The sequence below is a fragment of the Arvicanthis niloticus genome, chromosome 14 (assembly GCF_011762505.2).
Source record: "Arvicanthis niloticus isolate mArvNil1 chromosome 14, mArvNil1.pat.X, whole genome shotgun sequence".
NCBI classification, from domain to species: Eukaryota; Metazoa; Chordata; class Mammalia; order Rodentia; family Muridae; genus Arvicanthis; species Arvicanthis niloticus.
Genome location: NC_047671.1, coordinates 30,924,078 through 30,996,166, shown reverse-complemented (window position 1 = coordinate 30,996,166; position 72,089 = coordinate 30,924,078). Strand labels below are relative to the sequence as shown.

The 72,089-nt window shown below is 40.7% G+C and overlaps 2 long non-coding RNA genes across 4 annotated transcripts; one reads left to right on the top strand and one right to left on the bottom strand.

Annotated features, from left to right (window-relative positions):
- Positions 1 to 25,967: 25,967 nt before the first annotated feature.
- LOC143434302 (uncharacterized) lies at positions 25,968 to 52,331 on the bottom strand. 3 transcript variants are annotated; one of them, XR_013103703.1, is made up of 5 exons: positions 52,179 to 52,331; positions 32,829 to 33,054; positions 31,282 to 31,386; positions 30,638 to 31,164; positions 25,968 to 28,083 (listed from the first exon to the last, which is right to left on the bottom strand). It is a non-coding gene; the product is annotated as an uncharacterized LOC143434302 (long non-coding RNA). The 3 variants fall into 3 exon arrangements; XR_013103701.1 differs by lacking the exon at positions 52,179 to 52,331 and adding an exon at positions 33,190 to 33,450 and having other exon boundaries at positions 32,829 to 33,074; XR_013103702.1 differs by lacking the exon at positions 52,179 to 52,331 and adding an exon at positions 33,190 to 33,450.
- Positions 52,332 to 68,363: 16,032 nt separating this feature from the next.
- On the top strand, positions 68,364 to 69,152 carry LOC143434301 (uncharacterized). The gene is made up of 2 exons (XR_013103700.1): positions 68,364 to 68,494; positions 68,808 to 69,152. It is a non-coding gene; the product is annotated as an uncharacterized LOC143434301 (long non-coding RNA).
- Positions 69,153 to 72,089: the final 2,937 nt, after the last annotated feature.

The window sequence follows — 72,089 nt, the reverse complement described above, 5'->3', positions numbered from 1 at the left end:
TCTGTCGCTGTGATAACACATGAAGACCAAAGGCAACTTGAAGAGGAAAAGACTTATGTCATCTTACACATCCAGCTAACAGTCCATCACTGAGGGAAATCAGGGCAGGAAATTGCTAGGCCTGCAGATAAGACAGCAAAGGAACTTGGGATTCATAGGGCACTGGGATAAATTTTTTTTCTATAAAGGTTTTCTGGTCCTTCTCATGTAGCTTAGAGTGCCAATAGGTATGGCAGCACTTGTAATCCCTGCATTCAATAGGCTGAGGCAGGAGGATCGCAGGTTCAAGACCAGCATTCACTACATAGTAAGACCCTGTCAAAAGAAAATAAAAGTCCTATTAAGGAGTCCCTTCAGTAGATGTGAGAGGCAAGCAAGACAGGAACGATACACTGGCTGGTTTTGTGTGTCAACTTGACATGAGCTGGAGTTATCACAAAGAAAGGAATAGGGCTTGAGGTTGCTCATAAAATGAAAGCTGGGAAGATACTTTTAAATGCAAAGTCAGACACTATGCAAAAAAATACAGAAATAACTAATATTAACATAAAAGGTGTCCAAGACAGTTAGTCATCAGGAAATACAGAGTAAAACTGTGAAGGAGCCCTGTGCCACTGAGAACCAGGAATGTCCACACCTGGGTTTGAAGCATAGGCAGGAGGAATGTGGCTCTACCAGAATTCTCATCTGTGGTTGATGGGGACATACAATGATACAACTTTTGGGGGGGGATTATTTGACAGCTTTCTATAAAGTTAAGCAAAAACATCTTCAATGGCTAATTGCAATTATCAATTTGATGAGATCTGGAATCACCCAATACACAGGCCTCCAGGCAGCCTATGAGGGGCCGTCTTTATTTAAATCATTGAAGTGGGAAGACCTACCTACCCTGAGTGGCACCACTTTCTGAGCTTGGCTACTGGGCTGTGTAAACAGGAGAGAGTGACCTAAGAACAGCAGTCATTGTCCTTTGTTTCACATATGCAGACGTGGTGATTAGTTTCCAAAACCCACAAATACAAACAACGTGAATATTCATTAATAACTAAACAAGCTGCATATGGTGCTGCATAGCTTACAGTCTCAGCTCTCGGGAGGCCGAGGCAAAAAGACCACAAGTTTAAAGCCTATCTGTGCTACACAGCAAGGCATTGTCTTCAAATAAAATGAAAAATAGGGCAATAATACTATTCTATACAAAAAGATGCTGCTAAGAATTTAAAAGGAATAAACTATCGATATACATAACAGCAGAAACCACACAGTACATCTAATTCCATTTATATGAAGCCTAAGAATCTGGGAACCCATTATGATAAGAGAGTATAAAAGGCTGGGACTGGGGAACAGAGAAACATCACTGGAGAGGAGAAAGGAGGCTTTTGTCATGCTAGAGACATGCTTGAGTGCAGATAATATAACTATATGCATTTATCAAAACTGACTATGCTCAGAGCATAACACCTGTCTGTTAACGTTACATGAAAGTTAAAAATCTCTACTTATAAACAACCTTAAAGGCTACCTCAAAAAAAAAAAAAACAGAAAAAAAAAAAAAAAAAAAAAAGAAAGGAAAAAATGTCTGTTGCACATGAATACCCTTTAAAGAATGTATCTGGCCCAAGCACTGGTTCCTTCTGGTCTGGGCCTGAGCACTGAGTAGATCCCGGGCGGCAGCTCTGCCCCCAATCTCTAAGAACCCAGAGGAAGCGGGGCTCCCAAGTGCTCTAACCCTGGCATTATCTGGTAAACAGACAGCAACGCCTGCCCCAAACAGGGAGTAACTGGGACCCACTAGGACCCAGGAATTCACTCCTGGCCTGGAGCACTGAGCAGATTTTGGGTCCCAGCTCTTACCCCAGTAGTAACACCCACCCCACCCAGTTCTGATAAAACCAAGATAATAGGAAAGACAGCCTCCAGTCAGAGACAGGTCAGGTAGCACTAAGGAGATCCAGATGGCAAAAGGCAGGCACAAGAACATAAGCATCAGCAACCCAGGGTACTTGGCATCATTAGATGCCTAGTTCTCCCACACTAGAAAGTCCTGAATTCCCCATATCACTGGGAAAGCAAGATTTAGATTTAAAGAATGTATCTGGTATTACTTGTAGAATATTGATAGGTTCGGAGTTGTTTTGTTTTGGGTGTGTGTGTGTATGTGTGTGTATGTGTGTGTGTGTGTGTGTGTGTGTATGCGTGTGTGTGTTTGGATCCTCCTGAGGCTGGAGTTATACACACTAGTGATTGGAAACCAACCTCCAGTCCTTTGCAAAAGCAGCAAGCATATTAACTCCTAAAACCCTGAACCATCTCTCCAGCCACTTACAGAATATATTCTATCCATTGACTCAATACCCTGTAGGTACTTTACAAGACTGATTATTCATTTCAAGGAATACTTTTATTATCCTAAATATTTTGAGTAGGATTCATTTTATTTGAGAGCCTAGTATTACTATCATCATTTGAGATCATCAATAAATATTTAAGTCCAGGAACAAGGCTTTCTCTTTTATGTTGACTAAGAGACTAGTAAGAATGAAACACTTAAAGAAAGAAAGAGAGAAAAAGAGAGCAACAAAGGAAGAAATGAAGAAAGGAAGGAGGAAGGAAGGAAGGAGGAAGAGAGGAAAGGAGGGAGGGAGGGAGGGAGGAAGGAAGAAAGGAAGGAAGGAAGGAAGGAAGGAAGGAAGGAAGGAAGGAAGGAAGGAAGACCAAACAAAACACAAATAAGGCTGGATCTCAGTACGTATCTGGAATCCCAGCTCTCAGAAGGCAGAGGCAAAGACAGAAGTATATAGCAAGTCTCCACACAGCCTAGGATCTATAGTGAGACTATGACAAAGTGGCCCCGAAATGTGCATTTTCCATCACTGAAGATCTCTGAAGCTACTTGAGAAGGAGAGCTAGAACACACAAGTGTGCTAATGCTTTGTTTAACTAGAGTACATGAGCCACTTGAAGTTGATTCAGGTAGATCTTTACAACGTTTGTTGGGTTGTTTGATGGTTTGTTTGTTTGTTTGTTTGTGTCTGCTTTTGATGCTTTCTATAATTAAACCCAAGGCCTCAACATGTGCTCTACCGTCAAGCCCTGTGATTCCTATTGAACTGGAGAATGGAGGTACAAGGTTGTTAATTTGGTTCACCTGTCATCACAGAAAACACCCTGAATCACCTCCACAGTACACATCTGTAGAGTTATTCTGGCTCTTACAAAGGATAATTTTACCTTATCTTGCCTGAGATCTAGATCTCTAGTCATGACATGAACAACTCTCATTTTGCTACACCCAAATGAATCTATATAATTTATTTTTTTTATGTCACAGCATTCCAGTTTTTAAGAAAAGTTGTTGTCAGGGGAATAGTAATTTAACTGTCAAAAAACGCTTTTCGTTTAATGCTCAAAGAAGACAGGGAAGGCCTGTCATTAGCCCTGTTAGTCTCACAAAGTCTTACAGAAATGTTTAGTAAAGACATTTAGGGGGAACAAAAGAGAGAAAGCACAGGAGCAGAATTCAACAGGGTGAGAATTAAAATAACAGGAGTAAGAAAAAAGAGAAAGACAAGAATATAAAAGGAAAACCGGCAAAGGGGAACATGGGAAGCCTCTGTGGAAATGAGATGCAAGCACAGACACATCCCTCTTTAAGATGGTTTCTCTGTGTGTTTGTGTTTGTGTGTGTGTGTTTGTGTGCTTTCTTTTTATTATTATTAATTATATTACTTATTTACATTCCAAATGTTGTCTCCTTTCCTATGTTTTCCCCCCTCTATGAGTTCTTTACCCCAGCCCCCTTCCCCACTGCCTATGAGAGGGTGCTTCTCAACACACCCACTCCCACCTCACTCCACTAGTATTCCCCTTTTCTGGGGTATCAAGTTTCTACAGCATTAAGCACATAAGCACATCCTTTCCCAATGAGGCCAGATAAGGCAGTCTTCTGCTACATATATGGAGGGCAAGGGGGACAGTCAGCCCATGTATGCTTTGGTTGGTGGCTTAGTCTTTAGGAGCTCCCAGGGTTCCAGGTTAGTTGACACCATTGTTCTTCCTATGGGGTTGAAATCCTGTTCAGTTCCTTCAGTCCTTCCCCTAACTCTTCCATAGGGGTCCCCAATCTCAGTCCAATGGTTGGCTGGATCTGCATCTGTCTCAGTTAGCTGCCCGGTAGAGTCTCTCAGAGCCATGCCAGGCTCCTGTCTGCAAGCACAACATGGCATCAGCAATAGTGTTGGGGTTTGGTGTCTGTAGGTGGGATAGATCCCAAGCCGGGGTGGTCACTGGATGGCCTTTCCTTCAGTCTCTGCTTCATTTTTGTCCCTGCATTTCCTTTAGACAGGAACAATTGTAGGTCAAAAATTTTGAAGATGGGCCAGTGGCACCATGCCTCAAATGTGGGCCATGTCTATCTATCTACTGGAGGTAATCTCTTTAGGTTCCATCTCTCCCCTGTTGGGGCATTCCCATTGGGTCCTGGGGACCTCTCACATCCCTGGTGTCTGGGACTTTCTAGAGATTCCCTCTGGCCCCCAACCCACACTGCTGCATATTCATTTATTCTCCTAGCCCTCTAGGCTTCTCTCCTGTCTCCCCCCATACCTGATCCTGTCCCCCTTTTCCCCTCCCCTCCTCTCTCCCACCCAGGTTCCCCCCACCCTCTCTCCCATGACTATTTTGTTCCCCCGTCTAAGTGGGATTGAAGTATCCACACTTGGGCCTTCCTTCTTGTTAAGCTTTCATATAATCTGTGAGTTGTATCATGGGGAATCTTAACTTTTTGGTTAATATCCTCTTATCAGTGAGTATAAACCATGTATGTCCTTTGGGTCTGGGTTACCTTACTTGGGATGATATTTTCTAGTTCCATCCATTTGCCCTCAAAATTCATGACGTCCTCATTTGTAATAGCTGAGCAGTACTCCATTGTGTAAATGGAACTACATTTTCTTTATTTATCTATTCTTTGGTTGAGGGACATCTGGGTTTTTTCCAGCTTCTGGCTGTTACAAATAAGGCTGCTATGAACATAGTGGAGCACTTGTCCTTGTGGTATGGTGAGGTGTCTTTTGGGTATATGTCTAGGAGTAGTATAGCTAGATCATCAGGTAAAACAATTTCCAATTTTCTGAGGAAGTGCCAGATTGATTTCCAGAGTCATTGTACCAGTTTGAAATCCCACTAGCAATGGAGGAGTGTTCCTCTTTCTCCACATCCTCACCAACCACTTGAGGTTTTAATCCTAGCCACTCTGATTGGTGTAAGGCAGAATCTCAGGGTTTTTGTGATTTGCATTTCCCTGATGACTAAGGATGTTGAACATTTCTTTAAGTGCTTCTCTGCCCTTCAAAATTCATCAGTTGAGAATTCTTTGTTTAGCAATGAACCCCATTTTTTCTCTTTTCTTTTTTGTTTGTTTTGTTTTGATTTATTGGATATTTATTTACAATACAGATGCCATCCCCTTTACCCATTTCCCCTCCCTAGAACCCCCTATCCTATACCCCCTCTTCCTTTATGCTTTTATACCATTGTGATTACATACATGTATTAAGGTCAGTTCTAGGTTGAGGGTCTAGCAATACAATAAATGCAAATAGTAAAAGAAAAAGCAAGACATTAAACCCAATTATGTGAACATTCCCATGATCACTGTTTCTAAAGGCTTATCAGGGTGACCAAAGTATCTGAGCCTACTTCCCTGTCCTAGCCCAAGGTCATTTTCATGTCTGAAGCCTACTTCCTTGTTCTAGACTAAAATTTAGATTCCTGTCTAAAATTACTTCTTTGTTCTAGCCTAATCTTTGGATTCCTGCCTGAAATTACTTCTTTGTTCTAGCCTAATGTCAGATACCTGCCTGAAGCCTACTTCCTTGTCCTTGGCCAATGTCATATTCTTGCCAAGCAGCCCATTTCCTTGTCCTTGGCCCATGTCAGCTTCTTTCCAAGCAGCCCCAAAGGCTCTCTGCCTCTCCCCCTTTTTTATTTCATTAACAAGACTGATCCTGTTTTAGGTCCTTCTGATAAGAATGCTGATAAGAATTCTGATAAGAATTCCTTACCCATCAAGGAATATGCATTATTAAAGCAATGCACTTATGTCTTAGGTTGGTAAGGAATGAGCCCCATTTTAAAATTGGATTAATTGATTTTATGGAGTCTAACTTTTAGAGTTCTTTGAATAGGTTGGATATTAGCTCTCTATCAGATATAGAGTTAGTGAAGATCTTTCCCCAATCTGTAGGTTGCCATTTTGCCTTATTGACAGTGTCCTTTGTCTTACAGAAGCTGTTAGTTTCCTGAGGTCCCATTTATCAATTGTTGATCTTAGAACCTGAGCTATTGGTGATCTGTTCAGGAAATTTTCCCCTGTGCCAATGCTTTTGAGGCTATTTCTCACTTTCTCTTCTATTAGATTCAGTATTTCTGGTACCAAAATTAAATCAAGATCAGGTGTAATTATTTAAACAGCTCCACAACCCCTAAGAAAATTGAAGCAAATGTTAAAAGTCTCCCAACCCCCCCAAAAGCCCAGAGCAAGATGGTTTTAGTGCAGAATTCTATCAGACTTTCAAAGAAGAGCTAATACCAATACTCCTCAAACTATTCTACAAAATAGAAACAGAAGGAACACTACCTAATTCATTCTATGAAGCCACAGTTACTTTGATACCTAAACCACATAAAAATCCAACAAAAAAAGAACTTCAGACCTATTTCCCATATGAATATGATGCAAAACACTCAATAAAATTCTCACAAATGGCCGGGCAGTGGTGGTGCACACCTTTAATCCCAGCACTTGGGAGGCAGAGGCAGGCAGATTTCTGAGTTCCAGGACAGCCAGGGCTACACAGCAAAGCCCTGTCAAAAAAAAAAAAAAAAAAAAAAAAAAAAAAAAAAAACCTCACAAACCAAATCCAAGAACACATCAAAACCATCATTCACCACGACCAAGTAGGCTTCATCCCATGGATTCAGAGATGATTCAATATACAAAAAGTAATCCACTATATAACAAACTTAAAGAAAAAAAATCAAATGATCATTTTATTAGATTCTGAAAAAGCCTTCAACAAAATACAACATCCCTTCATGTTAAATGTCTTAGAGAGATCGGGAATTCAAGGTACATACCTAAACATAATAAAACCAATATATCCAAAAAAAAAAAAAAAAAAAGCCGGGTGGTGGTGGCTCACACCTTTAATCCCAGCACTTGGGAGGCAGAGGCAGGCAGATTTCTGAGTTAAAGACCAGCCTGGTCTACAAAGTGAGTTCCAGGATAGCCAGGACTACACAGAGAAACCCTGTCTCGAAAAACCAAAAATAAATAAATAAATAAATAAATAAATAAATAAATAAATGCAATATACAGCAAGCCAATAGCCAACATCAAATTAAATGAAGAGAAACTTAAAACAATCCCACTAAAATCAGGGACAAGACAAGGTTGTCCACTCTTTCCTTATTTATTCAATATAGTACTTGAAGTTCTAGCTAGAGTAAAGCAATTAGGAAACAAAAGAAGGTCAAAAGGATACAAATTGGGAAGAAAGAAGTCAATGTATTTGCAGACGATATGGTAGCATATATATATATTTCCCCCAAAATTATATCAGAGAACTCCTACAACTGATAAACAATTTCAGCAAAGTTGCTGAAAATAAAATTAACTAAAACAAATCAGTAACCTTCCTTTATACAAAAGATAAACAGGCCAAGAATGAAATTATGGAAACAACACCCTTCACAATAGTCACAAATAATATAAAATATCTTGGTGTGACTTTAACCAAGCAAGTGAAAGATGTGTTTGACAAAAACTTCAAGTTTTTGTCTCTGAAGAAAGAAATTGAAGAAGATCTCAGAAGATGGAGATCTCCCATGCTCATAGATTGGTAGAATTAACAGTGAAAATGGCCCTCTTACCAGAAGCAATCTACAGATTCAATGAAATCCCCATCAAAATTCCAACTCAATTCTTCGCAGACATGGAAAAAGCAATTCTCAACTTCATAGGGAATAACAAAAAAATCTAGGATAGTAAAAACAATTTTCAACAATAAAATAACTTCTGGGGGGATCATCATTCCTGACCTCAAGCTATACTACAGAGCAATAGTGATAAAAACCGCATGGTATCGGTACAGAGACAGACAGGTCAATCTATGGAATAGAATTGAAGACTCAGAAATAAACCCACACACTGATGGACATTTGATCTTAAACAAAGAAGCAAAAACCATACAGTGGGGAAAAAAAGAAAAAGAAAGAGAAAAAAAGCATCTTCAACAAATGGTGCTGATCTAACTGGAGGTCTGCACATAGAAGAATGCAAATTGATCCATACATATTATCTTGTACAAAGCTCAAGTCCAAGTAGATCAAGGACCTCCACATAAAACCAGATATACTTAAAATGGTTTCTTAATGGTATCCTGTGTGAGACAGAAAAGGAAGAATACGACTTCATGTTTGCTTTGTCTTTAACTCTCATTCCTAAGCCTGGCTGTACTCTCTTATTTCAAGGAGAAAACACGCCCCTCAAGGTCATCATTCATTGTTGAAATATCCAAAACATTTTACAGAAATAAGGCAATGGGGCTCAGCTGTTGTGTGGCCAGATTCAAGGCAACGGTAAGACTAGGGAAGTTTCCCTTTCCAGTCTAGAATAAAAGTTCTTATGGAACCACTTATAACTCTCCTTACCCAAGCAATTTTATATGACACAAGGTATACAGCTGTATAAAATAGATATATGAATCAAGCATTTACTGAGAATAAATTATAGAGGCATTTCAATATATTATTTTATTTGAGAGTTTTATATATGTTGGTTATATTAATTGACTACTCCTCCCCCTAACACCTCCCAGATCCACCCACTATTTCTTCACCCCTCGTTAACTTTGTGGCCCACTCACATTTTTCAGATCCTCAAAACTTTAATTTTAATTCTTACTAAAAACTGTAGAATGAATCCAAAGTGAACAAACACATACATGTAAATATGTACAAAATTTTACTTCTAAACATATTTATAAAAATAGATGGTTAAAAACAAACAAAAGAAAACACAAAGCCTCCAACCTCCCCTCACCCTTTCTTTTAGTAACTCACCACGTCCAGTTTGTGCTGACCAAGTCTCTTAGGTGTGGGATCATGCGTTGGCTTGTGGGTTAACCTAGCAGTTTCATACACTTAAATAAATTGATCCTTCCTCTCCTAGAATCCATCAGCTGTCGGGAGATCCTCAGTTGGGGTAGGGACCATATTCTCCTCCTCTCTGCATGTTAGAATATTGACTAGCTTCATCTTGTGAAGGTCTTCTGCAAGCAACCACAGCTGCTGAGTTCATGAGCATAGAGGTCCTGTAATAGCCATACGATGCTGTTTTGCTCCAGTCCTCTCCAACCTCTGCATCCTATAATCCTTATGCCTCTTCTTCCAAGAGGACCCCTGAGCCCCTGAGCCTTGTATGACAGGTGATGTGCATGATCAATGAGTATCACAATATGAATTTTAGAAGGCAGTTTGGTACTATATCCATTTATCAGAATAAAATAGTAGGCTCACCCCCTGGATCCTGTCATGTTCTCGTATGTCTTTGCCCTGATTTATAGTACCAGGCATGAATTTCCTCCTGCAAATCAGGACCTAAGTACAATCAGAAAGTGACATCCATGCCACTATTACACACATGGGCATATCTTTTACTATAGTTTACAAATGAGTACAGTTATTGATGGTGTTTCCCTCCAAGAAGCCTAGTATCCCTTTCTGGCATAGATAGCCAGCAGGGAGGAGGCTGCCTGACCAGTATCAACGTCATTTCTCCATATGTTGTGACTAAAGAATGTAGTGTCTTCGGCAATAGGGTAGGGTCTTACCAACAAGTTATGGGGGGAAAGCCAAGAGAAATGGTAATTTCTCCTATATTGTTTGGGGGATCTCCAGGACACCCCTGACCTATAACACGAGTAAAGGTATTTCACTTAGCACTGGACTTTTTATTTAGAAGCCTATGGCATTTGGGACTAATATTATCCTCTGTGTAGCATAATTTCAATTATGCTCCTTTATAGGAATATATATATAGAGAGAGAGTTGACAAGATAGTAGGTTTCTGTCAAACATCCTTAATGTCGAGTGTCCCACTCCATACCCAAAAAGGGAAAAAAATCTTTCATAAGGAAGGGGGATTTACTTTAAAACAATTATTTGGTGTGTATATATATTATTTTATATATATATATATTCTATTATTTGATAAAATAAAGGCAAATTTACATATTACTGAGATGAATGTGGGTTTATTCCTATACAAAGAATAGAATTTGATACATTACCTTATAGGGCTTCTTCAAGATTTTTCACAGCTTATGGATATTTTAATTTTGTTTCATTAATGCCGAAAATACTGCTTTGTATAAATACATAGTTTTCAAACAAACTTATCAGAAGAAATAGAAAAAAACACTACATACATATCAAAGAACAAATCCACCAAGAGGACATCGAAGTTCTAAGGATTTATCCATTAAACACAACAATACTCAAGGATATAAGAGACACAGCCACAGCTAAAATCACATATTGACTCTCATACCATAGGGTGACTTCAACACCCCACTTTCACCAATAAACAGGTATCCAGACCAAAGCTAAACAGAGAAATGATGGAGTTAAATCTCACAAATTAAATGTTTCTAGCAGATATTTACAGAACATTTTACTCAGAAAAATAAAAGACTACACCTTCTCAGCAGCTCATTGGCCTTTCTCTAAAACTGATAACATACTTGAATACAAAGCAAGTGTCAACAAATATAAGAAAATTCAATTAATACTATGCATCTTATCTACCACCATTGATTAAAACTGGATATCAACAACAACAGAAAGTTTACAAACTAATGGAAACTGGAAAACTCACACTACTAAATGAAAAATGGGTCCAGACAAAATTTAAGAACAATATTCAACATTTTTAATTGAATGCAAATGAAAACACAAACCCATGGGATACAATGAATGTTTTGTAAGAGGCAAGTTCATAGCATAAAATACATAGATAACAAAACTAGAGAGATCTCATATTAACAACTTAACAGTACACCTGAAGGATCTAGAACAAAAAAGAAAAACTAACACTCAAAAGGAATAGATAGCAAGAACTAATCAAACTTGGGGATGAAATCAATAAAATAGAAACAAAACAATACAAAGAATCAATGAAACAAGGAGTTGGTTCTTTGAAAAACTCAACAAGGTTGATAAGCTCTTAGCCAAAATAGCCAAAAGTCACAGGAAGAAGATACAAATTTACAAAATTAGAGATAAAAAGGGAACGTCACAACAAGTGCCAAGGCTATCTAGAGACTCATAGGAACATACTATACAAATCTATATTCTGCCAAACTGGATACTTTAAAAGAAATAGATAAATGTCTTGACATATATGACCTACCAAAGTTAAATCAAGATTAGATAAGCAACTTAAATAGACTCATAATAGTGAAATAGAAGCAATAATTTAATGTCTCCCAATCAAATAAAGCCCAGGGTCAATTCAATTCAGTGAAGAATTCTACCAGACATTCAAGAAAAACTAGCATCAACACTCCCAAATAAACTCCTTTATTTGAATACAGATATGAAGATCATAAGCTAGCAACAGAGTGAACATTGTCTAATTCTCCTTAAAAGGCCACAATTACCCTGATACTTAAACCATACAAAGGCATAACAATAAAGAAAATTTCAGATAAATTCTTATTATGAATGCAAATAAATGAAAAAAAAAATCTCGATAAAATACTGGCAAACTGAATCCAAGAATACATCAAAAAGATTATCCACTATGATCATCAAGTAAGTTTTATCCCGGAGTTGCAGGGATATCTCAACATAAGTAAATTGATAAATATAATTCACACATAGACTGACAGATAAAAACCACATGATCATTTCATTAGATATAGAGAAGGCCTTCAAGGAGACCCAACATCCCTTCAAATAAAAGTCCCAGAGAGACTGGGGACACAAGGGGCAGACTTCAACATAAAAGAGGCAGTTTACAGCAAGCCCACAGCCAGCATCAACCTAAACAAAGAGAAACTCAAAGCACTTCCTCTAAAATCAGAGGCAAGACAAGAATGTCCACTCTCTACTCCTATTGAATGCAATACTTGAAATCTTAACTAGAACAGTAAGACAACTGAAGGCATTCAAGAGGAGACAAATAGCAGAGGAACAAGTCAAAGTATCCTTATTTGAAGATATGATTTTACACATAGATGACCCTAAAAACCCCACCAGAAAAATTCTAGAGTTGATAAACCCTTTTAGCAAAGTAGCAGGATGCAAAATTAACACACACACCCCACCCCACCCCACACACACACACACATGAATGATACCTTTCTTATATACAAATGGCAGACAAACTGAGGAAGCATTCAGGTAAACAGTGCCTTTCAAATTAACCTCAACAACAACAACAAATCTGTGAGATAACTCTAACCAAGCAAGTAAAAGACACACACAAACACCTTAGGATAACTAAAACAATCCTGAAAAATAAAAGAACTGCTGGGGGTATCACCATCCCTAATATCGTTGTATGACTATAGTAATAAAAAACAGCAAAGTATTGACATAAAAACAAAGATGTTAATTAGTGGAATCGAACTAAAGCCCTAGACACAAGTCCACATACCTATGGACACTTGGTCTTTAAAATAGAATTCAGAAAAACACATTGGAGAAAAAATAACATCTTTGATCAATGGTGCTGGTCAAACTGGGTGGCTGCATGTAGAAGACTGCAAACAGATTCATATTTATAACCCTACACAAAGGTCAACACCAAATAGATCAAAAACCTCAATATGAAACCAGATATACTGAACCTGATAGAAGTGAGAGTAGGCAACAGCCTTGAAGTCATTAGCACAGGAAAAAACGTTCTGAACGGAGTGCAGGCACTAAGATCAACAGTTAAAAAATGGGACCACATGAAACTGAAAAGCTTCTATAAGGCAGAAGATGCCAACATTTGGACAAAGTAGCAACAGATAGATGGAAAAGGTATTTCTACCAATTACAAATCCAATAGAGAGTTAATATATAAACTAAATAAAGAACTTAAAAAAATGTAGCATCAAAAACCCAAATAACCCAATTTAAAATGGCATATAAAATTAAACAGAGAGTTCTCCAAAGATGAAACACAAATAGCTGAGAAACACTTGAAGAAATGTTCAACTTCTTTACTTATCATAGAAATACAAATCAAAACTCTTTCATCTTATGGCAGAGTGGTCAAGATCAATAAAACAAATAACAGTGCATGCTGGCAAGAGTGACGGGTAATGGGATCACGAATCCATTGCTGATAGGAGAGCAAACTTGTACAGCGGCTACGCAAATCAGTGTCATGTCATGGTTCCTTGGGAAGCTGGGAATAAGACCCAGCTAAACCACTCTTGGGCATATACCCAGACTCTATATTACTACAGAGACTTGCTTAACCATGTTCACTGTTGCTCTATTCATAATAGCCAGAAAATTTAAATAGCCAATAGCCTAGATTCCAACAAAATGGATCAGAAAAATATAGTACATTTACATAATGGGAAATTATTCATCTGTTTGACAAATCATAAAATTCACAGATAAATAGATGGAACTAAAAAAAACCAAAAAAAAAACAAAACAAAACAAAACAAAAAAAACCTTCCTGAGTGAGGTAACACAGACCCAAAAAGACAAGTATGGTATGTACCTTCTTACGTGTGACTATTAGCTTGTAAGCCTTCAGTAGGCATGCTACTATCTGAATAGCTACAAAAATTAGATCTAGAGTAAGGAAATACAGGGGAGAGATAGATTTCCCAAGAAAGAGGAAATAGGATACATATTTAGAGAGAAACAGTAAGGACAGTCGGAACAGGAGAATTAGACAGAGAGGGAAAGGGAAGGGGTAGTACAGTAGGAAGTAGAGAGAGAGACAGCTAACATTCTGGGTCATTTGAGAAGTTATACAGAAACCTACTACAATAGAAGCTTCTCACAATATACGCACACATGAAAAACATCTAAATGGAATCACCAAATAATGAGGGAGACGAAGGCCCAACTAGACATCTCTCACCTCCAAGTGAAACCCCCAGTACCAAGAATGAGTTACATCTTGTAGGCATAACGGTTTTGTGCACTGTGTAAAGGTTATCCTTATTTCATTCAAATGTTGATTTCTCTGTCCTCGTGTCTCGTTGCAATCTGAAGATGGCACTGCAATGCTGTCAAGAGTCTCCTGTCTCACGTTCGTGTAAACAATGCTCATCTTGTATTCTCTGCCTTGTCAATAACAGCTGGAAAAGCCAATGTGTGGGTAAGAGAGAAAATAGGGTGGGACTTCTGCCAGCCAGGGGAGGAGGGAGAGAAAAAGAGAAAGAGAGAGGTCCCAGAAAGACATGGGAGAACACACCTGAAACACAGAGGGCCAGATTTTAAATACTAAAATACAAGTATCTTGGGGATTTTGGCTGCGAGGTGGCCAGATTAGATCAGAGGATTAGAATAGAATTATAAGATCTAGTTATTGTACTTTAAGTTGAAAATAAATCTTGATCTCTCTTGTGTTGTTATTAGGGAACTAGCTAGAACAAAGTAAAATGGCCACTATATTGATTTACTGCATACATTTATATTAAACTTGCTCTTACACTATCGAATTGAGTTGTTGGGCAAAGTGGCTCCATGAAAACCCACAAACAACTCAGAGACTATCGCCAAAACTACTGGTTGCTCTCCACAAAAGGATGGTAAGGCCCTACTGCTAAAGACAGCACCTGTAAATCTCATTTACCACGGAGAAATGGGGCAGGTGACTAACTGAAGCCTTAACTCCTACTGACTGCTGTTCATGGTGATGGAAGGTACTCTGCACACTACCGGGGGAGAAATGTAAAGACCAACCCTGCTACAAACCCTTTAACATACAATGGTGACTTACTGGCATGATACTCCTGTACAATAGTGGCATAAACATTGTAGCAGTAACCATCTACTATTTGATTGGATTTAGGGCCCACTCCATGAGCTGAAACCCATGATTGACACTGCTCAGGTGGACCATTTAGGCCATGGACCTAACAGAAAACCAAATATTACCATTCTGCTAAACGGAACAATAAATGTGCTCTTAAAGACATTCAGCTATACCCATAGGTCAGTGTCTCCCTAAGCCATCATCCAAGAGGCTTCTTCCTGCAATAGGTGGAAACGAATATAGAGACCCACAGCTGGACAATGTTCAGAGAGTGAGAGACCATGGAACACTCAGTTCAAAGTGGGATTTCCTCATCAAATCCCTCCCCACCCACTGCTCAGACAGGGAGAAACATTGGATGACCCCAAGAAGATGATGTCATCCAGATTTTAACAGGACTGATGCACATATGAACTCAAAGAGATTATTGTAGCATGCATAGAGCCTGATCAGAACCAAACCAGGCAGGGTCTCAGTATTGAGAGAGGAAGTGGGCACAAGCTCCCATTCCCAACAGTTGACAACCAGTCACAAAGGAGAAATTAGAGTCTCGTTGAGTATACAAACTACTCTTAAGGGCAGGCCCTAAGGCTGGTAGTAGATGGCCAAGACAAAATGAATTCAAAGGTATTTGGGGGGAGGGTTGTCTCATATTGCTTTCTTTGAGCATTTTTTATTCTTACTGGGCTTTTGCTGTATATTGTTGTGGTTCCTGACTTTGAGTTGTGTTGATGTGTGTATTTCTTCTGCACACTCTTGCTTTTTTTGTTTGTTTGTTTGTTTGTTTGTTTGTTCATTTTGTTTAATCCCTGTTTGTCTTTTTTGGTTACCTCTCTGTTTTCTTAAGAGAAAGAAAAACCGGCATGGAGTTGGAATGGCTCACTGCTTTTTCTAATATGGGCATTTAAATAATAAAAGAATAAAATGAAACTTTCCAGTTTTTCTATGTGAAAAGATCCTTGTTTTCAAAAGCAACACCACTAATAAAGGGGCTGGTTGTTGTAATGTATGATAGCCAATGAGCACTGATGACTTACATGATCTCCCTCAAGCAATGGAAAGGTCCAGACTTCTGTTTTGTCGGTTGGGTATGTGGGGTGGGGGTGTGGGGGTCCAGAGATTTTAAAGATTAAAGTTGCAATGATTAAATTTATTTTTTCCTGTGTCTTGTTTATGAACATATATAATAAAAAGAGGTTGGGAGAATCTGGAAGAAGATGAGGGAGGGAAAACTGATGAGAGTATATTCTATAAAAATAACCATTTTTAATAAAAAAAAAATAAAATCCATGTTTTAAAATGACACAAAAATACAGAAGTATGTTTAAAGCCACAGGGGGGAAAAATGATAGAAATTTTGTCTCAAACTTAAGTTAAAATTCATTTAACAAATTTATACAAAACCTACTTCAACAACTCAAAAGCAAATTTCCTGAAGCTTAAGACAGACTTGAGCTTGAGGTTTAGAACAAAAAGGAGAAACATTGAGAAGAAAGTAAGGCTTGCCTCAGATCCTGGACGAACATGGGCTTCCAAAAGTCAAGGCATGGAAAGTAAGACATGCCCAAGTGTGGATATGGGCTCCTCAAACAAGACTGTTAGCTCACTGCCTTTTTAAATAATATTTTTCATTAAATCTTTGAGAATCTCATATGTACCCACCATGTATTTTTGATCAAATTCACCACTCACTCTACCTCTTAACTCCTCATGAATCCACTTCCAAATTACATGTCATATATATTTATATAACATAATACATATTGTATATATAATTCATATTATAATTTATTATATTATATAATTAACATATTATATATGCTATATGTATAGTTAATGAATTTATATGTTAATTATGGTTACATAATTAAGAACATATTAATTTTATATAATTAATATCATGTAAATTATATTATACATTATACATATGATTTATATGTGATATATAATTAACATATATTATATAATTAATATGTTATATATAATACATATAATCATGAATATCTAATTTATTATTGTATAATATATTATATATCTATAAAACCTACTGAGTCTAATTTGTGATGCTTACCTACATGCAGGTGTAAGCCCATCAACTAGAGCATGGTTGACTTACTATGGCTATGCCCTTATAAAAACTGACTCATCTCCAGAAGCCATCACCTGTCAGTAGGTCCTTAGTTATGGATGGAGGCTGGTAAGCCCCTTGCATCTACACTGGTCAGATTTACAGTATCAGGCATGAGTCTCTTTCTCTGGCTCGGGTCTTAAATCCAATCAGGAATCAGGTGTCCAATCATGACAATCATTTAGTTGGTTACTTCCCCCATGGGTATACCTTGACAGTCTGCTTATCAAACAGCAATTTTAAAAATCAAACATTCTAACACAATAAAATCTAGACATTCTAAAACTGTACAATGCAGAGATTTAATAACTCAATGCAGCTGAGAAATGATGCAAAAAAAAAAAAAAACATATATTTTAAAAGTCTACTTCCAGTACTCAAAACATTATGTTTCTCCAAGAACAGGGAAGTTTGAAAGTACAGAAAAAACCAAGGCAGTTCAGCACATAAAACAGTGTGGAATCCGAGCTGAGATGCTTTGGGCAGTATCCATTTGCACAGCATGACAGATAGGTATGCACAGGGCAAAGTGTATGTATTCTGTATTCAGAACCAAGGCTGAAGGGAACTCCAGAACTACAATATGAGTAAGAACTGTCGGAAACACTAAATTCATTACACATTTGATTTTGAATTAATTTTTGGTCATTGCATGCTCAGAAAACTTGCTGGTGTAAGAATTTTTTTGCAAGTCCCACACTTGGTGTCTCACCCAACCAAATAAGAAGCTATTGTCTGGAGAGCTTCCCTTAGCCCAGGCTGAGTGACCTATTTTGGAATTAACTTTTTTTCTGAACTGTTAACACACTGTGAGGTTGATACAACACACTGAACACCTAAGATGCGGACTCTTGAGACCCCTGTCTGTGGAATCCTCTACTGCAAACTACATGTGCTTGGTATAGTTTCCTTGTCTGAGGTGGTGTCTCACTACGTACATACCCTAGGCTGACAAAGCAGAGGTGTCTGGAGTTTAAGGACAGCCTGGTCTACATAGGGAGACCCTGTCTTAAGACAAAAGAAACTAATGTTTAAGCTCAAAGATGATCTGGCCATGGGCCTCTGTCCCTGTGTTTCTAATGCCCCATCAGAACTGACAATCTTTGTAAGGTAATGAACAAGACAGAGCATGTTAAGAAAAAAAAAAAAAAATCGAGGCCAAGTAGGTTGAGTCATGTACGTAATCCCAGTACTCAGAAGGCTGAAGCAGGGTAGGAAGTTTCAGGCTCATGCTTTGGCTAAAAAATCTACAAAGACCCTATTTCAAAAAAGGGGGGAGGAGAGAAGGAAGATGAGAAGGAGAAAGAGGAGAAAGAAGAGGAGGAAGAGGAGGAAGAAGAGGAGGAGAAGGAAGAGGAGGAGGAGAATGAGGGAGAAGAGGTGGTGGTAGTGGTAGTGGTAGAAAAGGAGGGGTGATCAGAAAAAAATTCTCCCTCCTTAGTTCTGCAAAGCACAGATGTTACCTTCAAGAGAACTGTTCAAGGTGTTCGTTCAGGTTGCACTTTTAAGACCTGTTGCCTCATACTGTGAGGATATTTTCAGTCATGTGTGTACATTTTTAAAATTCCAAGTTTTCCTTTAAAAACTGGCTCCTTGGTGATGTTTAATTCTAATCCTTCCCTTTAATAAAAATTCCAAAACGGCTGCTTTCCTTAACCTCAAAACAGCTACGCGTTACAAACAGCATTTCATAACCTATTTAATCGGGCCCTGTTCCAGCATCCACAACCCCGCAGTCAGCCTGGCTTATTTTTCCATACCCAGCAACGCCAGAATTGTCTCAGAGTAGTAACACACATACTGAGCTCTCTGCAAAGGAGCATTGTACCTGCAGGGATCCGTGAGAACTTGAGCGCATTTTCCTTCTCTCTCCCCAGGGTCAATGTCCTTCCCTTCGAGGACTTCCCTCCTCCACCTTGCCCTCCTCCCATAAGGAAGAAGGCATGGCCTGTGCTTCTCCAACGAAGAGCAGGAAAGCATCACATTCCACAAGAAAGGAAAAAATAAACAACATCTGCCTGTTCCCTGAAGAAATCAGTGTTAGGTAGGGGCTTATCTTCCACAGGCCTTGTTCTGTAGACCAGGCTGGCATTGAACTCTCATTCAGCCTCTCCAGTGCTGGGATTTCAGGCAGGTAGCACCACGCCCACTATGTGTTTCATCTGCAATACATTTTTCTAGGGAATAGTTGTACTGTCCATACGGTTTCTAGTCCCAAACTGTGGAATTGGAGTGTCATGGAGTTAATTGAGCAATTAAGACTATTAGATCCCAGTAGTCTATGTTACTTTCTCTTATATCATCGTATGACACCAAAGAGGCAGCCATGACAAACCTAAATTTGCTGTGGCCAGTGGCTTCAACACAAAGTCCGACACATTAGAAGGGCAACCATGGCTCTTGCTTCTCAGCAGAAGGACACCAAAATACAGTCACAACCTGTGAACTACCATGGTTAAATGGCACAGTCCTACTTGTTTATGCCACTCTAGAATTCCTTCATTGATGTGGGCATGCATAAACTCATCCTATGGGAATTTCATGAGCACCTACTATATGCCAAATATTCTCCAAGAGTCAAAGAATGCAATAGTAAGCAAAATAAGCCAGGCTTCACAGAACATAAATTCGCAGGAAATGAAAAACTTCATTTCCTTCTGTTTCCTCTCAAGGATTTGTGTTGAAAGATTAAGTACATTAATACATACATTGCTTACTGTAACACAGATACATAGCAAACATTCAACAAATGTCAGTTACTGTTAATTTTAAATGAAAGTCCTTCTTCTAGCACAAATTGAACTGAAATCAATGTAGGTGACGCACCAGTAGGTGCTTCGGCACAAAGATCTATGTTTGGGGCTGTGACCAGTTGTTCCCTCAAGTGTCCAGAGTAAAATAGAGCTTTTAGTTGAAACTAGAAGCTCTGATATGAGCTGCCTGGCTATCATTCACCTGAACTCTAACCGAATGTCAAGGAAATTGAGATCTTTGCTTGTCTGACTAGTTGGGGACACGAAGTGAGCCAGGGGTTTATTATCATCTACTACAGGTCAGTAAGGACTCATGAGTGAGAATGAGACATATAAGAGAAATGAAAGTTCAGGTGTTATGGTGATTATTTTAAGTAGCCAAACTGAAAGGAGACAGCTTGTCCACAATGCCTTTCCTTTGTTAGAGACTTTTCTTTCTGGAAAGTTCTGGAAAGCCGTCACTACAAGGGCTTTCTTTGTAAGCTTCGGGAGCTAACAGAAGTGCCCAGAACAATAGTTTGACTGCCAGGTGGTTTCCTGCCAATCCATGGGCTTTGTAGACCAACCTGGCCATTGGTGTTAGTAGGGATCGCATCAACAGAGGACAGGAGTTAGCCAGTATTTTAAAGAGTCACCTTCCCAAAGGCTATGAAGAAGACAAGAATAGCAATAAACGAGCCACAACTGCAAAAACACCCGATAATCTGCCCAGTGTTGAAGGATAAGGAACCTTCCAGGACGAATCCCAAACTCTTCCTTCCAACGGGAGTTAAAAACTTGTATGTTTAGTCACAGTGCTAAAGATAAGTCCACAGAGTACTCAGCCCCGAAATGGAGTGTCTGTTAGCAACCTTTCCGGCCAAGGCTAAGAAAGAGGATGCAAAATTGGGAAGAGAAGACGAGAAGTATCTGGGAGAAGATGGGGGGGGGCGGGGGCGCGGCAGTGGATATTATCAAATACACTGCACACATGTATAAAATTCTTAAAGAATAGATAAATAAGATGATGCTTTTTCAGTCATGAGTTTTAGTCAGTTGACTCCTGAGAACATTTTGATTTCCTGTTTCATTTCAAATCTGCTCACTGGAATTTGAAAAGGAAGAAAGAAAACAGAAAAGCAAACCCTTTCATTAGCTCATACCTTAAATGTTTATCTATTGGTCTGTTTGGCTCAGGAACAGCAAACAAGTCTAAGGTTTTGGTTTTGTTTATTTTCACAGTGCTGTGCAGAGCAACCCTCTGCCCACTCTACCCACGACACTATGCAAGCTCTCTGCCCTTAAACTTTATCTCTAGTTTATGCTTATGGGTTTTGATACAAAAGTCACATAGGTTTAAACACCTTCCTGGAAACCAAAGATACCTGAACAATGAAATGAGGAAGGACAGGAAGAATCCTCCATGAGACATTTTCCTGCCCATCTGTCCCTGTAACAGCATACCTAATAGAAACGGCTTAAAGGGGACGATGTTTCTTTTGCTCACAGTTACAAGGAGCTCCGCTAGTGTTTATTCAGGTTTATACACTTATTTTATGAAGATCATGATGGTGGGAGCAGGTAGAGGAATGAGCCATTCACCTCCTGGGAGGCAGGAAGCAGAGAGAAGTAACAAAGGGGTCAAGGTAAGATACAGGCTCTAAGGACAAGCCTCCAGTGACAACTAAACTCCTCCTCTTTTTTTTTGGAATTCCTCTTCCTCCCATTAGTCTATGCAAATTTTGAGTCTAAGAAGGGATTAAAACCCTTATTAAACTGCAGCCCTTGGAATCTAGTCATCTCAAGAGGAAACACCCTTTGAGGCACAGCCTTGGCATGTTTAACTAATGCCCTAGGGGTTGCCCTCTTGCATAGTTTGAGAGAGCCTGACTATGTAACCCCTAGTCAAACTCAATTCATTACATGACCAAGCCAGGCTGGCCTTGAACTTCTCACCCACCTGTCTCAACATCCAAAGTGCTAAGATTATAGATGTGCACCACCATGCACAATTCTCTTAGGTATTTCTTAGTTAGGTTGATAAAATTAGCCACCACCCAAACATAACTACCAATAAAATCCCAGGTATGAATTAGTAATTATTTGGTATGTCCATTCATGGGAGTCTTCCTTGACCTAACAGAATAAAAGAACTGTATCTTACTGATTTCCTCAAGAGTCCTAGACAGAGCTGGAAGATTCTGACATTTTTTTTTTCTAACTCCGTAGAGCAGCTCCTTCAAAGGTGTGGAAGATGCTCAGGGAAGCAAGGAGGTCTCTCTCACACAAGGGGCTATGAGGAAATTGCAAAGAGATGTTGAGTGGCTGGGCTTGCAGAGTATGTCAAACAGAGGAATGGGGGCGGGGTGTGTGTGTGAAGGTGTTAGTACAGTCTTGGTCTTCCATGAGTGGCCCACCTGCTCCTCACAACTGCACAGCAAAATGATGGTGGTCATCTCTGAATACTGTTTCCAAGCTTTACAAAATTCAGGCATATGGATGAGGTGAATGCTGTCAGCCACATATAAAGATATTAGCAACTGTCTTGCTAAAAAACAGATGCTCCTTCCCACCGAGTATTCCATCTTTCAAGTATTAGCCGTGTTCATTTGTCATGTGCAGCTGGAAATCCTTAAAGAAATAAACCATTAAAGGAGTTGTAAAATACAGAGGGTGGTGGAGTACCTGTGAGAGGAAAGAAGGGGGAACCAACAGGGAGGAAACAAAGAGAAAGGCAGGGAGAGAAAGAATAAAACAGACACAACTAGAGAGGATGTTCACCTTGCTGTGCCTGGGGCAGAATTAGACAAAAAAAAAAAAAAAAAAAAAAAGATGGGAAGAGATCAGAACATAAATCTTTGAAATTCGGAGAGTATGAATGTTTATATTATCTATATTAATACTTTTTCTTAGATTTTGGGGGTGAGGGTGAAGAGTGGAACTACTAGGACCAAGCCCAAGGCCCCATCTCTTAGTCCTTTTTGGAAGACCAGGCATATTCTTTACCTACCTGATTTTCTTGGGTTGCATGCAAATGAGTTAACATAGCTTAATTGGTCCAGGTGACCCTCAGCACCTTATGTTTGAGATTTTAGCCACTTTAGCCGTGGCCTCAGCTTGTCTCGAAGTACCACAGGGTAAGGAGGTCTCCACATAGTTTTTATACAGTTCGACAAAGGTCATCTAGAATCTCTGAAGCAGTTTCAAGTTTTGCTTAGCTGCACCTGAGATATCTGTACCTCTTCGGCTCTGAATAGAGCCATACAGTCCTTGCCTTTCACAGAAGAAAGTTTAGCCATTTATCAAAAGCAGAGAAATCTTTTCATGTGTTGGAGATACAGCATATGTCCCAGGGGGCCAGGCTCACCTTCCCTGCAGAGCCGGGCCAGCTCTGCTAAAGAGAATAGTTACTTCTGGTTGGACATAGGAGAAACATTCATAATCGATTCAGAAGCTACCCACATCTTTACACCTCCGTCCCATTCCCCAGCACCTCTTGTTTTAATAGTGTACATGACACTGTCCCCATGTTGCAAATAGGGACACTTAATGCAATAAACCTAATTGACATGAGGAAAGTCTTGAAGCTAATTGAGGGTCCCTCATTTGCTTCATTGAGCCCAAGAGGGCTCTGTTTACTTGATAGTGCATTGCAAACAGTGCTTATGGCTTCAGACAGACTATCTGGAAAGCCAACAGAACACAGGGAAGACAAACTATCTCTCATCTGGGGCCTGAGCTATGAAGAATGGCTGCAGGTAACTAGAATATCAGGGATTATAATCTTCTGGTGGTTTCTTTATTCAAGTATCTGGTGCCTTCAAGGAGGACCAGAATGCTCAGGGAGGATAAGCTAGAACACCTGCTGTAGCAGTGATTTGGGGAGATACTGCTTTGTGCTCCTGGTAGGCACACTCCTCCAGCCACCTGCCCAGCAGCTCCCTGAATTCAAAAATGGAAGACCCACGCATGCCAGGTAACTTTAAAATGATTTGGCTACTTCAAAGGCTGGGCACTTCTAAACCTTTCCCTACTACCCTAGGCCTAATCGGGGAAGTAGCCAGTGGCCACTCACCAAATTCTCTGCTTCATGGCGATTCCTTTTCCTCCCCCATTGCATCCTAGCCCTGAGCAACTCTAAGGGTTCCACCCTGTCTCTCTTTGCCCAACCATTGGTGCTGGCATCTTTATCGATCAATCAAAAACCAATTGGGGACAAGAACCTTTAGTGTTTGGACGCACTTTGATTCCCAAATGAATCAAAACATTAGAACCTATCTCCAACAACCTACATGGCACCAGGCAGGGCTCACAGCTTGGAATTCCCACACTGAGAAGAATTCTAAAAGGCGGCATCTACGGGAGGAGTGTTTTAGGAAAACCAGATACCTGGGGATGCTCAGTTCTCTGCTGCATCCTGTTGCTGTGAGTGAGTCACTGAAGCCAGATTCAATGGAAGGGATCTTTTGGAAGAGTTGATGTCGATCGATGGTAGAATGCTTGTTGAATAAGTACAAAGCCTTGAGTTCAATTCCCCTGAAACACACATATACACACAAAAGAACAAATGAAATAAGAGAAGTTATTGTAGCCCATGGGGGGGGGAGCCATGTTTCATACAATATTTCTGTACGAACAACATTGTTTTAGTCTGCTTTCTGTTCCTGTGATAAAACACTGACCAAAAGTAACCTGTGAATGAAAGCTTTATTTTATCTTACAGGTTACAGTCTACCACTGAGGGAAGCCAAGGCAGGAGGAACTAAAGGCAGGCAGGAACTTGAAGGAAGGAAGAGAAGCAAAGAAGCAAAGACCACAGAGAAATGCTGCTTACTAACTTGCTCCCTCTGGTTTTCTTATACAGTCCAGGCCTCCCTGCCTATAGCTGGCATGACCAACAGTAGACTGGGTCTTCTTATATCAATGATCAATTAATAGAATATCCTATGACCAATCAAATGCAGAGTTGTAGAAGAAATCCCAATGGATACATCAGCAAAACAACTCCCACATCAAAGGCTCAGGGAACACTGTGCAAGAGGGGACAGAAAGATTCAAAGAGCCAGATAAACAGGACGTTTCCTGTGAGAGTGTGTCTCCTAGTAACATAAGTAGCTATACTCATTAAAGTCTCACTAACATGGCTGCCTAAACATGACCTGAACAAGGACATCAACAATATACATGCTAAAGTGGACAGAGGAAAGCCTACACAAAGAACTGCAGGCTACCAAGGAATGCTGGGAGTGGGAGATACTATCTTCCCCAGGAAAGAGCACACAAATTGGTTACACAATACCCATTGGTCAGCCCTGAAAACATGCAGAAACGTAACATTATACAGACCAGGCAGTTTATATTTAGTAATATAGAAAAATATGTATGTGTGTACATCTTTATATGATATATAATATCTATAGATATCACAAGCTAAAGTTATCACAAAGAAAGGAGCCTCCCTTGAAGAAATGCCATATATATATATATATATATATATATATATATATATATATATATAGAGAGAGAGAGAGAGAGAGAGAGACAGAGAAAGACAGAGAGAGAGACAGAGAGAGAGACAGAGAGACATAAAACAACTGATGACAAAAGAGTCCATGAATTTGAAAGAAAGCAAGAAAAGGTATATGGGAGGGTTTGGAGGAAGAAATGATATAATTACATTATAATCTCAAAAATAAGAGGAAAAACAAATAAATAATTTCTCAGTAAGGATTCCCTCTTTCCAGATACATCTAGGTTGTGTCAAGTTTGCAACTGAGGCTATGAAAAAGAAAAAACTCTGACACAGATGTCTAATTATGAAATAAACACGTACATTAAAAACCGCCCTTCATACCCACAATAATGGGTAAGAAAATAAATGGGAAGATAGTATCTCCCACTCCCAGCGTTCCTTGGTAGCCTGCAGTTCTTTGTGTAGGCTTTCCTCTGTCCACTTTAGCATGTATATTGTTGATGTCCTTGTTCAGGTCATGTTTAGGCAGCCCTGTTAGTGAGACTTTAATGAGTATAGCTACTTATGTTACTAGGAGACACACTCTCACAGGAAACGTCCTGTTTATCTGGCTCTTAGAATCTTTCTGTGATCCTATTTACATCAGTGTAAAAGAGTATAAAGTAATTTTCAAAAGGTCAGAAAGCTATTATGGACCATATAAAAAATAGTAAATATTTTTGAAGTTATTTTCAAATGGAATGTATGTTTCTTAATGTCATTATTGTCAACAATGTATACATCCTATATACATCATATTTTTGAACAGTATTAGCTTTGTTATAAATGTTATTCAATCCCAAGAAAAAGATGGACATAGAGATATGTGAAAGTAACACTATATTAATACAAAGTTCATTAGGGAAATAGACATATTGGAATAAACAATATCCTTAAAATAGTATAGAAATATAAAATATAAACCCACATGTTACTCTGTCAAAAATCTTTTGTAAGTTAATTTCTGTAGTTAATTTATTAATCATTTGCTGAAGCATTCTCATGTTATATTTTCAATATAATAATAATTTCTTTTATTCTCAAAGGTGTCTTGGTTTAGAGGTGAATTTAGATTACCAGCCCACAATTAATCACATCTATTTATTTCTACATTTTCCCAAACCCTATAAATGGCAGTAAGCACATTTTAAAAACTTTAGCCACAAGATCCAAAGGAAGAGGGGTTTGGATAGCTGCATCCACCTGGAAAGTTAACTAGGTGGTGGGATTTATATACACCATAAGTAGATTTATTATTGAACTATATGTAAAGGTAATTGATATTTAAAAAAATATAGGATCTGTGTTGTAGCTCAGTGGTAGAGAATATATTACCATGCCCAAAGTCCTGGGTTCAATCCTCAGTACTAATAAAATAAAATAATAAAGAAGCCATAAATCAATAAGCAAAGGCAATTTTATAAAAATATATGTAATAATATAAACATGATGTGCTGTCAGCTTCACACAAGCTACAGTCATCAGAGAGGAAAGCCCCTTAATTGAGAAAATGCCTCTATAACATCAGGCTGTAGGCAAGCCTGTAGGACATTTTCTTCATTAGTGATTGATGGGGCAGATGGTGCCACGCCTGAGCTGGCGGTCCTGGGTTCTATGAGAACAAGCCATAAGGAGCAAGACACTAAGCAGCACCCATGGCCTCTCCATCAGCTCCTGCTACCAGGTTTCTGCCCTGCCTTCCTTCAATGATGAACAGTGATTTAAAGTGTAAGCCAAATAAATCCTTCCTCCCCAACTTACTTTTGGTCATAGTGTTTCATTATAGCAATATTAGCCCTACCTAAGACACATACCATTTACAGAACACATATAGAGTGTACTGGCGGGGTTTGTGTCAACTTAACACAAGTTGGAGTTATCACAAAGAAAGGAGCCTCCCTTGAGGAAATGCCTCCATGAGACCCAGCTGTAAGGCATTTTCTCAATTAGTGATCAAATGGGGCGGGCCCCTTGTGGGTGGTGCCATCCCTAGGCTCATAGTCTTAGGGTCTATTAGAAAGCAAGCTGAACAAGCCAGGGGAAGCAAGTCAGTAAGAAACATCCCTCCATGGCCTCTGCATCAGCTCCTATATCCTGACCTGCTTGAGTTCCAGTCCTGGCTTCCTTTGGTGATCAACAGCAATGTCAAAGTGTAAGCTGAATAAACCCTTTCCTCCCCAACTTGCTTCTTGGTCATGATGTTTATGCAGGAATAGAAACCCTGACTAAGACACAGAGCATAAGTAACATGCATATAGGAATAACATTTACAAAATAGTCAAATTTGTCAATAAATAAAGACCCGCAAAACAACAAGTCATGCTGTATAGTTCACAATTGGAAAAATTAAAGATTAAAAACTAAATTTAGTAAAAGTGAGATAAGCAAAGAACGCCAATAGAAACATAAATTCTACAGGAATTGGAAGGCAGTCTGTCTATATATGCCAGGTTTAATTGACTATGGAATTTACAGCTGGATTAATTTTTTGTTATTCAAACAAAATCCCTTGGATAAACATGAGTGAGGAGATTTCAGTTGGATCAGTTTCTGGAGCTTCTGTCCATGGGATCCATTACTGTGGTGTGGCAGAAATCACAACAGGGAGTGTGGTAGGCAAGGCTGGTCACTTTGCCATGACCTAGAAGCAAAAAGAGAAATGGAGTGGGAACAAAGTAGACCCTTCTAGGATACCTCCTCAATCTACCACTTCCCAATATGCCATGAAAAGATGACTCCATCAGCTGATTAATTCATCCGTTGATGAGTCCTTGTGAGCCAATCACTTTCCTAATGGAAAAATGTCTGGCAACCAAGTCTTTGCCACATGAGCCTCTGGGGACTTTTCAGATCCAAACCATAATACCTCAGATACTTACTTGAGAAATAAAAAAATAAATTAAAAACCAGACTTCTCTCATTTCTTTTTTTCCTCTTTCTGGTAGCCTTAAATTCATGATCCCCCTGCCTCAGCCTCCCATATATAGGGTTCTGGTTCTGTAACTGTACACAATTTTACTTTCTCCACTTTCTAATGTACTACATACAAATCTGTGCAAGAAGAATCCCTGCAAACCTATTTACAATAGCAAAAACTAGGGAAGGAACTACCTATTCACCCATATTTAAGGATGTTCACATTGAGAAACATAATGCAAATAAGGTATACTTTTTAGAAGAAGAAAAAAATCCTATCAAAAATAGTAATTGGTGTTTGGTTTTATCTATGTGTGAAAAATTAAAACAATATGTGAAGGTTTGTAGATACATAAGGTAATGCCTGGATGTTTACATATTGTAATTTTACTAGTTAATGGGTTCAACAAGTGAGTAGGGACTGAGCTGCCCTCACTTCTTGCTCAGGACAAGACTAAGAGATGGAGAAACACTCCTGGACCTGACTCTTACCAGGTCTGCCTGTATTGTTTGAATGTTTAATAACACATGTTTGTGTACAACTTGAGTAATTCTGTTAAAATATATTTTTATTGGTTTGCTTTGTGGAGATCTGAATCCACTGAACAATGAAACAGAATTTTTGCAAGCATCAGTACCCTAGTAAGAATTATGCCAGCATTCACAAGAGGCTTAAACAGCTGTGAGGGAGGTATTTAAACTCAGTGAATCCTTACTGAGTAAAGCTATGCAGAGTCTGGCCCAGTGTCCTTAAAGAGGTCAAGAGAACATACTTGAAGCAGGACAATGGTCCAGCAATTACTGGGTAAAAGGCAGGAGGCAAAGGCTTCAATCTCTAATCTCTCTGAGTCTCATTTTCCTCATCGGTAAGATGAAGAATTGGCCAAAGTATCACTTCAAACTCTTTAAAATGGTGGAAGGACAAATAGAGGATATCAGTTTTCAATTTCCAAAATAAAATCTTACCAAAAAAAATCCATTATTCAAACTTGATAGCAGTAGAATTTCTTTGGTCAGAGGAGGTCATGGGTCTCAGGATGCCCTGGGGGAATCTGAAGCTGTATAGAGCATTACCTAAAAATTCCACTTAATATCTCTTCTAAATCCCTTTATACTTGAACAGGACACAGTTCTCATTTGTGCATGCAATCTGTATGTGCTCGCCAAACAGTAAGGAGAGAGGTGGGAAAGAAAAAACAAAACACAGTAGCATTTATTGCACTTGCTAACATGTAGCAGGTACCATGTAAGCCATTTAATAGCTTCCTTTGTTTAATCCTCTCAAGAACCCCATGGTTTCACTTCTGTATAGATTAGGCTACCAGGGATGAAGAGCTTGCCATAGGTTACACAACAAAGGAGCTGGAATCCAAGTTAATTTGCCAACTTGGAAGGGGTATGCAGGGTAGGTGTACCCAGAGCATGGTTTTCTACTAGAGAAAAAGAGACTAAAAAAGTTTTGCTCTGGGGCTGGAGAGATGGCTCAGTAGTTAAGATCACTGGCTGTTCTTCCTAAGGATCTAGATTCAATTCCCAGCGTCTGCATGGCAGCTCACAACTGCCTGTAACTCGAGTTCCAGAGGATCCAACACGCTCCTACAGACATGGATGTAGGCAAAACACCAACGCACATAAAAATAAATACATAAAATGAAAAAAAAAAAGTTCTGCTCAGAGTTGAAAGGGGGACAGAGGATGCTAAGGGAGGGAATTCAGGAGGACTTCTAACACCTGCTTTTTCTACTTGCAAGCATCGTCTGAAGCAATACCTGAGAGGACCACTTCTACTCCTTCTTTTCCTCTTCCTACTGTATTGATGTTTGCATTGTGCTTTTTAAAAATAAGTCCATGTATCCTAAGGGTCTAGAGAGCTGAGCCTATCCTATATGAAACCTACCAAGAAAAACACAAGGCTGCGTACAACTCACTGTTTGCTACGTGATGTATTACAGAGCTTGGGAAGTTTTGAGATTATTTTTTCATGAGAGGTAACAAATTCAGGCTACTGTTTTTCTACCCTCTCTAGATCCCTCACAGAGCTAAGATATGGGAACAGGCCCTGCGAGCATGGCATGCTGATAGACACACACACTACAGTGAGCTCATCACCTCTGCCTTCATGGTATCGCCAATCGTCCCAAACTGCTGAGTTAGCCAGGCTTCGCTGCGTGTGCAACACTATGCACATTAATTGCCCCCACTGGTCACCCTGCAATAGCTATTTACATTATTTTCCCAAGTAACTAATTCATAGAACAGCCAGGAAAGACATGACTCACCTTGGAAGAGGCCCAAAGCTCTCCTCTGCAAAAAAGCTTTAGAAAAAGATCATCCTTTGTGGAATGTGAACAAAATGGCCTCTGCCATGTAGTAATGTTTCCAAAAGTTATTATCACAAATCCAGACGTTTTGATATTCTGTTGACTCTAGTTGTGCCACGGAGACAGGTATTTGTCCAAAAAAAAAAATATATTCTGAACCAGCGTAAGGCACAATGTAAGTCTCTTGGCTCCTCACATTAAATGTAACACAGCATTTTTCCCTTTCGGATCTACTTTTTATGTGTGTAATGGGACATTAGAATAAGAACAAAGAGACGTGTAAATGCCACTTCTACAGCATCAAACAATTTCAGTGTTAGCAATGTCTAACACACGGAGCCCCAGCCATTGTCTCAGGAAGCAGCAAACGTAGAAGCCGGAATGGCATCGTATTCAGAGCAGCGGGGTGGAACTGTGCCCATTCACTTGTCTATCTGGTTGGCCTGGTATCCTCAGGCATGCAGTTGATGCTTAGCTAATAGTTACTGTGAAAATCAAGGAAATTTAGTTTGGAAACTTGGCGTGGTTAATGTAATATTCCCACCTGTGCTTATAAACAAACTTTGAATTCCCATGGTTGTCCATCATAGCAGAAAACTTACCACAGATCAATTTTTCCCCTTTCTTCTCTCATGAAGGAAGTTTAAAGTGATGGATGATGACATTTCATCTCACTTATAACTCCTGCTATGACTATTGCTGGTGTCCTATTTTAGAAAACAAAATGAACAAACTACATAGGCATCTAGACAAGAGCCATAAAATCATCTTTGTACCAAGGAACTGTGTGTGCACGGCAATGCTCTCTCACGCATAAGATAAAACCTGTTAGTGCCTTGGAGCCACTCTGAAACCATTTGAGTAGATAAACCATATTGGAGCTACTGTAGGTGGTCGGTCACCTTTGAAATAAAGATGGAGGAACTTAAAGTTGGAGGGACACTAAACTGGGTGGCTCCCAAAGGAGAAAACAACGCTGCCCTGAGTCTGTAAGTGACAGGCTGAGCTGGGATATCCTCAGCAACAGCATGGTAAAGGGATCAAGAGGTGGGGAGGGCAGGGCAAGCTCAGTACTGAGCATGCTGGGTTCCCTCTTTGCCCAAGACAGGATATAGGTTAGTCTAGAACCCTAGGCCCATCCGAGTTATGGACAGACAGTGGATAAACACCTTCTCTCTTGAAATAGCATTATCAGAACTAATGCCCAGAAAGTTATGACTCAGGACACCAAAAGCCTGACCGACAACACCTGGACACATACCCCTCCCTTTTACCTTCACTCCTTAACATCCAGAGAGGCCCCTGATAGGCCATGAGAATGAAAGAAGAATATAAAAAATGAGGAAGGCCTGGAGGCAGATGTTCACATGCCTCTGCCAGTCAAAGATAGTTGATATATCGAGGTTGGGTATTAGGTTACACTTCTGATTGATATTGAGCATTACCAAATTTATAAAGCCATTGGTTAACATTAAAAAAAATTGTATAAAAGCAAAAAGGAGAAGGGGGTATGGAATAGGGGTTTTCTAGGGAGGGGAAATGAGGAAAGGGGATGGCATCTGAAATGTAAATAAAATATCCAATAAAAATGTGCAGAAAAAAAAGAATGAGGAAAAAGCAAGATCATGTGAGATTTTATGAAAGTTATGGAAACAAATCACATAAAGAGAATTAATCAGAGAAAATAGGAAGGAGGAAATGGTATGGCTGGGTAGGAAGAGGCTAAGTCCTAATTCAAGCATGACTAGTGCATTAAAACTATAAAATTGTAAAGAGAATATACCCAAACCACAGACCACCGAGAGATGTGAATGTGTTCACACTTGAAGAATACAATGAGTGAAACTCTAAAAATAAGATCAAATGCAGAAGTAACTTTCCTCTTTCCTTTACAGATGAGGCCAGCATTTAGATAGCCAAGCATTTGCACATATAGTTGTATAACAGATGCGGTGAATACTGAGTCACCCACATAGGCAGCCACCGATTATTTTTTTTCATGAATTGACTTTTAACAGTCCCACAGATGGCACATGGAAAATTTCCAGTACTTATACAGTAAATCAGCCTCTCGATTTTATCAAACGTAAATTCGGTTCTTTACAAAGAACTTACCACTCTGAAGGGAAAATTACAGAATGAATCTCACCTTTCACGCTGGCTGAAAAGAACTGGCCAATTCTGAATAACTTCTGTTGCCGCCTGTTTGGAAGTGGGGTGGCATTTCAAAAACTGGTTTCACTGATTTTTTTCAGGGCATAATAAGCTTTATGCTCGCATTTCTCAAGGCTTTGGTTGATGGCTTCTCAGTTTTGAAACAGAAGTAGGATCTATGCAGAATTGTGTTCTCTGGTCTGTATTCACTACCCTGGGTTCTGATTTGGAAAATCAAACACTGTCATCAAGAACATTATAAGTGATCTCATTAGTGAATCTGAGCCTTACGGTAGTTTTAAGTACTACTTAATAAAGAATGAATTGTTTAGCTAACAGGCAAACGAGCTACTCACCATGTCCTAACCCCCAATCCTACGAAACTGACTTGAGTTGTTAAATACAGTTACGAAATGTATTTGCAAGAACTAAACAAACTCCAACACACAAAGGACGTGTTCGGCATCCGGTCAGGTATGAAAACGTAAGCCTTGTGTAGTAGAGCAGCAGACAAAAAGAATAATTGTGAGCTGATCCAAGTAAACAGGACGTGCTGTCATATCAATTTAAAATCAAACACAAGGATCTGGCAATCTGAATCAGGAAAGAAAACAAGGAAAAGCTTTCTTCAGCCAGTTTTTAGAACGATGCCAGCCCCGGTGGATGCGGTCAACGCAACCTGGGTGGGAGTGCCCACTGCTGCCTAGAGCCTTTCTAGCCTCCACCTTGACAACCATTCACTTGGTGATGTGAGCAAAGACTACAGATCCAACAAATGTGTGTCGAGGTGTACACTGACCCCATTCCTAGCACACTCTAGTCAATGCCCTATTGCCCTCAAACTGAAAAACAAATAGCCTTGTCTGACTCTGTTCAGCAAAACGTGTGGAAACAATCTTTGACAAGGAGACCGAAAACAAACAAACAAACTAACAAATTCATGTTCTATTACCAATAGAATATATAACCCAGTGCAAGTTAGACCCTTGGTTTCCTCATCTGTGAGGTGGCAGACATGCACTGTCCCCATGGATGGGCTAAAAGAAGCTCTTATAAAAATTACAAGTAATGACAAATGCTGGGGAGTTCGCTAACTTTCGTTGGGCTCTTACATTTTAGACTGGCAGATGTCAGAGAACAGCTTGCCATAGAAAGCAACGGTGGGTGATTCTAATTCTCCTGTTTGTTTTATAGACCACAAATTTCTGAAAACATTAAAAATATGAATGAAATGTCACACGCTAGGGTGTAGGCTACAAAATATAAAATAGTTAGGGTATTCCTTGGAGCATGTATTCGACCTTATTTATAAGCAAATGAATTTGAGATGTATATTGTACACATAAATATGCCATGTGGGTTGCTACCTTGTCTAGGGGAAGCTAAAGAGAATATGAGTTTTAACCACCCTGTCTACTCTCTTCCTTCTACTCATTATAAACCCTATTTCTAACCACAGCCCTAGATATTAACACATAAATTCATCATGGGCCAATAATACTTCTTCATCGTCCACAGTCTAAGCCAGACCTACATGTCCTATAATTTGAAAGCTCTAAAACTGTTGTCACATCCCTATCAGGCTGAGAAAGCTGGCCTGGGAGCACTAAGCCCACATGTTTCTTTCAGTTATGCTAAGCCTTATTTGTGTATAAGTTCTTTTGTATTGGTTTCTGCTTGTCCTAATGATTGCTGCAAGGCTGCTTGTAACCGGAAGTCAAGAGAGAACTCTCTTCTGAAGAAGATTCAAGTCTGCACCCATGGCTGATTTTTCCAAAAGACAGGGCAACCAGACAATAAGCCCAAGGTCGAAGTCTGAGAAGACCAAGAACAATGCCTCACTGAACTTTAAACCACAGTGAAAGCTTTTGCTTGTTGTTGTTTTAAAAAAATCATAAGATATATTTTTATGATATTCTTTCCCCTCTCCTTACTCTTCCCAAACTCTTTCCACTTTCTTCCCTACCTAAATCCATGGTTTTGTTTTTTTTTTTTTCTCTCTCTCAAAGAGAAACAAAACAAAACCTGAAAAAAAAAAAAAAAGAATCAGTAACAACAAAAATAAAAACAGTTAAACAAAACACACACACACACAAACATGGAGTCTATTTTATGCTGGAGCATAGATGCTATACCCAGTGTAGCACTGGAGAAAAGAATTTTCACTTTCCTGGCAGGTATAAATTGCAAGTAGCTTCTGTGTAGGAGGCACAGTCTGTGTCTACTTCCCCCTCTCAGTGCTGGGATTCTGTCTGGCTTGAACGTGTGCCCTTCTAGCCGATGCTGTCACAGTCCCAGTGAATTCATGTGAGCATCAGCACTGCTATGTCTAGAAGATGCTGTTTTGATATCACCTACCATGGCTCTTAAAATCCTTCCACCTCCACTGACTTTGACATTGACATTGATACTGCAGCCTTGAGGGAAGGGATTTGATGAAGACCTTTTAGGTTTGACTGTCCCAAAGTCTCTCATTCTCTACACACCATCCAATTGTAGATCTCTGTGCTAATTGTCATCTACTGCAAACTAAAGCTTCTCTAACGGGGGCTGGTTGATGCCCTGATCTATGGGGATAGCAATATGTCATTAAGAATCGTTTTATTGCCATGCTCTATGGACAGAATAATAATAATAGGTTTTGCCCTAGTGCCCATGACATATCTAGCCTCGGGTTCTTGGCCACTTACCAGTGTTAAGTGTGGGTTCCATCTCATGGGGTGGGCCTTAAATCCAATCATAAACTGGTTAGTTACCCCGCTGTGCCACTTATAGATTGCAGGGTTTGTAGATGAGTCATAAGATGAGGAAGACAACATCATATAGCCACTAAGTAAAACCTCCAGTTGCAGGAATAGGATATATCATATTGGTCATTGGCCAAAGGGGGTCCTATAGACCACTTCCTCAAAGTGCATAGGTGATTGCTAAGGGTATTGACAACCGTTGGCAGTCTGAGAATAAGGCCCTATTGCTAAAGACACCACTTTTGTCATGGAACATGGAGAAGTCTCACTGGTGCCCAATTAGAAGCATCACCCCTGCTGACTAGCATTCATGGTGCTGGAAACATTCTGAGTAATACCAGAGGGCAAACATACTCACCAATATCTCACAGTGACTTTTTTTTAGGTATGATCACTACAGCCAACCAACTACAGTTTTTACTTCACGCAATTCATATATCCTCATCTCTCTCTAAAATCTCTCTCTTTTGTAAAGCCCCATAATTCTTAAAGCTCTCATGAAATTTTACTTAAAACCTAACAAGAAGTAACTGTGGGGGGAGGGAGCTATATAGATTTCACCGTGAGAGTTTGGAATAAAAATGGTTTATTGAAACTATGCTTATTTTATTTACTTATTGCAGTGATGGGTGTAGCAGGGTATTCTGCTACATTGTATTCGTAGTGGAGCTCAGTGATTAGGCAGTAGAAGAGTAGGTGGAGCTGGGAGAGAAAGAGAGGAAGGGAAGGGGAGAAAAAGAAGAAGGGAAGGGAAGAAAAAGAAGAAAGGAAGTGAAGAAAAAGAGGAAGGGGAGGAGAGAAATAGAGGAGAAGGAGGCTAGCAGCCATGGTGAACCATAGTCGAAAGCTGTCCTGGGTAGCAACTTCTATCAAAAGGTTAGATATTGAGTAACAACACTAATTGTGAGGACATCTTGTTGATTGAGCAGTTCTAAATATATAAATTCTTTAAATAATCATTAAGCTTTAAGAGTCTTATTTCTACCGGGTACTTTGAGGATGGCAGATACTGTCTGAGGTTCAGCAGAGCTTTGTGAATGCAGCGTGGTGGATTGGCAGAGCCATCCCCCACCCTGGTATCTCATGGGTGCCAGGGCCTGTGCATCTAGCTAGCTGAAGCCCCATTCAGAGCCAAGGAGCAGTGGGAACATAGTGGCTGCCTGGGAACAAGCTGGACCTGCCCTGTTTTCTAAATATCACCCTTACAGATGGGTCTAGAATCCAGGGCCTAACCCACATCTGGTAACATACATATCACTGAGCTATGTTCTCAGCACCACTAATAACTAAATTTTATATCAGACATTATTCTAAATGTGATGAATATGTTAACTGATTTAATCAGCATTTCGGCCCTGTAGGATAGTTTATTGCCTTTACTTGAAAGCGCAATAAGGCACAGAGAAGTTCAGCTAACTGCTCAACTCTGCACAATTTATCTACCAGTGATAAGACCCTCTCCCCTGCTGTCAGCACCCAAATCCATGCTTTTGATAACTATGTTATACTTCTCTGTTTTTCAGTGTATCTGCTAAGCCTGGCTCAAAGCAGGAATTCAACAGGTGTTTATTAAATGGTAGTAGATGGATATACATTGTCTGTAGAGAGGTATTTATAACAACTGAATGATGTTGGGTGTTGTGTGTTTCTTTTTAAGTCAAAATGACAAAACTGGAGTGGTACATAGAGGACAAGAGGTCCTCTATAGGGATCCTCCCAGATGTATATCCCTTTTGCTACTATTCTGGTTAGATACTTAGAGGGCTATATACTAGAGCTAAGTAAGTTCTTTTTGGAGTAGAATGATCCTCACATCATTTCCCAGGAAACTGTATTATCCTAAGTACAGAGAAAGGGATCCCACCTCATGCCAATGGACAGAATAATAAATGTACGATTGAGATGGAACAGCATAGAAAGAATACAGCCACCATAAATACTCACCCATAGTCTTTCTCACTTTCTACATGAAAGGCAGTATTTCCCCTCTCTTCTAGGATATAAACAAAACAAGCAGTTCTTTAAATCATAATTTTCTCAGACTCCAATGCTAGCAGCAATGGCTGCTGTCACTATAACTTGGAGTGTTGCTTGAGAATAAGAGCTTTTGAAGAATATGTGCTAAGTGAATCATCATTTAGTTCAGAGTACGTTTTTATAAGCAACGTTGATATCCCTTTAAATGAGAATCATACTTTCCTACACCGCTCTATTGTAAAGAATAATGTGGCTACAGTAGATCTCATCAGCTTACTAAGGCCACTCCCTCGTTGGAATGCTGTGATCAGGTGTGCTAATCCATACAAGCAGCAGAGTTTAGCTAAGCCTGGGAAAGACCTTTGCAAGGATCACCTGCCATGAGGCTTTGCAAAACAGAAGGTTAGCAGCTTGGACTTTTATTGTGCAGTGGCTTCAATGATCTACACTTGATCTTAGCCAAAAGGCTGAGAAGCGATTGGCTTCAAGGATCTAAGGAACAAAATGGTTTAAAAGGTTAATTCAAGCCAAATCATGGTTATTGCCAGGATCTGGAAAATTTGGATCCTAAGAACTACTGATAACTCTCACGTGATAGCTGTGGAAAAAAACCATGAGATCATCACATCTACCTGTGGATCCCCCAGCCAGTTCTAGAGAAGCAACTGTAACTTGGCTTGCTGGGGCACTGCTTCCCTGTGTAGGGAGGGAAAGCTTTAACTCCTTGTGGTGTAGCCTGGTTGGTGGAGTGAGAGATGAAGCACTTCTGCATATTCTGCTTGCATGAGCCATGATACAGGGGAATCTACTCCAGATGAACCCTGGAGTGGCCCCAGAGGCATATGTCAACACGGATCTGAAACAGGACGCATGGGAGCTGTTTATTCTACAGATTTTTTTTTCTTTGCAGTCGTAAGAGCAATATTTCAACACCCCCTGAGAAAAACGGAAACACTCAAGAGGGTGAACAGCCTACTCTGCTCAGCTCTGATGCTCTGCCCTCATGCACTCTGGGACACAGGTGCATGTCCTTGCTTGTCCAGCGACTGGAGTGATTTAAACAAATTGTGAAGCTGTGGTGGATATGGTGTTCTGGGTGGACATATGCCTTTATGTTTCTAAGACATTACTAGAGGCTTAAAGGGCTCTGCACAGAACATAATCCTGATGTGAAAAGGCTATGCAAGCTACAAAACGAGGCTTTAGAAAGACTGGATAGATTTACCCTTGGAAAAATAACAATAAAACTGAATGGAAAAACTGACTTTTCCTGCTTCTTCAGACAGTTTAGACAGATAAGATTATTCCAGAGATGCAAGGCTGCAAATTTTTCTCTCTTTCTTTTTCTTTCCTTCCTTCTTTCTTTCTTTCCTTCTTGCTTTCTTGCTTTCTGTCTTTCAGTCTGTCTTTCTTTCTGTCTTTCTTTCTCTCTTTCTTTCTCTGTTTCTCTTTCTCTCTTTCTTTCTTTCTTTCTTTCTTTCCTTCTTTCTTTTTTCTAAATAGATCTCTTTGCTGTTACCAAAGCCGAAGCCTTGGAAACAACAATCTTGAAAACAGAATGAGGAAAATTGCAAAATATCTACATCATTTATTTTAGAATTATGGAGAGCTTTCTTCTTTGTGTCTTACGTGGAGAATTGTATGGATTTCTGTGCCAGTTGATGATATGCTAAAGGAGCATATGAGAGGCAGAGAAGGAGGGGAGGAGGAGGGAAGGGAGAGAGGAGGAGGGGAAGAGGAGGAAAGGGGGAGGGGAAGAAGAGCTTACTTCCAACGACTTTGCTTAGACCCTACTTACTCAGGCCATCTGTGTATTTTGAACATCATATACATAAGGACAAAGGATAACCATGTAGAGTGTCATGTTAAATTTTTTACATTAACAGATTTCATAGACAACCTCTGGCTAGTGGCCATTTTCTTTTTTCTTTCCTTCTTTCTCTTTCCTTCTTCCTTCCTTCTTTTCTTTCTGTAGTTAGTTAAAGACAGGGTCTCTCTATGTAATCCTGGCTGGTTTGGAACTTGCTATATAGTTGGGCTAGCTTCAGCCTCACTGAGATCTGCCTACCTCTGCCTCCTGGGTGCTGGGTTTAAAAGTGTCTGCCACCACCATGGTTGTTTTCATTAGTGGACAATGGAGGTTTTTTTTTTTTTTTTTTTTTTTTTTTTCCTTAAAAAAAGGGACAGATGTGGTGGTATTAATCTCAGCATTAATCAGCATTAATCTCAGCACTTGAGAGGTAGAATCCGGTAGATTTATTTCTTTGGGTTCCAAGACAACCAGAGCTACACAATAGAGACCCTTATCCAAAATAACAAACATACAACAACAACAAAACAGAGAAAATATTTTTGTTTTGTTTTCAATTTATGTGTCTGAGTGTGTGTCTGTGTATGTGCACCCATGGAAGCCAGAAGACTGTCAGGTTCCCTAGATTTACAATTTCGGGTAGTTGTGAGATACTCAACATGGGAACTAGAAACTCCAGTTCTTTGCAGGGGTAGCAATGCTCTTAATCACTGAGCCACCACTCACCCCATCAGTCACCTTTACAGCAAGCAAATTGTATCCATTAGTTTAACTCTTAGATCAGATCCATGGCTAATATGTGGCTCATTCTTTAATACCCAAAATTAACCTGTAAGCCCCACCTGCCCAAGGACCAGGTAACCTGGAATGCTGGGAGTTGTAGTTCTTGAAATATAGCAACAGCCTCATGGGAAAGTACGGTGGCCTAAAGGGTTTTTTCCTTTATAACCCTTTGCAACGCATGTCTGAGGGCCACTCAGCTGGGAAATTCCAGGTTGTGGTTCTGACCAAAGTCCATCTCTTGGTCAGTAATTAATGTTTAATAAAACTTGCTTCAAATTTGGTCCAAAATGGTGGGATAGTTATTGCTCCAATGAATCTCAGGATTAAGAATCCCTATAACCCCAGCTCTTGGGAGCAGAGGCAGGAAGGTTGCCAGATACCAGGCTAGTGGCTACAGACAAAGACTCTGTCTCACAATAGCATCCAAAAGAAGCTTTACTGTTTAACGAGATGGGGTCAGAATGGACAACTGTCTTCAAAGGCAGCAATATCATCTCACTGAGTTTAGTGTAGGTTTCTGTGAATAAAGTTTATTTTTGTCAGAACACGGTCTTGTTATATTTGTTTGCTTTTCCTTTTGTTTTGTTCTGAACAAAGCTCTCATTATGTAGCACATACTGATCTCAAACTCCTGACCTTCTCGCTTCAGCCTTGCAAAGCAAGTTTGCCACACTCACTTGTGTGTTTTCTTTTCTTTTTGTCTCTTTTATACTCTGTCCTGTCTATGAGCCATGGATACAGGATGCAACTTTATGATTCACTGGCCTGATTTCCCTGCCTCCCCCCCCCCCCCGCAAAGGATTTAATCCCTCCAGAATTTTTTTTAAAATCTGTATGTGCAGGCATGTTCTGTATAAATTCAAATAATAGGATGTAAGGGACACAGAAAGTATAGGATTACTTCCACGGCACCCAGACCTTAAGGAAAGCCAATCTGCAATTAGGTGATTAACACAAAAACCAGTGGTAACAAGCAATGTGCTATTATTCCAAGCATCTTTGCTACAAATTACTGTTAAAAGCTTCTCCCTGTGTGTTTCGCTTTGTCTTGACTGCCTAGCAATGACTTGGGTGATGAGTGCGTGAGATGGCTTAGATAATTGCACAGCAACTGCAGAACGCTGCATGTTATCTCCTGCAGGCCGTTCAGTGCCTGCGACGGGCACCTCTCCAGGAAAATCTTTTCACTATAGCACAGCATAGCTTGCAAAGCTCAACTGAATTCTCCTGGTTAACCTTGACCTATTCATGCATCCCTGAAGCCACTGTTCAGGGTTATACTACATCTCACCATATGTTCCTTCTGCTTGAGCCATCACTCACAGAGGAGTCGGCTCTAGTCTCTCCGCTCTGGGTAAAAAAAAGGACCTTGGGTTTAATTGTTCTCTGGGCCCACCTGGCTCTGGGTAACAACACTGCAGAGAGTCTGTTCTATTTTAAAAATAAAAAAAAAGTAGAACTGTTGATGACTTAGCCCACACTCAGAATAAATTAGAGTCTCTAGTTAAATTAAGTAAATATATGCATACATTCATATATCCACTGTAAGTGACGAACGGTTTGGAGTTATCTATTTCAGCATCCCTTCTAATTTTCTTCATTAAAGAGTAGTGATTCATTCATTACACCTGGCTAAGAATAATACAGGCACTGTGGTCCTCCTCGAGTCCTCCTAGCTCATCATCCCCTGTACATGGTATCTGATGATGCTCCATCCTCCTACTTCATCATCCTGTGTACATGCTATTCATTGATGCTCCTCTCTTTTTATGTAGTTTTACTGCACACGTCCCCTCTGCCACTTCCTTTAACAAGGTTTCATGTTGTTTTTGCAAAGGATACCCAGTACCTTTGGTGATGCCTGCTCAAAATTTAATTTCCAAATGCACATACGAGCAATGATTGTGGCTCTTGGTATTATTTGCCATTGGGCATGGAATAGATATGGAAACATAGGGAGAGGCTTTTTCCCCCTTGTCTTCTCCAAATGCTTGCTTTTGCAAACAAAGACGCTCCCTCTCTGGAGCCCTGACTTTTGATGGTATAAGAATGACTGGCTGACTTCCAGGCTTAGTACTATTGTGGAAAAGGAAACCAGACTCCTGCCCTGGTGTGGTGGTGCATGTGTTTAATCCCAGCACTCAGGAGACAGAGGCAGAAAGATCTCTGTGAGTTCGAGACCAGCCTGGTCTGCAAAGAGTTCTAAGAGAGCCAGGACTGTTACACAGAGAAACCCTGTCTTGAAAAACTAGAAAGGAAGGAAGGAAGGAAGGAAGGGAGGGAGGGAGGGAGGGAGGGAGGAAGGAAGGAAGGGAAGGAAGGAAGGAAGGAAGCAAAGAAGGAAGGAAGAGAAAGGAAAAGAAAAGGGGAAAGGAAAAAGGAAAAAAAATGACCCCATTGCACTGCAAAGAATTGGACCAAGTAGCTGCAGCTACAAGGCCTGGTACTTAACTCTTTCATGTCCACAGAGCTGAAGGTGACCACCTCCTAACAGTCACGATCTTCTGTGTCTTCTCCTCCTTATTCTACTCCATGAAAGCTACTCCATGAAAGTATGATCAGTAACAAAGAGTACACTTGTAATATTTAGAATACTATCAGAAAAAAATCTACCTGAAAACATTCTAACAGTTTATGTGTTAAACGTACTTCACACTAGAGAGATCAATGTAGTTTTCCTGTGCTTCAAAAAGGTTTTCAGCCTCTCATACTTCTATTTGGATTTCCATTTGTCTTCCTTTGCTGTTTTTGTTGTTGTTGTTGTTGTTGCTTATTTGTTTAAAACAATAACAAAATGTTATTATTTTATGTTAAAATAAAATGTTATGTTGCCCAAGCTGGCTTCAAACTCAAGCTAGCCTTGAATTCGGGATCCTCCTGAGTGCCAAAATCAGAGGAGCATGTAGCCAGGCCTGGCTTTAAAGGTTGCTTGTTTCTAATGCTGTCCATTTGTACGTGTTACTCTATCTATTTGTCTCTGTGTATGTGGTGGGGGGGGGGGGGGCTGTGAGCATGCATGTCTGTGAAGGTCAGAGGGCAACTTGGGGAAGTCAGCCGTATCTTCATGTGTGTTGAACTCAAGTCGTCAGGCTTGGTGGCAGACACCTTGAACCCCTGAGCCATCTTGCCAGTCCTCTGTCTTGTGTCCGTGAGAGCTGACTAGTATCAATACTGCTGACATGTCAGGACTGATGAGCCAGCATGCCTGCCTTGTTCCACTACGTTTAGTACCAGCCCGTCCACATGGTCATGTTTTACTTTTCTGTCAATACCGTCTCCTAAACACTTAGCCCCAGACCTAGGCAGTCTTTGACTACTGCTGATCACACACATTACTCTGTGGTACTTTTTTTTTGTATTGTCAGAACCTTAGAGACAGGGAGAGGGAGAGAGAGAGAGAGAGAGAGAGAGAGAGAGAGAGAGAGAGAGAGAGAGATTGAGAGAGAGAGAGAGAGAGAGAGAGAGAGAGAGAGAGAGAGAGAGAGATTGATTTAATTTTGTAAATATCTAGTGGAAATACAGAAAATACAGATTTACCCATAAAACCTCATGGATTTTTTTTCCCCTTGTCTAAAATTCTGTTTGCATCAGTATGATACAACACTTACTGTCTCAGATTACCAAACCATCCCACTAGGTTTTACCCACACATTCCCCCAGTGGTGTTGGGGATGAAAACTGGTCTCTGTCATTTTAGGCAAGGCCTGAGCTATACCACCAATACCCCACAGATTCTGATGGAACGTGTTCATCATATGAATGACTATGGACGTGGGCATAGCAACAAAGATCTGTTACCAGAAACAGGAAGAAAACGTCAAATTACTGTTCACTCCCTCTATCGGGTGTTACTTTTGCCACAGCCAAAACAAGATTGTAATTTCTGCAGCTCTGATGATAATAGCTGTTAGTTCTGATGTGTGCTCGTGTCACAATGGAAAAAATAATGATCTCTGACATTTACTTTTGTTTGGTTAAGTCTTTGATTCCTAAGTCAAATCTTTTGAGTCATGGAATCCCAGCTGGTGGGAAGTTGGGAGGCATTTTTTTTTTTTTTTTTTTTTTTTTTTTTTTGCCACAAAGTAGTTCTAACCTCTGCAACCACCACATCACCACAGCTAAAAGGCCTTTGTTTTTCCCCTGGATTCTTTCTGCTTGGGCTTCTAACTGAGTTTACATCCAATTCCTTCTTCCTACCATAATAATACATTGTTACTAAATGAACAACTCTGCTCAAAAATTCCAGTACGACTCTTTAGACAAACTAAGTACAAACGCCCATCCCATAGCATCTAAGGCCTCCAAAAAAATAACTGCAGCTTGCCTGTGTCACACAGGATGAGCTACCTCCTACTGGAAACCCTGGCACTTCACTTTGGGTTCCGGAGTCTATGACCTTCAGCCTTGGGTATGCTAGTTGTTAGCTCTATGACTCTCAACAGATTCTTTAAGAGTCTTTGAGAATTGATTTCATTAGCAAAATTGAAATGACTAAATATTTTTTTTTGTAAAAAGTGAAAGTGAATTACCGTTATTTAAAATGGTCTTCAGTTTGTTGGACCCCGCAGACCTGATTATTTTCCCTTTCTGGGCTGAACACTTAGCTCCTTGCTCTGGAATCCTGTTTTTCTGCCTCTGACATGACAGTATCAGAACTATCTATGGGGTGGAGTAACTGTTGTGCAAACTGAGATTGGATCCCCAGACCTAAGGTAAGGACATGGAGGCAAGTGGAGCCCAGGACCAGCCAGTCTAGACAAATCAATGTGTTCTAGGTTCCAGGAGAGGCCTTGCCTCAAAAACTGAGGTGGAGAGTGGTACAGGACATGCAACATTGACTGCTGGTCTCCATGTACACAGCTGCACACACACACACACACACACACACACACACACACACACACACACCATATCTGGGAATTTGTTTTAAAATACAGATATCCTAGACCCACAAGGAATAGAGTATGAGACTAGCAATTTTAAACAGTTTTTCATGTCATCTTCATTCCTTTATTCCTTTTTCTTTTGTTTCCTTCCTTTCTTCCTTCTTCTTTTCCTCCTTTGCTTTCTTCCATCCCTTCTATATAGGGTTGTTCTATATAGGCCAGGCTTGCCTTGAACTTGCTATTTACCATAGACTGGTCTTAATGCTACAGCAACCCGGGGTTGAGGATTGGTGCCAAGGTTAAGAACACTTGTTACTCTTATGGAGGAGCACAGTTCAGTTCCCACCACTCATGAGGCTGCGGCAGCTCACAACTGTCTGTGACTCCAGTTCCAGGTCTGTGACTCCAGTTCCAACACCCGTTTGTGGCCTCTATGGGAACTAGTCACACATGAGGTGTACAGACATGCAGGCAGGCAAAATCCTTATTCAGATTTTTAAAAAACCAACAAACATCCTTTCTAAAACTACAGCAATCCTTTTGCCTTAATTTTCAAGTGCTGAGATGAGAAGCATATACCACTATGCTCAGCTCCTCCAGGGATTCTGACTGACAGGAAACACTGAAATTGAGACCTATTCTAAATGGTGTCACCTAAAACTGTCATTATTTCTCCCACAGTACCTGATACTATTCCCCACTAAAGCCTTGAGAATATTATGTGCCTGAAGTAGAAACGTTGGTTTATTTGGAAAGTCAGTTGTGTCAGATGGAGCTTTGCTGGGGCAAACACATGAAGGGGTGTTTTCCTGAAGTCAGGACTGAAGTGAAAGGACACATTATGAAGGATTCTTCCTTAACAACACACATGTATTGGTCCGCCTTACACTGTGTAGTTGAGCTTTTTTTGTTGGGACTCCATAGAGAGAAACAGACCAAAAAATCTTCTGATGGTGTGCTGAGACTTCTCGCCGCTTCCACGGACTCCAGCAGATTGACAGTGATGTCAGCTAATACAGACTCATGTAGAGTTTTGCTGAGACACATGCCGAGGAAGGCACTTGGTGGAGCAAGACCCATGGAGGACACGTGATGTTTGGAGGGAGTATAAGTAGGGCTCCACGGCCTGTGAGAGAGGCTTGCTTATAGAGCTAGTTCTGCAAGCTTCTTGATCTCTCGTGTCAGCTGATCTTCACCTCATCGAGGGAAAGGCACAGCTGAGAACTTCTCCTGACCTCCCTTGTCATCCTGGCCCCTCCTGTTGGTTTGAGCCAATTTGTCTGCGGCCTGGTTTTCTCTACTAGGTCATGCCACCATGGCTGATTCATATTTGCTATCTCAACACTACCAGCCGGGCCTTCCAGTGTATCTGTGAAACACTTGCGAGTGGACTGAGCTGCCACCGCTGCCCTGTAAAATGAACTGTCAATTTCCCGACAACACAGATGGCATCTGCTCCAAAGAACCATTTCTAAACATTTCTACTTCCCTCCTTTCATAATAACCTTCTTTTCACCTCTGGTGAATGGTGGTCTAGAAGGGAGGTTAAAACATTTAAGAACCATCATTTAAAAGTGGGCTTTGAAAAATCTACATGTGCCATCCCTTGTCGTTTATCCTCTCTACTTTGCTTTAACAATATCTGTATATTCACTTTATTTCCCTCCTAGCCTTGCTAAATTCATAGCACTTTATAAGAGCTTTCTCTACTCTTTGAATAGGAAGTAAGGTGTCTTAGTCACTCTTCTATTGCTATAATAAAATGTCATGGCCAAGGCAACTTATGAAAGAAAGTGTTTAATTTGGCTTACGGTTCTAGAGGGTGAGAGTTCATGATGACAGAGGCAAGCAATAGCTGGGAGCTCACATGCAGATCTACAGCCACAGTATACACACACACTAACATGCACATACATGCACATGAACATACATGCACACACACGCATATACACACTCATGTACGCACACACATGAACAAGGGTTAGGGGACGCACTGGGAATCACATGAGTCTTTTAAAACCTTTGATACAGTTCCATACCTCTTAATCCTACCCAAAGAGTTTCACCACACAGGGATCGAACATTCATATATATATATATGTACCTGTGGGGGCCATTCTCATTCAAACCATTATACAAGGCTTAACTAAGATCCTTTGAGACCTGCTTAGCTATATTTGATCAAAAATATCTGTAGTTCTCAAGGTATTCCATACAAATAATTAAAACTATAATCTTTCTTTTGAATATATTCTAAAAACTTCCATTTGGAGGCCTGCAAGACGGCTCAGCAGGTAGAGATTCTTGCTACCAAACCTGACGACTTTCGTTCAGTCCTTAGGACTTGCATGATAGGAGAGAAACAACTCCTGAAAACTGTCTTCTGACCTCCACACATGTGCTGTGGCATGTGTAAACACCACATGAATGGACATAAATATATTAACATGTAATTAAAAATTTTTTAACTTCCATTTTAAAAAATTTAGCAACAATATGGGTTGACCATTTCAAGGGTTATTGCTTTGTTCTGGCTTTGGCGTATGTATGGCGGTGTATGGCATGTTTATATGTGCGTAGTGTAGATGCCAATCTAAGATGTTCTTTTTCTGAAGTTTGGTTTTTCTAGACAGGGTGTCCCATTGGCTTGGAGCCCCCAATGAGATTCAACTGACTGGCCAACAAGCCCAAGGGATCCGCTGTCTCCATCTCCCTACTGTTGCACATCTGGCTTATTGGGGGTGAGGGGTACATCTGGAATCTGGAAACTAAGAACAAGTCTCACACCTATGCAGCTGTTTTGGGTACAAAATATTTCTACACAGCTCAGGCAAGCAGTGTGAACTTTTGTTTTTCCTGCCTTGGTCTTCTGATCATCAGATTACAGGTAGATGCCACTAAACATGGCTCAAATGGTAATTTTTCCTCCCTGGTGCTGGGATTACAGACACATGCTACCATGCTCAACTCAAGCTCTCAATGGAACAGAACTTGAAGAAAAGAAAAATGACCAAATGCCCAGCTTCACATTCATCTCTTTATTCTTAAATCACGTAGTGTGAGCCATTTTCAGCATAACTTTCTGAATGTATAATGATGGATAGAGAATATGATATCAAGGATTAAGGCATAATGAATGGGTAAGGCTGATAAGTCTTTAAACATATTTTCTGACTGACTTACTCATGGCAGATATGTGAGATGTTGTTTAGTTTTATCATTTTGTTTAAGTAATTTTGTACCTGAAAATGAAACCAAGCTTAACCCATCGACTGGAAAGCCAGTGGGAACATCTCTTAGCATCTGTTCTCTCATGTATGGGATGGTACATGAAAAAGAAGCAAAATAATACCATTTTGTGTATATATAGTTTTTTCTTTTGTTGTTGTTGTTGTTGTTGTTTGTTTTTTGTTTTGTTTTTTTTTTGTTGTTTTTTGAGACAGGGTTTCTCTGTATAGCCTTGGCTGTCCTGGAACTCACTCTGTAGACCAGGCTGGCCTTGAACTCAGAAATCTGCCTGCCTCTGCCTCCCAAGTGCTGGGATTAAAGGTGTTCGACACTACTGCCCGGCTAGTTTTTTCTTTATAAAAATAATTAAAATATAATTAGATCATTTTCCTCTTCCTTCTTCTACCTCCAACTTCTCCTATATTCTTCCCTAAGTCCCCCACAAGTGCATGGCTTCTTTAGTTATTATTGTCACATAGACAAACAAATACATATATAAATGCAACCCACTGAATCAATTTAGTGTCACTTTACTGAACATTTGATTTCAGGGATGACTTGTGCCTGGAAAACCACTTGGGCACTCGTCCCTGGAGAAGATGGGTTTTCTCTTTCTTAGTCCTCAGTTGCCTGTAGCTTTTCATCTAGGGTGGGGTTTCCATGACATTTTCCCCGTCCACGTATGCATGTGGATTGGTGCTGCCATTGCTCAGATCTTGGTTTGGCGACAATAGTTTTGAGGTTTTGTTAGTGCAGCTTCATTGTTTTATGTAGAAGCCATTGTCTCACAGCTAACTGAGTTCTGTGGATCTCACAATCTTTCAGGTCTCTCTGGCTCCATGTTCCTTGAGCCTTAAGTTGTGTTGTGTTGTGATGTACCAGCTGGGGCTTGGGATCCCATGGTCAGTGTTCTCTGTATTTTTACAGGTCTCTATCTGTTGCAGAAAGAAACTTCTTTGATGGGGGGGCAAAGGAGACAGCCATGGGGGTGGGTATGGGGATGAGTATTTAGAATTCAGTTGGGAATTTGTTGATTTAAGAAAGTGTCAGTATTACGTTCTCCTCTATTGTCTATGATCTCACCAACTGTGGGTGGTTGGCTAGGCTTACAGTAGTAGGTATGATTTCCCTCCTGTTGAATGGGCTTTAAATCTAATTAGATAGCTGTTGATTATCCCCAAAATATCAAAATAGTATTTTCTTTTTTTTTTTTTCTTTTTTCTTTTTTTTTTTTTTTTTTTGGTTTTTCGAGACAGGGTTTCTCTGTGTAGCCTTGGCTGTCCTGGAACTCACACTGTAGACCAGGCTGGCCTTGAACTCAGAAATCTGCCTCCCAAGTGCTGGGATTAAAGGCCAAAATAGTATTTTCAAAGCATCATTCACTAATAGCTGGTTACAAATAAGCAACTCAAAAATTTAGTGGCTCTCTGTGAATGACAAGGAAATAAAAACAAGGACATGACTATTCCAAAAATATGGAGATTTTTACTGTAGATATGCAGGAGAACATAGACAGAGACAAAGACATCTGGGAGAGTCCAGAGTGAACATGACCCTGACCTGGAGCACGTGAGGAGAGGAGGGAGGGGGAGAGAAACAAGTCAGGAGACTAGAAGGTAACCAAAATGGCTTGATTATATAGGAAAGGGCAGCTGGGCAAAGGGCAGCCAGCCTCTAGGCTGGAGAAATTTAGGGTAAGGGCCAGGGAATGCCAGCCATCCACTGTAACAGGTAGAAACTGGGGGTTGATGGGAGAACCTGGTGGCCAGGTCTGCTTTGATATGTTAAATAGGCATCTCAGTTAACTTTTGTCCTGGGTTGGAGACTAACACTCTAGACTTGTTTGAACCCTGTATACAAAATATATGTAATGAGGCTATCATGGACAAGACACTTGGATTAACTGAATACTTGATAGCATCCTGCTGAATGTGGGGCAGCAGTTGAACACAAGCCTTTGAGTACCACAGTAGTTAGTGTGTCTGCATGTTGGGAAAGGAGGTTGTTGCCATAGGATTTCTTTTGCTCTCGTGGTTGGTGGTGCTGCCCCTTTATTTGGAGATAACCTTAACCACAATGTTACTAAGCTGATAAGCAGCACAGGCTCAGAGATAACCAAAAGCCAGGCTCTCATTCTGCTCCAGCCGTATCTAGAAAAGATACTGTTAGGTTTTTTTTTTCTCCTTTGGCAGAGATTTGCGCTCCGTTGCCCTTATCAGATGAGGCCCTGGCTTGTGAAACAAAGTACAATTAAAGGTAATTTAAAGATTTCTAGTCTTTAAATAGCCTCAAAAATCCAGCATTTATTTACTTCTTCCACTGAGGGGAAAAAAAAAGTAGCCATGTAAATGGCAGTGCCAAAGGGATGGGTTACCTGACAAATAAGACCCAGGGGATGGACAGTCTAAAGATAACCTTTCCCCTACTGCCCAGCAATCTGGCGATCTAGCACTCAGTTTTCAAAGATGACTTTCAGAAAGAGAGCTCTTGGGGAATTTCTGAAATGCCTAAACTGTTTGGGAAAACTCTACTTGCCGAGGCTGGTTATGGAACACGATGACAGCAGAGTGGGTGAGACCCTGCACATGAGTCACGGCGTGAACAATCAGCATGGAATTCTATTCAGTAGCTGGTAGAAGACACGCAAAAATATAGGTGGACTCAGTAGAAAGGGGACAGGGGAGGAGGAAGAGGAGGAAAAAAGAAAGGAGAAGAGAAGGGGAAGATGAGAGAAAGAAGAAAGAGAAAGGGAGAAAGAAGAGGAAAAAGAGAAGGAGGAGCAAGAAGAAAGGAGAGAAAAAGGAAAAAAGGAGGAGGAGAAGGAAGTAAAGCAGGGGAAGGAAGAGGAAGTAATGAAATAAAAAGAATTTTCCTTTTGGAAACAGACTCTAGAGAGAATGCAGGTGTGATTACACAGGTCTAAAAAGAAATCGAGCCAGACTAGATGGTATGACCTGTCATGTCAGTACTTAGGAGAGTAGGGCAGGAGGATCACAAGTTCAAGGCCAATGTGGGCCACACACTGAGATGCTTTCTTACAAAAAAATGTCTTGATGTAAAAAAGACAATTGCTTTATGATTCCATCTGAGTGAAGTACCTAGAAAGAACAGACTCACAGCGTAGAAGGTTCAGATGAGAAGTCATCAGTGGATGAAGACAGCAGGAGGTTGTTCTTGATGGGTCAAGGGATTCTGTTGGGTGTGGTGAAATTGTTTTGGAACTGGAGAGCACATTATAATGCCACTTAACTGAGAAATTACAAATGCAAGCTCTGTGTTCAGTATATGCTATCATAACTTTAGAACATGAAAATAAACAGGAACTGGAAACAGCCCCTCATGATAACAAAAGAAAGTATCAACACTCCAACAGAAAGCTACTACCAATAAGTAGTGATTTTCTAAACAGGGAGGTGCCCAGAAGCAGAACTGACCATAATAGCATCCCACCCACTTAGGGTGTTTTGTATTAAAGCATTCTGCATTCCGCCATATTGACTTGGAAAGAAGAGAGTCAAGGCGAGCAATCTGCAATTGATAAATAGTTTGCTTCAGAGAAAGACTGAATCTTTATCACAAAATTCTACAAGGACTGAGTTGGGGAACAGAGGTCATTTAACACCCAGTCAAGATGTAAAGAAAGGAACAAACTTAGAAAGATCTAGCCACACAAGGTAGTACCAAGCTTCGAGATTCTATGATTCAAAGACCGCTAGAATAATTTAGACAGTTAGCATCTATCACTCACAGAGGTAGGTGAGTCTCCTCCAGGACCACAGGATAGAACCCACTCCTGTTAGTATATGACTAAAGAAAATGTTTTTACCACTTGTACTAAGGCAGTATTTCTTCAGAGGTGCTCTCCAGGCTGGCAGTAACAGCTCTTCCAAGGGAAACATTAGAAGTGAACATACCTGGAACACAAGAAATTCTAGAAGGGGACCTCAATCCTGACCAGGTGATGCTGGTGCCAGCTGAACCATGAAACCTCCACATAGGGATCAATTAGTAGGGAGCAGTTAACAAGCTGTGCAGGTGGTTAGCCACACCCAACTGGCTCAGGGAAAACCACAGGCAGATCTCTTGAATAGAAACAGCCTTGATAGGAATAACCCTGAAACCCAGAGCAGGAAACTTTCTTATTTGACTCCAGGGGAGTGTCTATCTGTTGCCAGTGTCAGTGAAGGAGCTTTGGAAGGACCTGGGAAGTCACCGTGCTCAGGTGACAGCATGGACTCTCACTGAGATCAGAGTGTCTGATTCCCATCTCTTCCTCTAAGTTTCTTATTAGGAACATATCTGCAACTTACGATGTCCATTTCCAGATAGTGTTCTGAACTCATGGTCCATCTTGCTGCTTGCAGGAAGACATTCCAAGACAGGGCTATCAGTAGCAGGGCCCAATCTTCTGTGGTCAAATAATCCAGCTCTTAGATTCCTTTTTTCTTTTTCTCCTTCTATAATCTTTCCTTTTCTTTCTGCTGTGACTACTCTGGAAAAATACAAGCTGACAGTAAAACTCTTTGCCCATATTTATTTTACATAACATGAGATTTAAAGAGTAGTAAGGCTTCCCCCCACCCACCCCATTGTATCAAAACCATTATCACTTTTCTGTAGTTAATTCCAGTGTCCTTAAGCCCATTCTGCCTGCTGCCTGCTGCCTGCTGCCTGCTGCCTGCTACGTGCTGCCAGCTGCCTGCCTGTTGCCAGCTCACATGAACAGCCAACATTCAAAGGCATAAGGACCAGCACTTTTTCTTCCTTCACGATCTGTTTTCCACACCACTGGGTTCCTTATCACTTCCCAACTTCTTAGCTACATTCTCTGAAGGTTCACACTGCTTTCTTTAGATAATGAGCTCTTGCTGAAATTCTAGCTGGTCTCTTGAATTATATTCACCTCTGGCAGCTGTAGATAACCATCGTGCAGGGTACAACAAATGGCATCTCTACCATTCTTCCCAAAGAAAGCTTAGCAAATAAAACTACATTTAAAAGTATAAACCATGACCCTGGTCTGGTACTCTACATCTGCAATCCCAGGATCTGGGAGACCGAGATAGGAAGATTACTATAAATTCATAGCCAGTTTGGGCTAGCTAGAGAATTCCAAGTCAGCCTGGGCTACTGGTTAAGTCCTTGTCTCAAAAACAAAAAGCAAACAAACAAACAAACAAAAAATACCATGCTCCCAAAGAACAACATGTAAAACATAGATTTTTTTTCCCCAGATACACCCTCAGAGATTTTTTTCATATAGTTTAAAAAAAACGATTCTTACAAAGCAAACAATGCACATATTCAAGTTATGCTTGTACTTAGGAATGCCTAAAATCTTAATGCCACCTACCAGCCAGTACTGGAAGAATCAGTGATTATGAAATTTGTCCCCAGTACTGAATATAGTGAGATTGTTTGTTTGTTTGTTTGTTTGTTTAGAGGGTTATTGGAGTTATGAAATTTGAAGAGGAAAACCTGCAATTTCTAAAATTTGATAGAAATATTTTTTATCATAAAAATATTCATTAACTTTTAGAATCAGGGTCTCAAGGAAATACCATAGCTGAGAAAGAGGATTTGGTGGTCCTAATGGAAGCCAGCATGCTTTTCTCTCTGAATAAGTTCAGAAATATTTTATCTGGTTCATGTCTTCAGAGGTCTCAGGCTAAGGCTGGCTCAAGCACTCTGAGCCTAAGGCAAGCCAGGACACTATGATATAGGAGTTTATGGCAGAAGCTGCCACTAGGCAGCCAGGAAGCAGAGAGAATAGGGGCAGAACACAGCCTGCAAAGATGTTCTCATGGAACTTTCTTCCTCCACCCACCTGCCAATAACATCACGCATCATATCATGAGCCCGTCTACAGTCCAGTCAAATCTCTTCCCAATGACTTAATCTACTGGGTGGGGGAAGGGGAGCACGAGGCTTCCAGCATCCAAGTCTTTGGAGCTGGGACTTTATATCCAAACTTTTCTTAGTCAGGGTTACTATTGCTACAATGAAAACACTATGAACAAAGCACGTTGTGGAGGAAAGTGTTTATTTGACTTAACACTTCCACAGCTCTGCTCATCATCAAGGAAGTCCAGACAGAAACTCAGACAGAGCAGACAGCTGGTACAGAGCTGATGCAGAGGCCATGGAGGGGTGCTGCTGACTAGCTTGCTCCTCGTGGCTTGCTAGTCGAGCTTTCTTATAGACCCCTCCCCAGGACTAGCCCAGTGGTGGCCCCACCCATGATGGTCTGGACCCTCCTCCATCAATCACTGATTAAGAAAAAGTCCTACAGGCATTTAAAAAAGCATTTTCTCAAATGCTGAAACTCCTTTCTTCCTGACGACTCCAGCTTGTATCAAGTTGACATAAATGTAGCCAGCACAACTGACCTCTTGTGAACCTGACACACAAACACATCACTGTGAGGCCGCCACTTTTCCTTTCTTGTTCATCCTTAAGATCGCACAGTAGCATAAACATCACAACATAAAACATTTTAAAAATCGTAAAAAAAAGTCCCACAATCTTTACAAATTCAGACGCTTTAAAATTTAATCTCTTCAAAACTTCAGTCTTTTTTTAAAGTTTGGAGTCTATCAGCTGTGGGTTCACATCAGATCAGAAGTAAATTAAATGCTTACTTACTGGGAAGAACCCAGGGCACAATCAAAACAAAACCAAATTCCAACACTGTAAATAACTCAACGTCCAATGTCTGGGCCCCAAAGGGGCTCTGCCTTCTACAGTATTTGCAGCTTGTCTTCTAAGCTGTGGCGGGCTCCATTACACTGCTACTGCTGGTCTTGGTGATCTGCTCATGGTGCTAAAACTTCCAAAATCCTCGGCTCTCTTCTGTAACTGAGCTACGCTTTCACCAATAGGCTCTCCTGGGCCCTCTTCCTGGTGCCAAGCCTTTACTTTTCTGCAGGACCTCTTTAATCTCGGGCCTCCAACTGCTACTGAGGCTGCATCATCAACAGTGGCTTCTCCTGATCTCAGTTGTTCTCCATGACTCCTTCATGCCTTTAAAGCCAGTACCATCTGGGTGACTCTTACTCTATCTACCAAGTTCAGCTGCTAGGTAAAGGCACAGCATTGACCACCTCTGGACTCATCGTTTGTGTGATGACTCTAAGGAAACACTTTTCCAGAAGATGTCATCTCAATGGGGCTCCTTTCTTCCTAATCACTGCTAAATTCTCAGCTCCAGCTGACCAGGCCCATTGTCCCAGTAAAGCAAAAGTTTCACTTCAGTGGTGCTGGTCTCTTCCCGACTCTTCAGCCCCAGCTGATAAGACCCACAAAATCTTAATTCAAAATTACAGATACGCAATGGCCCCAATAGTCTTTAACTCTCAAACTTCCCTCTGCAACTTTACAATCCAGGCCTCCATTGTCTACATGTCTCTTAATAGTCTTTTCCTCCATGTTCCCACAGAACACCTCACCAAGCTTTCAACACTCAATGGCTTTTCTTAGCTAAAGTTTCAAAAGTCCTTCCATAATTCTCCTTAAAACATCATGGTCAGGTCGGTCAAAGCAATACCCCACTATCCTGGTACCAATGTCTGTTGTACTTAGGGTTACCATTGCTGCGATGAAACAGATGAAACACCATGACCAAAGTAAGTTGGGGAGGAAAATATTTATTTGGCTTACAAGTCTATATTGTTGTTCATCACCAAAGGAAGTCAGGACAGGAACTCTAACACTATAGGGACCTGGCAACAGGAACTAATGCAGAGACCATGGAGGAGTGTTACTTACTGGCTTATTCCCCACAGTTTGCTCAGCCTGCTTTCTTATAGAACCCAAGATCACCAGCCCAGGGATGGCACCATTCACATTAGGCTCTGCCTTTCCCAGTCAATCACTAAACAAGAAAATGACCTCCAGTCTTGCCTACCACCCCATCTTACAGAGGCGTTTTTTCTCTTTTAAGTCCCTTCTATCTGATGACTCTAGCTTATGTCAAGTTGACATAAAACTAGCCAGCATTAAACTGTAACACTCTCCTTCTTGTTTAACATTTTCCAAATCCATGATTGTAGAAAAACTAAATATTTTACTTGTAAAATAAATATTTTTCTCTCCTCATTAGGGAAGGTAGGAGCCAACACTTTAGTTTCATGTGTCACTTCAAATACTAAAGTTTGTGAGTAATTCTGGTCCATCCTATAGTAATAGTAATATAGTAATAATAACAAGAAGGAGGAGGAGGAGGAGGAAGAGGAAGAGGAGGAAAGAGAAGGAGGAGGAGAAGGAGAAAGAGAAGGAAAAGGAGGAGGAGAAGGAGGAAAAGGAGGAGGAGGAGAAGGAGAAGGAGGAAAAGGAGGAGGAGGAGAAGGAGAAGGAGGAAAAGGAGGGGGAGGAGGAGGAGGAGGAGGAGGAGGAGGAGGAGGAGGAGGAGGAGGAGGAGGAGGAGGAGGAGGAGGAGAAGGAGAAGGAGAAGAAGACGAGGAAGAAGAAGAAGTCCCTCAATAAGGATGGGTGGACTAAGTGCAGTATACATACATATATAATCATAGCCACACAACACAAATCTTATTCATACAAATTCTAACACAGTTCTAAAACTCCCCTGACAAGTTCTCCTTTGATGGTGACTCAGCCATCCACACTCCTTGAATACAGCAGCTAAGCCAGCTGCTGAGATTAAGAAGAGATTTAGAGGTACTCTGGCATTTTAACTATTTTGGCCCAGAAATACATCTTTGTACTTATGTATCATTGGCCAGAGTTAGCTCCATGACTCTAAGCTAACTGCAGGCAGGCTGGCAGCTAGGCAGGGCACAGTAAAATGGGCCACGTCTTAAGGCCTTTCCCACAAGCAGCACAGACTTTTACAACTCAAACACAGCCCGACTCCACATATATACCTTATCTCAAATCTGCAAACAACCTTTTAAGATGAGTTGTTAATTTCACTTCATAAGCCAAGGCTCATAAAAATTTACTAATTTACATGTAATTACCTCTAATCCTTGCAGAAGTCTCCCAAGGTGTGTCTTATAAACTCTAGTTACAACTCAGCCTCCTAACAGCCTCCCAGCACCCATAATGAAAGGACTCGTGTAGAAGAAAAGCAGCAAGGCCTGCTTGTATAATACACACCAGGTACCAGAAGATGCCTGTGGAGCCTCGAGTGGGTGTTACTTATGTTGGGACTCCTACCTTCAAAAAGGTACTATTTCCAAAGACTAAAAGAAACACAAAGCAGGCACTGCATCAGAGTTAGGCTCTTTGTAAACCTAATAAGATAGATTTAAGGTTTAGAATCCGCAAGTAGCTTTCAAGACCCTGAAAAACACCTCAGGGTGCCCAGGAGTATTGTATTTCTGAAAAATGTGCAGAAAAATATGAGACGCCTTTCACAGCAACTACTTAAGACCACTATCTCTTCCCTCTCCCAACTCCCTAATTGGGATATTTTAAAACTGATATTTTAAGTTCCAATTAAGGAGAAATTGAATATACATACATACACACACATATACACACATACACACACACACAGAGTTTGGCCTAACTGGTGTATATTCTTGATTTGCAGTCTTTTTCCTATATAAATAAGTTATTGCCATCCATCCTGGTCTTTAAAAGTTTATACTGATCACTGTACTGTACTGTACTGACACACGTGGCGACATACCTGGGCACTGCCACTGGTATACTGTGATATGAGACATCTCAGTGCACCATGAAAAGAAACATGTGTGAGCGTGGAAATCATCAGATGGGCATATGTGAGAAATTCTCTCAATCATCAGATGGGTGACAACTGGAGGAGGTAGTGCAGATTCCACAGAAAGTGCTGGAGGGAATTTTGCTCCTGTCAGAAACAAACCCACCTGGGTCCATTTCTAAGCCACCATAACTTTGTCCTTTAGTGGCAATTACATGGAAGAAGACTTACTGAAATGTCTAGGTTTGCATGCGGAATTCCAAGTATAAATATGCATACTCATATATAAGTAAAATTGTAGATGTTCCCTAAATTTGACGGCAATGCTTTATTTCATATGACCAATATTGAGCTATGGAAATAAAAGAGATTTTGGGGAACTATTAGCACAAAAAAAAAAAAAAAAAAAAATCAGTCGACCATGCCTGTGAAAGTATTTTCTGTAATCTCTATAGAAATTTACATTAAAATGTAAAATTCGTTGATAGATATTCTCAAATAGTAAGTACCCAAAGATATTGGGGAAAGTGCAATTTAATTTCTGGAGTTTACTTGAATGTATAATATTTATCAGCTTTTTAAAATGCGTATGTGTATACAGCTCCTTTTTTCCAGTATACATCAATATTTCCTATTCTTTTCCTTAAAGAATCCTCACTCCACATTTAGGAAGGCTTAGGTACTCCAGAGTCGGGATCCACCCTTGTGTTGACCTCACTGGCAACACAATGAAGCAACACTCTCTACTGGCCTAGCATACCTCCAGTCAGTTGAAGATCTGAAGCACTTCAAAAGAAAGAAAGAAACAAAGTAAGACAGACAGACAGACAGACAGACAGAAGAGGAAGGGAAGGTAAGAAGGAAGGAAGGAAGGAAGGAAGGAAGGAAGGAAGGAAGGAAGGAAGGAAGGAAGGAAGGAAGGAAAAGAAAAATATGGGTAGATGATAATATGGTTAGTTCCCATGCCGGCTATTTCAAAGCATCGTACGTTTTTGAAGATTTCAATTACTTATTACAGGAGATTAGACTTTAATCTGCAGACATTGATGTGAAATTCTACCGCCAAAGGCAACCCCAGCTTGCCGCTGGTCATATCTCCATTCAGATTACACTTATCAATCATGAAGATTGTTCAACTTGAAAGGACAAGTGTGACTCAGTAAGGGCTGGAGGAAAAAAAAGTCCTTGGGTGAAAGTGGCCCGAGAAAAGCCAACAAAAATCCTTCTGCTTCACTCTACACAAACTGAAACCATCCAAACTCTCTGGGGAGGGGGAACTAGAGTTTCCATCTGGTGCCAAATGAAGTTTGCCCTTCTGTTGGTGGATATAAGATACCTTCAGTCACTGATATATAGCAAGAAACTGGAGAGTGCCCAGGGAACATGCGGTGTTGGTTATTGAAAATGCTGTATCAAATGAAAATGGCTATTATCAAAATGCTATTGCGTATGCTCGACAGACGACTGGTGATTTTTTTTTCCTCTGAAAAATGTTAATTACAGTCCATACTTTTAGGAAGTTCTGCCTGAAGACAGAAATAGCCTGTCTCACGTGGAATGTTTTTTAATAGCCCTGAAGAGGGAAATAACATCATGGTAAGATACTCTTGCCATTTTATGTCAAAATACCATGCAGAGCTTACGCTGCTCCTCAAATTCTACATGACTCAGAAACGGTTCCCTTGTCTTTTAGTTGAGGCCTCAAAATGAATACATTTGTTAAGGGAAAGAAAAAAATAATTAAGTACAAAAGCAGAGATCAAGAGTGAGTAGAAAGTATAACCCCCGCCGAGAGCACAAATTTGGATGAATTCTCTCCAGAAAATGTCTTCCTAAGAATGCATTACTTTGTTCCTCAACACAAGGACCCAAGGCTCTGTTTTCAGTAAACTTGTCTAACTCTAAAGACAGTCCAGTGGCCTGAGGGTCTCCGAAGCCACTCTAATATTTGCCAGTATTTCTCAATGTATTGTGAGTTATAGATAATTTTGAAGAATTTGATCCACGAACCACAGAACCACAAACCAGTGGAGAACATGTCAACGGTAGAAAATCCTCAATAAAAATAGTTTTGTTTACACTTGGTATCGCCTCCAAATTCTACTCCACTTCTGGAGAACTAGAAAAAAAAAAAAAAAAATCTCTGGAGCTAGATGGATAAAATCTCGGGATAATGTTTTAATATTTGGTGGGGGGGGGGGGATTTGGAGAATATGTAACAAGCCTTCACCTTTCTCAAGGGTCCTGTGTGTTTGGGTGACTTCTCTGACATAGTCGTGTAGCTACAGCAGGACTGGAACCTAAACAAAATCTCTCCGTCTCACCGCCATATACTCAGCTCTCATCATATGGGCTCCTGGAAACTCCGTTTGCTCCCAAAGAAAGATAAAAGAAATTTCACATCGGATAAATCCATTGTAAAAGAGTTCATGGTTATTTCAGTAGGATTCCTAAGAACTTATAATAGACTTTAAAAATAAATAAATAAATAACAGCAAGCAAGATCAAACTCGTAGTCCCAGAAGACAAACACTGGGACAGCTATCTGGCTTTTTTGATTTGAGGTAGTGACAGGGGTGTGGTAACAGAAAAGTAAAGGATAAGGGAAAGTATACAGCCCCACATGCTCACCAAGCCCATTGTGAGCCTCAAAAAGAGAAAACGGAAATAAAGCCTTTGAAATGCAGCCGTCCACTCCCTGCTATTTCCACCTAAACACAGCTATTTTCCACCAGGACCCAGCAAATGGAAATGGGGTTAGCTCATGGACCCAGGGGACCAGAGTCCATCATCCCAGGCAGAGCACCCTGAATCCATTTGGCCACGCCCAACCTCAGTGCTTCAGATGGTGGACATGGAGGCAGACCCAGGGACAGAAAAACCCTCTTTGGAGCAGAGAGAGAAAGCCAGCAACTCCTGCAGACACCAGATTGCCACTTGTTACAAGACAAAAAGCCTCAGCTCAAAAAACAATCTAACTGGAAGGTGCCTTTCTTCACCCAGACCATAACAGGGAACTCTGCTGAGAAAATGGGTTTCACTCTGCAGCACCTCGGCTCCTCAGCAGGTCTTCCACCGCAGGAGCATGACAAAAGCTCACTGCCAGTACTAGAAAGAAGCTTTTTTCTCTTGTCCATGTTTGGGTGATTCTGACACTGCGCACTAACATTTTGAATCAAATCTTCAAGAATGATAACGTGAGCAACAATTGGGGAAGGCCAGGCTTGGAGCATAGCCTCACGTAGGGTAGTTACTGTGTGGTTCCTGTTCCTTTGGTATTCGATCCTTCTCGTGGGTATTAAGGGTTTGAATGAAGTCTATACATGCTCAGAGCTGTAACAGAATCAACTTGTTTGTACTAATGGCTAGAAGGCTTTTCTTTCTTGATAACATATAGCCCACAGCTTATGAGTGTGATTATTCATTTGATGAGCATTTATTGACCCCCACCCACTTACCTTATATCATGCTAGGTATAGATATGAAATATGACCTAGTTTCAAGGCCTGCTTCTGTAAAGTATTTATATTACAGTGGAACTGATATTTCACTCCACCATCTGTTTACTCTTCTGTTTACTACTAGAACTGAATAAGTACATATACATATACACATATACATATGTATCAGTGAATAATGGTTTCTCAATGTCAGCTTCCACCTTTAAGGAAATCAGTTTGACAATATAAACATGTACATAAATTTCTAAGAGATATTGCTACAACAGAGAGTGCACTGTGTAACATGAAAAGTCAGAGAAAAGAGCCACAGATCCAGTCTAGACGGGGATGGGAGCACAACACTGTGAAATACTAAAAAGAAGGTGACAGACGGATGGATATGACAGGACAGGAAAGCAAAGGCTTCATCCACCCAATCTCCAGAGGCAGAAGCCCTTCCCTATAGTAGCAAAAGAGTTAGCCCTCTCAAGCTGAGGACACTTTTGTTTTAGGAAACTGCTCAGGTGCTGGGATAGTCCAGTCCAAAACACACATGCAAACAGACACATGTACACACATATATACATATACATGCATATATACATACATACATATACTATATACATATGTACAATATATACCAAATATATGCACACACGCATATATAGACACATACACAAGTACATATATATACATACATATATACATACACACATACATATATGCAATATACAGACATATATACAAATACACTATATATACACATATACATGCTATAGACACACACATACATACAAATATACACATATAAGCATATATACACATACATATACACACATATAAGCATATATACACATACATATACGCACATATAAGCATATATACACATATATATACACACATATACATACATATATATATACACACACATACATACACACACACACACACACACACTGCCTGATCCTCATGGCATTTCTTCCCATTCCAAAGTATGCACTAAGTGTGCAATTCACCCCAAGGCTGCAGCTCAGGAAAAGGAGATGGTAAAATTGGCAGATGAGTCATAGAGGAAGTAGGGGTAGCAACTGCTAAATAAACCTAGAGTTAAAAAATAAAATAATTAGAGTAACACAATATACCCATGGGACTTAGGACAAAGTATATAGCCCACTGGTTTTCTACTAGAAAAATCTTAGAAATGCAGTCACCAGGACAGGTGTAGTAGCACAGCCCTGCCCTCTGAACTGGGTGCGCTATTTCTTCTAACACATAAAGAAAGTATTCCGTAATGGCAGAATAGTAAGAACCAGTGACAGATAGGAAACAGGATTGCTTCTCCACACCCTAACCTCGGTAGGCATAGCAAATCAATTATACAGTGATTTCCCTGGCTCTTTATTGTCATTCCTCAACAGCAGCTCTACAAAGAACATGCTAAAAATACCAAAGAAAGATCAAGCTTGCCGTCTCCTCAGAGTGACAAGAGACAGACCAACGGAAAGCTCTACTTGCTTCTAGATACGGTGTAACAGCTGAGCTGCTACAGTGGGGAATGTGGGATGCTCACTGAAGCCTACTCCTTTCTTGAACATAGAAGCTGGAAAGCAGCTTTAAGAAAAAGCAGACATCTCTGGATCCATTTTAAATCCGGATTTGGGATTTTGACTCAGAATGACTCAGGAGGAGGGAAAGGCAGGGTTTCCTCACAAGACCTGCATCAAAGGCAGCGCTCGGTTAACAGTGGTAAGGGGCGGGGCAGATCCTCAGAGGTAGAGGAAGCTGAGGCAGCTCACACAGCTTAGCTTCCTGTAGTGAAGTTTAGGGAGTCAGTCCCAGAAGCTTAGCTCAAATTTGTTTCTTCAGCTGCCTCCCCAACAGTGACTTTACAAATGTCTTAATAGCCAAGAATCTTTCTGTTAAAACAGGCCAGACTATTGTTACCATCAAGCCCTGAAAGATTAACATCTGTCAAACTCTACCAACATGAATTTGTCAACAGAAGCTCAGACTCCAGTAACTTGCGCCATCACTACAAAGATGAATTCTGAATCCATGTGTCTACACTCAAGCCTGACTTTCCTGCCCTCCTGTACCTCGAATTGCTCCCTGGGCTTCCACTCTTAAATTTTCTACCCTCACTAGGAGATCATGTATCAATAATTTAATTTCTCATCTTTGCTTTCACCAGCCGGATCATCTGGGCTCTTGATTGCGACATAATCTAATTTCCCCCCCTTCCTCCTCTACCCATCCAAACAAATCTTTCTTTGCATAATCTCTTTTCTAACTCTTCCACTATCAGTCCATTCTGCCCAGGCTTTCTGATCTCATTATGACTCTACTGTGACATTCTCCTCCCCCCCTCCCACACACCTCCCTCCCCAATTCCCTGCTTGCAGGATCATTTAACCCTTTTAACTTTCCACTTTACTTGAGCTACAGCAACTGCATTAGTGCTTCTATAAGCCATGCTTGTTTAGCACAGTCCACTCTCAACATTTTGAGGCTTCCAACACCTTGAATACAAGCTCAAACAACTTAGTTCCCTGTCTGGGCTTCTACAGTTTGCCAGCCAATTATGTGTCCAGGATTACCTCTTATTGTAAACTAATCCTGCAGTTACCTAGCATGCCCAAAGTCTGGGTTCCATCCCCAGCACCTGGGGGGGGGGGGGACACAACACTAAAATCACTATAATTAGATCTATGTTACAGCATCATGTTACAGCATGTTTCCTTTATCAAGTAATGTGCTGGATAATTTTATGTTAACTCAACACAAACTAAAGTTGTCAGAAAGGAGGGAGCCTCAATTGAGAAATGCCTCCATAAGAGCAAGCTGGAAGCAGGGCAGTGGTGGTGCACGCCCTTAATCCCAGCACTTGGGAGGCAGAGGCAGGTGGATTTTTTAGTTTGAGACCAGCCTGGTCTACAGAGTGTGTTCCAGGACAGCCAGGGCTACACAGAGAAACCCTGTAGGTAAGCCTGTGGGACATTTTCCTAATTAGTTGAAGGCCCAGCCCATTGTGGGTGGTGCCATCCCTAGCCCTAGCCTGGAGGGCCTTGGTTCTATAAAAAAGTGGGCTGAGCAAGCAAATCATGGTCAGCAAGCCAGTAAGCAGCAGCCCTCCATGGCCTCTGTATTCCTGGCCTCTGGGTTCCTGCCCTAAGTGCCTTGACTTCCTTCAATGATGGACTAAGATGCAGAAGTGTAAGCCAAATTAACCCTTTCCTCCCAAGCTTATTTTTGGTCATGATGTTTCATCACAATAGTAACTCTAGGACAAGTGCCCTAGGCAATTTTTTTTTTCTGTAATTCATATAATGTTGAATACGGGGGAAAAATATTAAATTAGAAAAATGGCATTGTAGACGTTTTAGCCAACATACTATCAAACCTAACTTAGCTTCTAGGGGAGTTACAATGCCCTGTTAGTCATATGGTAAGTTAGTAAAAAATGTTTAAATTGGCTAAAACCGTCAAATTATCTATATTATTTATAATTAATGTTATCATTGACTTGCAGAATTGACCACTTTGGGTGACTATAATTGTGAAACCAGTATTTAGTTGTGTTATCTAAGTAAGGTGATGGGCCATCTGATAGACTCCATATTAATATATGTTAATGACATGTTAGACTCAGCATCAGAAATGCATTATTCATTTTGCCTATCTCACAGATGATGATGATTGTCTCCACATGCAAAATGCTGAATGTTCTTCTCCATCTCCTGCCCACTCTGTTATGTGCTTGCACCTGCAAAAAGAAAGATTTCCCTTCCAGATATAAAGCCTCTTGCCCCATGTCATGGTTTGAATGAGAATAGTCCCCGGAGGCTTGTATATGTGCATTCTTGGTTCACCTTGGTAGAATAGTTTAGAAAGGATTAGGAGGTGTGTCCTTTTGGAGGAGGAATGTCACTGAGAGTAGGCTTCAAGTTTTCCAAACCCATATCATTCCCAATTAACACTCTCTCTTCCTTCCTTTCCTTCCTCCCTCCCTCCCTCTTGCCCTCTCCCTCATCTTCCCTCTCCCTCTCCCTTTTTCCTGTCTTCTTCCATCCTTCCCTGTTCCCTCTCTTCTCCTCTGTCCTCTCTCTCCCTCGCCCTCCCCCTCTCTTGTTCTTTCTCCCTCCTCTTCCTCCCTCCCTTTCTCCTACCTCCCTCCTTTCTTCCCTCCCTCCCTCTCTCTCTCTCTTCCTCTTTTTCTCTCTGCTCCTGGTTATTGTCTCAACATGTGCACTCTCAGCTACTTCCCCAGAGACTTTCCTGCCTGTCTGCTGCCATGTCCCCCAACATGATAGTGATAGACTCTGTGACAATCTGGAATAATAAGACCCAAATTAAATGGTTCATTGTATATCACCTTGGTCCTGGTGTTTCGTCATAGCAATGGAACAGTATCTCTGACATTCAAGTTTCTTCTCACCCTGCTCTGCTGAATGCTTCTCTCTGAGGGGCTGGAGCATACATGGGGTTTTGCCTCTGAACCCATGCTTGTGGGTAGAGGTCTTATTCCCACCCTGTTCACCCTGTTACTCTCTAGCCCCTAGCAAAATATTTGGTTTCGGATCCAGTGAAAGGAACTGAGGTGCATATTATATGTTAAAATAGACCTGGCCTCCAAGTTCTCTCAGCATCTCTCAGTCCCTTCCTGGCATACCCTGCCTCCAACCCTGAACTTTCTAGCCCAGGGGCTAGGCTGCCCTTCTCCCAGAGCTTCTTCCCTATATAATCCAGACATTTTGTATACCCCCTCTCTCTTTCTCTCTTCCTCTTCTCTCTGATCACACCCTTTCTCTCCCCCACATCCCCCAATAATTCCCCTGGCCTCAATCCTTGGGGCCAGTGAACTTGCTGGAGAGCAGCTTCCCAATAAACCTGCCTTTAATATAATCTAATCTGGCTTGAACTGACTCATTTCGTCGTCGGTGGAGAAATAACCTATCACAAGAAGGAAAGCTTTTTGTTTAGTTAGTTGGTTTTGGTTTTGTGTTTCTCTGTGTTGCCCTGTCTGTTCTGGACCAGGCTGACCTTGAACTCATAGAGATTCACCTGCCTTTTCAAGTGCTGAGATTAAAGGTGCACTCCAATACTACCCAGCTAAATGGAAGTATTTTTAAGGCTTCAGATGTTATCTCTTAGTTCCCTTGCCACCTTACACTTATAAAATCCAAGATCTCCCACAGAGGATGAATCTGGATGTTTCTCTACAAATCCAACATATTCAGCAGATCACAGAAGGCTGCATTGGATAGATACATTTCTCCTCGTTTTAATAAGGTATGTCTCACACTTAGCCTAAAAAAAATCTATCTTTTTATATCCATTGCAACAATAATTTGGAGACTTCCAATCTTCAAATCCTTATGCATAACAAACTACCACTCATCCAAAATCAGAGAGTTAATTGGTATTATCCTTTTTTTAAATTTAATTTTTTTTTTTCCCCTTGCTGGGAACCAAACCCAGACTCTTGGCATGCATGCTAAGCAGGCTCTCACTAAGCTACATGCTCTCCACAGATGTTAACTTAGAAAAGTAAATGACAACTTTCCCATGCTTCAAATCTGTCAGATTGTCTTCCCTAGAAAGCAAGTGCCCAAAGCAACTTCCAAGCCTATTCCTTTTAGAAATGAATCGTCTGTGTAACTGTAGCGCTGGGCAAAGACAAACAAAATACTTTCTTTCTCTTGTTGTCATGGAAACACTGACCAAAAGCAGCTCGGATGAAGAGATGATGAGTGTTCATCTTAACACTTCCAGGGCACAGTCCATCAATTAGGGATGGTCCAGGAATAGGTCCAAATAAGGAAAGTCAAGATAGAAACTCATAATAGGACTGCTTGCTATTATTCCACACAGCATTGCTTCAGACTGATGAAACGAGCTCACAGGCAGGGAGGCACAGCAGAAACCATAAAGGAAATGTTTCCACTGGCTCTATGGGCTTTCTCTCTCTCACAGGCTCATGCTCAGCTAAGCCTATAGCCCAGGCCCACTTAAGTAGGGATGGTGCCACCCACAGTGGGCTGGGCCCTCCTGCATTAATTAATAATCAATCTAATCTCTTACAGGCATGCCCACAGGCAATCAGATGTAGGCAATTCCTCAACTGAGTCTTTCCTTTCAGATATCTCTAGGCTGTCAGTTAAGCTAACTAGGTTGAAAGGCTACATAAGATCTGCACACAGGGAATCACCGCTCCATTTATTCATTTATTATTTATCTATATTCATTTGCTTTTTTACTCAGGAGGGTAGTTTTTCTCCCCGTGTCTAAAGCCCTCTGTGATGGACGATGACTCCTCCCAGGTTAGCATCCTCTCTGCCCTAAACTTATTTTCCTTTCTCTACATCACATTCTTCCACTCTCCTTTCTCTCAAGCCAGGTCTTGATTTCTCTTGAGGAAATCCTCACTCCTGGGAGCATGCCCGCCTGCCGCACCCTCTTCAAGAAAGCTCTGTCACACTTTTCAGTGTGCATTTGCTGTGTTTACCACTCCTTGAAAGAGATTTTGGTCTGGTCTTATCACATGCTTCTCATTTATTCTCCCGGCTCATGTTTCGATTTCCTTCCATCTTGCTTCAGCCCCGTACTTTCTACTTTTCTGATCTCCTTGGTTTCCCATAAGAGCTTTTAAGTGCTTGCTTCTCCCTGCCCCCTAATCTCCAAGTCTCAAGCTAGATGGCATTTAGTGCCCACGTGTCTGGTTCTTCCCTCTGACAAGAAGATAAACAGAGCACATTTTCCAAGTTGCCCTCAGCTCCCTTGCCGTTCCTCCTAGGATTGGAATCTGAAACGCGATCCTCATCCATCATGCCTTCTCACAGCTGCCTTCCATGGCGAAGTGGTGAGCCACACATTTTCCTGCCAAAGAAACAGGTGCCTGCGCTGGAACACCCCCCCCCCCACGTCCCCTTCCCCCCACCACCACTCCCCCCCCGCCCCCCCCGCGTGCTCTTCATTTGCTAACGTTCAAAGGCTCAGACATGTCTAAAGCTTAGGAGAGAGGGTGTCTTGGGGATGCTTTGTAAATGGAAAACACTTTTGTTTCATCTTAAAGGCTTAGCGTTCACCAGCCATCAAGCCTTCCCAGGTATCACTGCTTTGTGATTTTGGTCGGGGGTGGATGCAGCTGAATGCTTCCTTCAAAATGCTCTGTTACTTTGAGTTACTTGGGGGCGGGGGGGGGGTGAGAATAATCTGCTTTCTACCCGAAATCCTGACAACGGGCACCTACCGTTGCCCTCCAGTGTGCCAGTTGTCAACAAAACTACAGGTGGCAGGTGATAGGATTCACAATGATCTTATTAAATGCTCAGCAGTATATGGAGAGCTAATTCTTCAACTGGCAGAAAAGACAGAGAAGAATGTTGATATATGCAGCTATGTATATGCTCTGTATTCAGCGCCAGTCTGAAGGCACCGTGAAAGCAAACGAAGGAGATCCCACTTGGGACACAGTCACCACAAAGATTATAAACATCTTTGCCCATGCCAGACGTTCCTTCGCAACAGGGCCACAGGAGACACCCCAGTGGAAAAGGCCGCTTGCCTTTGGCTCTAATTCGTGCAGGGCAATTAGCCTCAGGCTTCGGACTCCAGGGCATACTACTGGTCACCTTGCAACAGGTGTGCCCTTCTCCGGTGCTACCTGGTACCACAGGGCCCCTTAATGCTCCCTGATCCCCAGAACAATCAACCTAGTCTCCCGCCCCAAACAATAACATAATAAACTGTTTTTCTCCTGGTCACTTAGTAAACATTTGTGACTTCTTACAAACATACTTTGTGCTCATTTTTTAGGCTATAGAAGTAAAATAAATAATGGTGTGTCCTAGGACAAAAGATAGCTAATTTCTAATTCTGCTACTACTGGGCATTTGTCTTAGGATAGTTAGATCCCCGGACTGCTTTCTGTGACCTGCTTCAGATTCAACCTGGTTTGATTTGATAGACCTCTAAGACAGATTTTTTTCAATCTGAGATTACAAGTTCTCAGCTGGTTATAATATTAAGTTGTGGAATGGAATATGTACAAGGGCATTTCAAAGGACAAGATTAATGTTCTACAAACTTCTCTTGTGGCTTTGTGTATACCTAAGAATTGGTTGTTAGTATATTCTTTTATTATGGGTAAAAGTGCAAACGGTCTTTTAAAGTCCTACAAATATAAAGGGACAGAGAGTAGAATAACTCCCTGTTCATAGGCAGGGGATATTAATAGATGCTGACTGTTGATAGACTTAGGATTTCTTTTTAGGGCAATGGAAATGTTCTAAAATTAGGTAGTGGAGGTGGTGGTGGTGTACATCAGTAAATATACAAAAATTCATTATACATGTAAGATACGAGCCTTTTATGGAATATAAACTAATAAAGCTGTTTGAAAATATGACAAAAGGCTACTCAAGAGAGCCATTGATCTGCTTCAGGGCATGTGGATACTCTCCAAAAAATATAACATAAAATTTTAGGGGAAAGAAGTATATAGTTGGCTCTAATCAGATTCTCAAAAGGATCCAAGACTCATGAACATCTTTGAATTAGCTTGTATCATTGTACAGAATAATAGGTTTATTGTACCATCGCTGTGCTTGCCTGGACAACCTCTCCACTCATAGTGCTCCTTCCCTGGAGGATGTGGGGATCTAACCTCTGATTGGTGGTTTCCCCTGTATTGCCTTTCTCTTTCTCCAAACTGTTCAGGTCTTATAATCTCCTTTATATGCTTCTGAGATTCCTCCCATTTTCCTTAAGAATAGAATCCAATCTTCTACTTTATAACTCTTTTCCTTCACTGAGTCACAGAGAGGCAGGTTCTGATGTGCGCACCTTCTCACCCAACCCCTGAGCACTTTCCACTACACTTCTTAACACAACCCAGTCAACAGAATTCTGTTCTTTGGCACATGGTTTCTGCAACAGATGACGTCAAACTTAAAAGCAGCACATATTTTCCACAGCTGCTCGTTCCCTCTGGCTCCAGGTAGGGTCCCCCTTCGTTATTTATCTGCTTCTTACTTCCAGCTCTCATAGTAGAGGCGCGTGGTTGTACCAGTTCTTCCTCTATCTGCTTTGTTGTGATGCGCCCTGCATGTGCTCTCTGCCTTGGATCTGTGGATTCCAATGATGTGGTCATCAGTCCTCTCGCTGTCCTTCATTCTTTTTCCATTGAATTATTTCACAGATGCTGCATTATCTCCCCTTCAATCTACACAGTTTGCTGCCTTCCTCCCCATTTCATACCTTCAAAGTGAGTCTTACTAAAAGATCCATTTCCTCCTTTGATTGAATTATTTTGACACCTTTTGCTCTAAACAAAACAATTTCTAAATCTTTATATATAATTTTACGATCTAGCATATCTTTAACAGCAATACAACCACACTTCTCTGAAACTAATACAACAGATTGTACATCTCAAGAATATTTACCTTCATATGGGTCTTTATTTAATTTTATTTTTTTTCCAGACAGGTTTCTCTGTATAGCCCTGGCTGTCCTGGAACTCACTCTGTAGACCAGGCTGGCTTTAAACTCAGACATCAGCCTGCCTCTGCCTCTGGAGTACTGGGATTAAAGGCGTGCGCCACCACTGCCCAGCCTCAAGAGTATTTCTAAAAAGCCAACAACTCCATGATTGGCAGAAACAAAACAAAACACAGTGGTGAAAAGCAAACCTCTGGAAGTGGTTCAGCTAATACCTATCTTGTCTCAGGAAGCCTTTAGAAGCATCTTTCCCACTTTTAAAATTAGGCGAGTAGTGCTTATTGGTTCTCGGTGTTGAGTGCATAAAATAATGGACACTTGAGGACTCGGTGATAGTGCCAAACAACTGTCCCCCTTTGGCTTTGTATCACCATTGGCTCCCCACAAACCTGTAAATCTCATCTTTGTCTTCACTCGCTCATGCTCACCTTTTACTACTTAACGTCCATCACGCGTACTGATATTAAATAAATTAATTTCATCATGTCAATTGCATTGAGTCAATAGAAAAAACCACTAAGTGTTCACCCCTTGGTACATGATACTTTTGTCTTACCCTCTTTACGGCAGGCTGAAAGAGCTCTCCTGTGGTAAACTGGACATGGTAGAATGGTAGTACATACTATAATCCTAGCACTCAGACAGGAAAAACTCAAGTTAGCCATAGTTGGACCTTGCCTGAAAGGGAAGGGGAGGGAGGAAGAGGGAGAGAAAAGGAGAGAAGATATCTCATGAATTTTAGAATGCTAGAGTCTAATCTCAGAGCCAATCCAAACAATGGAAGCTTTGTGCTTCATTACAAGTTAGAGAGCTGTCTCATATCCATTCACACCAGTTGTTATGGTGATTGCCTCTGGGTACCACAGACACATTCCAGCTCAAGATCTATTTTTATATGACCATTCTGAGGATCTGCAGACACCTGTCTCATTTAGCAGCTAGAATATTTAAGCACCAAGATCCATTTAAAATAACAGATAAGTCAGCCATGATGGTATATATTAAGCCAGGAATTCTATTACTGAAGACTGGGTTTTCCTCTCTTTCAACAATGTCTTTGTAGTACTGTATCCAAAGCCAGGAAAACACAACCTGACTCTAAACAAAATCAGATGCAGGAAAATGTAGGTTTGCCTAATCATAAAAGAAATCTCCTGCTCTTCTGTTACTGCTCCATAATTTAGGAAAGAGAAGATGTG